Consider the following 72,089-nt stretch of genomic DNA (forward strand, 5'->3'; position numbering starts at 1 on the left):
TTCCCACCCCTTCTTTGTTCCACCAAATGAACTGCCGTGGCTCCCTATAAATTTGTCTGTGTTCATTGTAGAGAACTCAGAGATACATACACAAAGGGCAGATTTTTATCTCAGTGACCTGGTGCTAACAGTTTTGTTTCTATCTTATTTTGCATTCTTCCATTAACTTGCTGTTGCAATGAAATGGTGTGGGCAGAGACAGGAGATGAGAAGCCTTTAAAATGCACCCAGAATCCCTGCACACGCCCTCCTCTGTGTCCTGCAGTGGTGGAAAGGGTTCCTTGACCCCCAAAGAGCTATGAAGTTGAGTGATTTTAGGAATCTGAATCATTTCCCTCTAAACAGTAGAAGTAAACTAGACAGCATCCAAATAGGAAACAGGAATATTTATTGCACTGCAAAATGTGACTTCCCAAACACTGAGCCACACAAGAAAATCAATCAAATTGCTTTAGAATCTCATCTTTCTCTTTTATTTCATCAAAGATTATAACACTAATTTTAAAACAAATAACTTTCAGTTTGTCCCTTCTACACTACATGTGTAAAATAGATAGTGGGAAGCTGCTGTAAACCCTAAGAAGTTCAGCTTGGTGTTTGTGGTGACCTAGATGGCTGGGATGGGGATGGGCTGCGAGAAAGGTCCAAGAGGGAGGGGATATATGTATGCATACAGCTGCTTCGCTCCACTATACAGCAGAAACTAATACAACATTGTAAAGCAATTGCATTCCAATAAAAAATTTTTAAATGTTTAAAAACACTTCCAAATATTTCCAAAATTCAAATCAATCTTTAGTAGAAGAAAATCTACCACCACTAACAATATTCAAGAAGAATGTGCTGTAAATCCTTAAGCTAATTCTGAAGAGACAGTCCAAAAATGTTTTGAGAGGCACCATCACTGAAATAGATGAATAGCTTCCTCATATGACCCGTCAATTAAATGTACACATTTTATTAAGATGATTCTATTTTCAGGTATACCTTCTATTACACTTGCACATATTTAGCTTGTGGTACATTAACTCTTCCAGTGTGCATTTCAGTTAATTAAAAAGTGGTTCATTACAACTTGTACAAATTATTTATGGAAGAACTATATCTTTTCAAAGATTACTTACTTTGGAAACGCACGGTGCTGGCCAAGCATTTTAAACTATGCAAATAGCTATAAAAATTACTGTCCTCAAACTCCATTAATTTCCTTGAGGTTTTACTTTAAAAAGAGACCTTCTTTAAAAGGGTGCTTGTTCAAAAGACGTTCCTGATTAAATGCTGTTATAAGTAATGAAACTGTTAAGAAGGAGAAGGTAGGAGGGGAATCGAGGAAGAAGGAGGAAAACAAACATTTCTGGGTGACAAAGATTTCCAAATTCCAGTCAAGACCCCAGTGATTTTCGACAGTTATTGTTGCTCAGTTGCGGAATGGTATCCAACTCTTTTGCGACTGTGGACTATAGCCTGCCAGGCTCCTGTGTCCACGGGATTTCCCAGGCAAGAAACGAGTGAGTTGCCATTTCCTTCTCCAGGGGATCTTTCAGACCAAGAGACTGAATCCCCGTCTCCTGCAGTAGCAGGGGGATTCTTTGCCACTGCATCACCTGGCAACTCACTACAGAAATTTTAGTAAGTTAAATATATTTGTCAGGACCTTTGAGTCTCATTCCCAGGCTTGGTTGACAGTGAATTAAGATGTGTGTCCCTTTTGAGCTGTTACTATATTTGAAATTTGAATTTAGTGGCCAATCTCCCCAGCTTTGCCAGTTCCTTCAAGCTGACATTGATCTTTTTTCACATGGTCTCAATAGGCCACTTCAAATAATTTACCAGTTATTTCAGTCAAAAGTAGCAGATCGGTAATATACACAAGCTCATTCATTATCATCTCAGGAAAAGCCACAGGAGTATATTATAAATAATAGCACCCCAGGAGAGTCATGGAGAGAGGCTGGCTTAGAAAGTTCTCTGCTCCTTCATTACTTTGCTGAGGCTTGCTCGGTCTACACTCTATAGGACAGAGATTTCTCATATTGATCTGGTAAATGCACTGTGGCATATTTCAAGAAAAAGATAATCATTATACAGGGTGCTGGGGGCTGGTGCACTGGGATGACCCAGAGGGATGGGATGGGGAGGGAGGTGGGAGGGGGATTCAGGGTAGGGAACACATGTACACCCATGGCGGATTCATGTCAACGTATGGCAAAACTAACATAATATTGTAAAGTAATCAGCCTCCAATTAAAATAAATTAATTAAAAAATAGTGGGAGAGTTTCACGCTGAGGTCAAAGGCTCTAAGAGGAAGCAAAGAACACAGAGGTTTCCACTTACTAGGGAACAAATCAGGGACTCAGCTCTGCTTATGACAAAGGAGTCTGATTCTGAATCATTCAAGGGATGTAAATTGCTCTAGAAGCTTAGAGCTTGTTATAGACTGCTGGCCTTGAAATGAAACTACCACTAGGGAAAATGGAAACAGAAAAGCTTAAATACATTCCTTTGTAGTTCCCTAGAGCTTTTCTTTATGCCCAGGGTGTTTCTGGTGGAAACAGCCTTAGGAGACAAGAGTGTTGTTTTGAAAATTATCCTTGTCTTTTCAGAACACTGAGAAAAATACGTATTTCAGTTCTTCCACTTCTGCCTGCCTTTTGAGCAAAATTAACTCTGGAAATAGCTTCTCTCCTGATTAACCAAATTATTTAATTTTGCTCATTTAAAAATTAAACTATTGATTCAATGTTTCAGCAATTTTAAAACTTCAAAACCAAATTTAATAATCATTTATACCACATATATTTATTTTAGCTCCTATAGGATACTGGAGAGATGATAGTGAAACCCCAACAAGGTTGTTGCTCTTATGATGCTGACTTTGTAGTTAGGGCAGTGAGGGAAGGGGTTATAAAAATAAGTAAGTAAAAGAGAAATCTAACAGATGGTGCTCAGTACTGGAATCAAAATAAAAGTCTATGATGACCTAGAGGTGTAGGATGGGGGTGAGGTGGAAGGAAAGTCCAAGAAGGAAGGGATATATGTATACATATAGCTGATTTCCATTGTTGTACAGCAGAAACCAACATCACATTGTAAAGCAATTATAGTATAAAAAAAAAAAAAAAGCCAGTCTGACAGAGGGACAGGCAGGAGGCTCTTCTCGATTAACTGGTCAGGGAAGTCTTCTCAAGAGGCAACAGCTGAGCTGGGGGTTGAATGATAAGAAGGAGCCAGCCATGCAATAATCAGGAAAAAAGAAAAGCACCTGCAAAGAATCCGACACTACTCAGCACACATACACAAACAGCCGGTGTCAAAGCCTTTGAGTAGAATGAGTACGGTCTGTTCTAGGAACAGGAAGAAGGCCAGGCTAGGCAAGTGGGAGGGAATGAGTTCCAGCCCGAGCAGCGAGGGCTGCCCCTTCTTGATTGCACTGGGAAACCTCAGGGCAGTCAATTGTGATCTGAGTTCTCTCTGCTTCCAGCCCAATTTGCACTTCACTGTTAATTAACCTAAAATATCATATTAATTGATTCAACTTCCATGTTCAGAAACCATCTTATACACCATCTGCCTATAGAAGAAGGTTCAAATTATTTAGTTTGACAGTTCCAGACCCCCCAAAACTTACACTTAACCCGTCTGTACAACTTTATGCCCCTCTGCTCTTCTAATAAATATTCTCTTCTAGCCAGACCTTGATTCCAACCCTCCTTTTATTTTATCCTCATGATATTTATCCCTCCTGCCATCCCCTGTTATGTGGCAAGACCTTTTTCCTTCTCTCAACAAAATTCATATCAAGGTCTCAGAAGTCTTTCTGAAACTCTTGAAACAAAAATTCAACAGAGTGACTTAAATAAAAATAGAAACTTTCTAGCTTAAGTAAATTAAATACACAAAGAAAAATAAACTCTAGGCAGAGTTATATCCAGAGGTTAATGTCATTTACTTTGATATCACCTTGACTCTGTATGGCTTCGTGTGTTGGTATTGACTTCATTCTCAGGCTGGCTTCCTTCAGGACAGCAAAACTGGCTGCAAAAGGCCTTCTACTGGATTCAATCACTTCAGTTCAGTTCAGTTCAGTCACTCAGTCCTGTCCGACTCTTTGCGACCCCATGAATTGCAGCATGCCAGCTCCCTGTCCATCACCAACTCCCTGAGTTTAACCAAACTCATGTCCATCGAGTCGGTGATGCCATCCAGCCATCTCATCCTCTCGTCCCCTTTTCCTCCTGCCCCCAATCCCTCCCAACATCAGAGTCTTTTCCAGTGAGTCAACTCTTCACATGAGGTGGTCAAAGCATTGGAGTTTCAGCTTCAGCATCACTCCTTCCAATGAACACCCAGGACTGGTCTCCTTTAGGATGGACTGGTTGGATCTCCTTGCAGTCCAAGGGACTCTCAAGAGTCTTCTCTAACACCAGTGTGCAAAAGCATCAATTCTTCGGTGCTCAGCTTTCTTCACAGTCCGACTCTCATATCCATACATGACCTCTGGAAACACCAAAGCCTTGACTAGACGGACCTTTGTTGGCAAAGTAATGTCTCTGCTTTTGAATATGCTATCTAGGTTGGTCATAACTTTCCTTCCAAGGAGTAAGCGTCTTTTAATTTCATGGCTGCAATCACCATCTGCAGTGATTTTGGAGCCCCTCAAAATAAAGTCCGACATTGTTTCCACTGTTTGCCCATCTATTTCCCATGAAGTGATGGGACCAGATGCCATGATCTTTGTTTTCTGAATGTTGAGCTTTAAGCCAACTTTTTCACTCTCCACTTTTACTTTCATCAAGAGGCTTTTCAGTTCCTCTTCACTTTCTGCCATAAGGGTGATGTCATCTGCATATCTGAGGTTATTGACATTTCTCCCAGCAATCTTGATTCCAGCTTATGCTTCTTCCAGTCCAGCGTTTCTCATGATGTACTCTGCATATAAGTTAAATAAGCAGGGTGACAATATACAGCCTTGATGTACTCCTTTTCCTATTTGGAACCAGTCTGTTGTTCCATGTCCAGTTCTAACTGTTTCTTCCTGACCTGCATACAGGTTTCTCAAGACGCAGGTCAGGTGGTCTGGTATTCCCATCTCTTTCAGAATTTTCCACAGTTGATTGTGATCCACACAGTCAAAGGCTTTGGCATAGTCAATAAAGCAGAAATAGATGTTTTTCTGGAATTCTCTTCCTTTTTCCATGACCCAGCAGATGTTGGCAACTTGATCTCTGGTTCCTCTGCCTTTTCTAAAACCAGCTTGAACATCTGGGAGTTCACGGTTCACATATTGCTGAAGCCTGGCTTGGAGAATTTTGAGCATTACTTTACTAGCATGTGAGATGAGCGCAATTGTGTGGTAGTTTGAGCATTCTTTGGCATTGCCTTTCTTTGGGATGGGAATGAAAACTGACCTTTTCCAGTCCTGTGGCCACTGCTGTGTTTTCCAAATTTGCTGGCATATTGAGTACAGCACTTTCATAGCATCATCTTTCAGGATTTGAAACAGCTCAACTGGAATTCCATCACCTCCACTAGCTTTGTACATAGTGATGCTTTCTAGGACCCACTTGACTTCACATTCCAGGATGTCTGGCTCTAGATGAGTGATCACACCATTGTGATTATCTAGGTCATGAAGATCTTTTTTGTACAGTTCTGTGTATTCTTGCCACCTTTTCTTATCTTCTGCTTCTGTTAGGTCCATACCATTTCTGTCCCTTATCACACCCATCCTTGCATGAAATGTTCCCTTGGTATCTCTAATTTTCTTGAAGAGATCTCTACTCTTTCCCATTCTAAACTCATGTCCACTGAGAACCAGTGAATGTGGCCTTATTTGGAAATAGAATCTCTGTAGGTATAATCTTTGGTAGCTCAGATGATAAAGAATCTGCCTGCAGTGCAGGAGATCCTGGTTTGATCCCTGGGTCAGGAACATCCTCTGGAGAAGGAAGTGGCAACCCACTCCAGTATTCTTGCCTGGAGAATTCCATGGACAGTGGAGCCTGGCGGGCTATAATCCATGGGGTTGCAAAGAGTTGGACAAGACTGAGCAACTAACCCACACAAACAGCAGTATAATCAAGTTAATATGAAGTCAAACTGAGTTTTAACAAAGGGGGTTGGGGGAGTGTGGTTTTTCCCTAGAGCTTTCAAAAGAAGCACTGTTCTGTCAACACATTCCTTGTGGACATCTAGCCTCCAGAACTGAGAGAATACATTTCTGTTTTAAGCCACCTAGTTTGTGGTGCTTTGTTACAGCTGCTCTAGGAAAACCAACACAGCCCATCTCTGCTTACCTGCGATGCAGCGGAGTAGAAAAATATATATCTGGTATTTCTCATGGGAAAGAAGCTTCTTTCCAGAAGCCTCAGCAACTTTCTCTTGTGTCTTATCCCTGTGTCTGTCTGAATCAGTCATGGCATCCAGATGTACTTGAAACTAATAGATTGTCTCTCCCATTTAAGTCACAAGGAGAATTTGTTGAGGGGGTATTCCTGCCCTTTCCCTACTCAAAAACAAACAAACATCCCACATAGCATTTAATTTATTTCCTTTGTTAGGAAAAGAGGGAAATACATGCTAGCAAAGGAATCAACTCCACTGTTGATAGCAATCTGCATGATTTTGACGCTATTATGGCTTAGACACTGAAGAAATGCACTCTCTCACATAATAGGAGACCTAGTACTGTCACACATAATAGGCAATCTAGAGGCAGACCAAGCTCCAGGCGCAGTACAAGTAGGCCTCCTGCTCTGAATCTCACCTGTTCTCCAGTCTCAGCCTTCCTGCATGTGTCAGATTTGCCTTTATGCTAGGGTCCCTCATGACGTTAACATGACTGCTGGAAGCAACCAGGACAACAATCTTTTTCCTGCACAGTAACAGAGAATAAAAATCTCATTCTCGATTGTGAAGCAAAAGTTCTTCCTTTTAGATTTAGTTCAGTCCCTCAGTCATGTCCCGACTCATTGTGACCCCATGGACTTCAGCATGCCAGGCCTCCCTGTCCAACACCAACTCCCAGAGTTTACTCAAACTCATGTCCAGAGTCGGTGATGCCACACAATCATCTCATCGTCTGTTGTCCCCTTCTCCTCCCACCTTCAATCTTTCCCAGCATCAGGGTCTTTTCCAATGAGTCAGCTCTTCCCATCAGGTGGCCAAAGTATTGGCGCTTCAGCTTAGCATCAGTCCTTCCAATGGATATTCAGGACTGATTTTCTTTAGGATGGACTGGTTGGATCTCCTTGCAATCCAAAGGACTCTCAAGAGTCTTCTCCAACACCACAGTTCAAAAGCATCAGTTGTTCAGTGCTCGGCTTTTTTTATAGTCCAGCTGTCACATCCATCCATGACTACTGGAAAAACCATAGCTTTGACTAGATGAACCTTTGTTGACAAAGTAATGTCTCTGCTTTTTAATATGCTGTCTAGGTTGGCCATAACTTTTCTTCCAAGGAGCAAGCGTCTTAATTTCATGGCTACAGTCACCATCTGCAGTGATTTTGTAGCCCCCCAAAATAAAGTCTGACACTGTTTCCATTGTTTCCCCATCTACTTGTCATGAAATGATGGGACCAGATGCCATGATTGTAGTTTTCTGAATGTTGAGTTTTAAGCCAACTTTTTCACTCTCCTCTTTCACTTTTATCAAGAGGCTCTTTAATTCTTTGTTTTCTGCCATAAGGGTGGTGTCATATGCATATCTGAGGTTATTGATATTTCTCCCAGCAGTCTTGATTCCAGCTTATGCTTCTTCCAGCCCAGCATTTCTCATAATGTACTCTGCATGTAAGTTAAATAAGCAGGGTGACAATATGCAGCCTTGACATTCTCCTTTTCCTATTTGGAACCAGTCTGTTTTTCTATGTCCAGTTCTAACTGTTGCTTCCTGACCTGCTTACAGATTTCTCAGGAGGCAGGTCAGGTGGTCTGGTATTCCCATCTCTTGAAGAATTTTCCACAGTTTATTGTGATCCACACAGTCAAAGGCTTTGGCACAGTCAATAAAGCAGAAATAAATATTTTTTCTGGAACTCTCTTGTTTTTTCGATGATCCAACGGATGTTGGCAACTTGATATCTGGTTCCTCTGCCTTTTCTAAATCCAGCTTGAATATCTGGAAGTTCACGGTTCACGTCCTGTTGAAGCCTGGCTTGGAGAATTTTGAGCATTGTTTTGCTAGCGTGTGAGATGAGTGCAACTGTGCAGTAGTTTGAGCATTCTTTGGCATTGCCTGTCTTTGGGATTGGAATGAAAACTGACCTTTCCCAGTCCTGTGGCCACTGCTGAGTCTTCCGAATTTGCTGGCATATTGAGTGCAGCACTTTCAGAGCATCATCTTTTAGGATTTGAAATAGCTCAACTGTTCCATCACCTCCACTAGCTTTGTTCATAGTGATGCTTCCTAAGGCCCATTTGACTTCTCATTCCAGGATGTTGGCTCTAGGTGAGTGATCACACCATCATGATTATCCAGGTCATGAAGATGTTTTTCGTATACCTCTTCTGTGTATTCTTGCCACCTCTTCTTAATATCTTCTGCTTCTGTTAAGTCCATACCATTTCTGTCCTTTATTGTGCCCATCTTTGCATCAAAATTTCCCTTAGTATCTCTAATTTTCTTGAAGAGATCTCTAGTCTTTTTCATTCTATTGTTTTCCTCTATTTCTTAGCATTGTTCACTGAGGAAGGCTTTCTTATCTCTCCTTGCTATTCTTTGGAACTCTGCATTCAAACAGGTATATCTTTCCTTTTCTCCTTTGCCTTTTGCTTCTCCTCTTTTCATAGCTGTTTGTAAAACCTCTTCAGACAACCATTTTGCCTTTTTGCATTTGTTTTTCTTGGGGATGGTCTTGATCACTGCCTCCTATACAATGTCACTCTGTGTACGGTTCTTCAGGCACTCTATCAAATCTAATTCCTTGAATCTATTTGTCACTTCCACTGTATAGTCATAAGGGATTTGATTTAGGTCATAGCTGAATGGTCTAGTGGTTTTCCCCACTTTCTTCTATTTAAGTCTGAATTTGGCAATAAGGAGCTCATGATCTGAACTACAGTCAGCTCCCAGTCTTGTTTTTGCTGACTGTATAGAGCTTCTCCATCTTTGGCTGCAAGGAATATAATCAATCTGATTTCAGTATTGACCATCTGGTGATATCCATGTGTAGAGTCTTCTCTTGTGTTGTTGAAAGAGGGTGTTTGCTATGACCAGTGCATTCTCTTGGTGAAACTATTACCCTTTGCCCTGCTTCATTCTGTACTCCAAGGCCAAATTTTCCCATTACTCCAGGTATTTCTTGACTTCCTACTTTTGTACTCCAGTCCCCTATGATGGAAAGGGTTAGAAGGCTGAATGGATGTCCATCAAAGTATCATTTCAAATGCAGTTTGGATCCCACATCCTCCATGAAGCCTCTCTAGATTAACCTGAAACAAAGGCTCTCTGAGTTCCTTCAAGCACTTATTGTTCACGCTGATATTTCACACTTCCTTCTGTTTTTCATAATACTTTTATGTACATATTTCTGATCTGATCTAAACCCTTAAGATTAGAGTATGTATTACCCTCCTTTGTGTATTGCAATATACTTCATGTATCACCTTGTCTGGAATAGTTTATGCTCAGTAAAACCTGTTGCCTATTTGAGTTACTTCTTATTTAAACATAAAGAACCAAGCAGTTTTGAAACTTAGCTACAGAAATATAGATTCAGCTCACTAATTCAGTTCTTCCTTCTTCCCAATAGAAATCTCCCCCTGCTCATTATATCTCAGGAGTCTTTCATGCAGACATATTTGTGATTCTCAGCCTTTGAATCTGTACTTAACAAAATGGTTAGATTTTAACCTAATGAAATAGTGAAAAAGCACTGACAATACATGGCTTGGCTAATATTTTGAGTGAGAATCTGAATAAGATACAAAAACCAAAGTAATAATACAAGCTTCATTATGGAAGCTGAGTAAGATGAAGGAAGACCGTTTCAACTGGGCAGAGATGTTTTCATCATTTTTTCCATTTTAATAATGAATCACAAATGTGCTTACCCATGTAAATGATAGACATTTTTAAAAATTAATTAATTCATTCATTTATTTTACTTTATAATATTGTATTGGTTTTGCCATACATTGACTTGAACCCGCCATGAGTGTACATGTGTTCCCCATCCTAAAGCCCCCTCCCGCCTCCCTCCCCATCCCATCCCTCTGGGTCGTCCCAGTGCACCAGCCCCAAGCACCCCTGTATCATGCATCAAACCTGGACTGGCGATTCGTTTCACGTATGATATTATGCATGTCTCAATGCCATTCTCCCATATTGAATGATAGACTTTTCAACAGATGCTAGGTCTAATCTAGTAGTCATGCATAAAAGTTTTAAGAGTTCCATTACTCAACATTATTTTATTAAATTTCTCTTATCTTTGTAAATGATTATACTATGTTCAGTAGCAGAATTTTTAAGAAGGATTTCTTATCTAAAAATCTCAGGTATCTAGCACGGATTTTGATTGTAATTCATTAAGGGGATTATCAACACTTGGAAGATGTCTTGAGGATATCCGGAATTTTCCCTACAAATGAATTCCAGTATTTCTAATAGTTATTATTGTTATCATTAATAAGTATTATAATGTTCTGGTCTAGATCCATAACCCAGAGTGATCAAAACGGTCAATGTTGTGTTTCAAGGAAATTTCATCTTTCAGACAATGAAAGTAAGTAATTTAAATCTGTTATTTAAAAATAGAATTGAAATAAAAATGTCAAGATGAAATCACCCTATTTTTCTTCTAAGAAGGAAATGGAAGCAAGAAAATTGGAGGCACAAGCTCCCAGCAAGGGTTTCCCAGGTGGCACTAGTAGTAAAGAACCTGCCTGCCAATGCAGGAGACTTGAGATGCAGGTTTGATCCCTGGGCCAGGAAGATCCCCTGAAGTGGGAAATGGCAACCCTCTCGTATTCCTGCCTGGAGAATCCCATGGACAGAAGAGCCCGGCAGGCTACAGTCCATGGAGTCACACAGAGTTGGACACCACTGAGGCAGCTTAGCATGCACACTCCCAGCAACCTTCCTCTGGGTTAGTGCAGATACCAAAGGCTGCCTTAAGTGTGCAAGTGGATTACCACTCATCTCCTAACCTAGTAAGTTTGGCCTCAACCTAGAGACTGTCATACAGAGTGAAGTAGTCAGAAAGAGGAAAATAAATATTGCATATTAACACATATATGTGGAATCTGAAAAAAATTGGTATAGTTGATCTTATTTACAAAGGAGAAATAAAGACACAGACATGAAGAACAAACATATAGATACCAAGGGGGAAGAAGGGTGTGGGGTGGATTGGGAGATTAAGATTGACATACATACAGTATTGATACTAGGTATAGAATAGATAACTAATGAGAACCTACTGTATAGCTCAGGGAACTCTGCTAAAAGCTCTGTGATGACCTAAATGGGGAGGATCCAAAAAACAAGAAGCATATGTTATGGCTGATTCACTTTGCTAAACAGAAGAAACTGCAACGTTGTAAAGCGACTATACTCCAACAAAAGTAAACAAAAGAAAGAATAATATTATGAAAATAGGCTTTAAAAATTTTCAACCAAGAAGAAGTTGAGCTCTAATAGTGATTCAAATCTCTAGGAACATTTCATATCTACTGGCCATATTCAAGTCACTAGACAGAGAGAGGAAGAATATGGTCAGAAGTTTCAAAGCCAAATCTTAGTTCTGAGTTCTTCCAGGCGCATCTTTTCCCTCTTCCTTTCTAAGTAGGTATGTTTTTAACTCTTCTGTAGATCAACTTCAAGAGCTCTCAGGGAGGCTGAAGGGAAAGGCAGGTGGAGAGCAGGTGTTTCAAAGAGAACAGGATACAAATGGTCGAACTTGGTTTGACAGGAAGTATTTCCAAGGCATAAGATTAAAAAAAAAAAATTCCCAATTTCCTGAAAAGAAGTTGGTTTGGAATAGTGAGGGTGGGGGCTCTGGCAGTTACACACACCAAAGCCCTCCTTACCCAGCAGGCACAGGGTAGCAATGGGATGTAGCCGTGGAGGGAGCCATGCCTATCTGAGTCCAAACAGCAATGTCACTTCTTACTGTGCGACCTTGAAATGTTACCTAACTTCACCTAGACTCAATTTTCCTATCTATAAAATGACTATGATAACAGGTCATTCTCAGCAGGGTGGTGGTGAGGTTAAATGATCCAATCCATGTGAAACAGCTAGATAAAGGTCTGGAACATATTAAACATTCCTTGAATGTGAGCTACCATTGCAATTACTAGGGGGAAACCAGTCTGCTTGGGGCCCACTCTTGATCTCTGCCCCATGGCTCTTAGTGAGCTGGGCAATATTCTACAGACAGAAGAGGCTGCTTCCCTGTATCTTATCTTTTCGCTGTCATTTTTCTTCTAGAATGGCTTATTCTCAAAAGAGATGAAAATAATAATGTTTCCATTTATATTGTATTATCCTTATTTTCTTTAGTCCCTCAGAAATGCTCTGGCATTATCAAATTAGGCACGTTTTGAAGATTACATCCCATAGAACTAATCAAACTGAACCGTTTTTTGTTCCTTGATAATACCCTGGATTCTCATCCATTAATGTAACAGCTGCACTACTTTTAAAGGAGACCGAGAACACACGCTGCAGACTTTCAGCACTCGGTGGCTGCAATCATGATTGTTTACTGAACACTCATATCCTGTATGTGTTATGTGGTTTAGCTTTCTAATGTCAACACTCATTCACTGTAGATAATCATGAGTCTGCAGCACAGACAGGCAGCCCTGCTCAATTCAAAATCTTTTATTCTGGTTGAGCTTTCTAACTCTGTATTAACACTAAACTCTCATATCAAATTTCTGAATACATCTAATGAAAGATAATCATTCGGAAACCTTTCCTCTTGAGTACCAAACTAGTATTTCAACATTGCATAACCTTCTAACAGTGGAGTGCTGTTCGAAGTTTGTCATTGTGTTTGAAACATACATCTGATGTGGCCTGTACATTTAGATGTCCTCCGTGTTTGAGACTTGACTTACCCTTTTATTTCCCCTGCATACAGTTCAGTCAGTCACTTCAGTCACTCAGTTATGTCCAACTCTTTGCGACTGCTGGACTGCAGTATGCCAGGCTTCCTTGTCCATCACCAACTCCCAGAGCTTGCTCAAACTCATGTCCATCAAGTTGGTGATGCCATCCAACCATCTCATCCTCTGTTGTCCCCTTCTCCTCCTGCCTTCAATCTTTCCCAGCATCAGGGTCTTTTTCAATGAATCAGTTCCTCATATCACATGGCCAAAGTATTGGAGCTTCAGCATCAATCCTTCCAATGAATATTCAGGGTTGACTTCCTTTAGGATTGACTGGTTTGACCTCCTTGCAGTCCAAGGGACTCTCAAGAGTCTTCTCCTGCATACAAATGTCCCCTAAAATGCAGATGTAACACCAAACACCTTCTCCCCTTTTCTCTAGGCTATATCTTAATTCTAACAATATCTGCATGCATGACAAAGGAAAACTTCATCATTTACATACTCTTTGTAAATGATAGAAAACAGCTAATTATTTGGTATTATTTGTGACTAAGGTTTCAGATGCTTGACCCAGATCATGTCTGTAGAACTCACTTTTCATCTGAATATTTTGGTGGATTCTACTTAAAACATGTATTTATAAACAGCATTCAAATGGTAGGAAAACTGAAACACAAGACCACCAAACTGTAGTACATTTAAAAGACTTAATATTCCGTGGACATCATATTTGGTTGAGAAAAAATTGTCTTCTAGCTTTTAACATCTATTGGTAGTTACTACTGCTTATGTTGACTACTCTTTTAAAAAATGCTTTCCTTCTTTATTCTTAGCATAAATATGATATATGCTCATTCTAAGGAGTCAAACAGTCAAACAGAAAAATACCCAGGATAATAGAAATCATTTGAAACCCGCTCTCTGAAGACAGCCATCATTTGCATTTTGCTGAAAGCTTTAAGACAGTGGAAAAGTTGGCTTAAAGCTCAACATTCAGAAAACTAAGATCTTGGCATCCAGTCCCATCACTTCATGGCAAATAGATGGGGAAACAGTGGAAACAGTGGCTGACTTTATTTTTCTGGGATCCAAAATCACTGCAGATGGTGATTGCAGCCATGAAATTAAAAGACGCTTGCTCCTTGGAAGGAAAGTTATGACCAACCTAGACAGCATACTCAAAAGCAGAGACATTACTTTGCCAATAAAGGTCCATCTAGTCAAGGCTATGGTTTTTCCAGTAGTCACGTATGGATGTGAGAGTTGGACTATAAAGAGGGCTGAGCACAGAAGAATTGATGCTTTTGAACTGTGGTGTTGGAGAAGACTCTTGAGAGTCCCTTGGACTGCAAGGAGATCCAACCAGTCCATGTTGAAGGAGATTAGTCCTGGGTGTTCATTGGAGGGACTGATGTTGAAACTGAAGCTCCAATGCTTTGGCCACCTCATGTGGAGAGCTGACTCATTGGAAAAGACCCTGATGCTGGGAAAGATTGAGGGCGGGAGGAAAAGGCGATGACAGAGGATGAGATGGTTGGATGGTATCACCGACACAACGGATGTGGGTTTGGATAGACTCCAGGAGTTGGTGATGGGCAGGGAGGCCTGGTGTGCTGTAGTTCATGGGGTCACAAAGAGTTGGACATGACTGAGCGACTGAACTGAAAGCTTGAAATTATCTATGAATTTGTACACATAGATTTAATTCTACGTCACATCCTAGATCCTGGCTTTTCCAGTCAGGAGTGTTTGGACATTTTTCCATGCCAATAAATGCATGACTCTGCATCTGTGATCCTCATTATGTCCTCTGTTCCCTTCCAGATAAGAGTAGAATATTAAAGTCGAGTAGAATGCATAAGTGGAAGGAGGTGGAAATAGGGAAAAGGGTTGAAAGACACTAATCTCCATCATCACAGTTTCTAATTTAACTCATCCCTTCATGATTGGTGTTTGTTTCCAGTATTTCACAATTATAAATGTGTTGGGTCCCAGCAGACAGACAATTGTTTGAAAGGAGCATGGGTCAGACCCACTTGCTGATCTTGGATAGCTTCCCAGAGAGGCAGGAGGCAACTGGGGCTCCCTCCCCCTGGAGATATAGATGCTGGTGGCAACCATTTCTGAAAGTTCATTCTACTGCAAGGAACTGATGCCCACAAGTTCCAATGTGGAGTCCACCCTCTAACCTATTAGCACCAGGGCCTTAACTGCCCAGCAGTGGGCAGGCACCAGTCCCAGACTCCCTGGGTTGAGCAGCCAGCCGTGAGGAGACCCGGCCCCACCCTCAGCAGGTGAGCAGCCATCGCACAGACAGGGAGTGCACCAGAGCAGTCAGCCCATCACAACAGAAGAGCCCGTGGAGCCCACACAGAGGGCAGAGCTGGACATGATTGAGTGACTAAACATCACCACAACAAAGTGGAGATAAGCAACCTACTCAGTAAAGATTATAAGGAAGTGGTAATAAAGATGCTCAAGAAACTCAGGACAAGTGTGGACGAATACAGTGAGAATTTTAACAAAGAGTTAGAAAATGTAGAGAAGAACCGTACAGAATTGAAGACTGCAATAACTGAAATGAAAACTTAGCATGAAGGAATCAACCATCGATTAGAAGATACAGAGGAACAGAGAGCCAGCCAGAAGTCAGAGTAGTGGAGATCACTACTGAACTGAACAAAAAATTAAAAGAAATGAGGACAGTATAAGAAGCCTCTGGGAAGATGTTGAAAGTACTGAAATTGTCACCTTAGGGGTCCTGGATGGTGAAGAGAGTGAAAGAGGTAGATAAATTATTTAAAGAAATAATAGCTGCACACTTCCTAACCTAGGAAAGCAAACAAATATCTAGGTCCAGGAAGCACATAGAGTCCCAAACAAGATGAACCCACAGAGGAACACACCAAAGCATATTACAATTAAAATTACAAACATTAAAAATACAGTAAGTAAACCTATTGACCTAGGTAATTCTCCACTACCAGAGGATTAAAAATTCTTTTTTTTAAAAAAGCCAACCTCTTCTTTTTCTTTCCTCAGCAGGTTAAACATATTGAAAACTACCATATAGAAAAGTAAAACCCAGGCACCTTCACTTAGAAGCTTGCATGGCTGTGGCTAGGGTTTGCTTCCTGATTCTTATCTCTACCTTAGTTCTGAATCATGTTTCAAGGTCTAAATATAGTGATTACTGCTCCTTTATTCAAAAGGAGGGTTTTAAAGATCAATGAAAGAGAAACTATGATATGAGATGATTTTATCTTATCCCTAATCAGAAAATCATTTCACCTACTGGTGAGTTACTGTGACTGTCTCATTCAGAAACAGATATGAAAGCTGCTAAGAACCATCAGCTCATGATTGTGTCCAAGTGTCTCCTCCATCCCTCAGCACCAGGGAATGGGAGAGGCAACAACAGTGTGGTTTAATGAGGAGTCCTCTTGTTCTCTACCCACCAAAGACCTCTCCATATCTCCCTCTGTCTCCAGCCACTCCTGACTTTGTAAGTTTTTCGTCTCCTACATCTCCAAAGTCCTTTCCTAATCTTGTTCCTCTCTTCCTAACAGAGAATGTTGTAAAGAGAAAATATTTTCATCTTTAGAACCACACAGTCTTAAAAGGAGGAAAAGTCTTTGTGATTGTTGACACCAAACCTTTCTTTCTTCAGAAGAGGAAAGAGTGTCAGAAACAGAATTAAAATTAGGTCCTGAGACCTCCAGACCAATTCATCTCCTATTAGCTGAATCTATGAAGTAAGCTACATCATTAGTTTTTAAGGGAACTGTGGTCTGTATTGCCTGCCCAAGGAGGAGTCACACCAACTCAGGCAGCCTAACCCTCTTACTGATGGCTCCCTTTCAGTCCGTTCAGTCACTCAGTTGTGCCCCGCTCCTTGTGACCTCATGGTCTGCAGCACACTAGGCTTCCCTGTCCATCACCAAGTCCTGGAGCTTGCTCAAACTCATGTCCATTGAGTCACTGATGCCATTCAACCATCTCATCCTCTGTTGTCCCCTTCTCCTCTTCCCTTCAATCTTTCCCATCATCAAGATCTTTTCTAATGAGTCAGCTCTTTGCATCAGATGGCCAAAGTATTGGAGCTTCAGCATCAGTTCTTCCAATGAATATTCAGGACTGATTTCCTTTAGGATGGACTAGTTGGATCTCCTTGCAGTCCAAGGGACTCTCAAGAGTCTTCTCCAACACCACAGTTCAAAAGCATCAATTCTTCGGTGCTCAGCTTTCTTCACAGTCCAACTCTTACATCCATACATGACCACTGGAAAAACCATAGCTTTGACCAGACAGACCTTTGTTGGCAAAGTAATGTCTCTGCTTTTTAATATGCTGTCTAGGTTGGTCATAACTTTCCTTCCAAGGAGCAAGCGTCTTTTAATTTCATGGCTGCAGTCACCATCTGCAGTGATTTTGGAGCCCCCAAAAATAAAGTCTGACACTGTTTCCATTGTTTCCCCATCTATTTGCCACGAAGTGATGGGACCAGATGCCATGATCTTAGTTTTCTGAATGTTGAGTTTTAAGCCAGTTTTTTCACTCTCCTCTTTCACTTTCATCAAGAGGGTTTTTACTTCCTCTTCACTTTCTGCCATAAGGGTGGTGTCATCTGCATATCTGAGGTTATTGATATCTCTCCCCACAATCTTGATTCCAGCTTGTGCTTCATCCAGCTCGGCATTTCACATGATGTACTCTGCATATATTAAATAAGCAGGGTGACAATAAAGTCTTGACATACTCCTTCCCCAATACTGAAACAGTGCATTGTTCCATGTCCTGTTCTAACTGTTGCTTCTTGACCTGCATACAGATTACTCAGGAGGCAGGTAAGATGGTCTGGTATTCCCATCTCTTGAAGAATTTTCCACAGTTTTTTTGTGATCCACACAGTCAAAGCAGATGTTTTTCTGGAACTCTTTTGCCTTTTCTATGACCCAACAGATGTTGGCAATTTGATACATCTGATTAAAACGTGGGGAAACTCCATCAAGTGTCCGCTTGTCCTGGACACCCTTCCTCCATCTCACTCAACAGAGTCCATACCTACCATCTCCATTTATAATCATCTACAATTCCTGCTTTTCATGACTGGTAATAGGAGAATGTATGTGGCAACGAAAGGCTCTATTGCAATGTTTTGATAACAAACATCTTTGTTTAATATATTCTCCTTACAGGACATTCAAACTTATTTGAATTGTCATGCCAATTTTTTGCCTCTATTAGAGTATTGTATATTTAAGAAAAGCATTGTTTTAACATTAAGGTTTTCATTTTAAATTATCACTTATCTTTTCCTGTGTTTTTTGCACTAAATTGTGACATTTTTCTATTATTATTGTACCAAGACAAATTCACTTTGGGAAGATAAATGTCACATTTTAATGAAAACCAGCTTTCAGTGTGGTTGAAGAGAGTGATCCGAAAGGGGGAACCAATGTGTGTACATTTTGACATTTCTCATTCTTCTTAGCCACAGCATAAGACATATGTTTATTTTTTAATATTGGAGAAGTTACCCTGTAAATCCCATCAGGAAGATGAACGAGATACTTTGGGAGCTCACTGACTCTCACAAAGTCCAGAAGAACTTCCTGACACAAGAAAAATTTGCAGTGAAATGGGAGATGAAATAAAGCAAATGAGGATTGGAATGGGGAACGTTCTGTAGTCCAAATAATAAAGGGGCCATGTGAACATGCCACATAACACAAGAGAGCCACTTCTTTCAGTTGATGTCAGGAATGTGAGTGGTGAGCCCAAGGGTAAACCACGTGGGAATTTCACCTGTGTACTTTGGCTCATGTAAAGGTGAGATACACACCTAAATGAGCCATGTTTTACACATAAACTCACATTGTTCATAGTGGACATTTATCTTTTTTTTTTTTTTTTTAACTGCCCAGCATCTGAACCTTCTTCTTAGATTTGGGGAATGTCTTATATTGTGGGTCATGGCAGAAAGCAGGATTCACCGTCACCCCCACCCCCACCACTACAGAAACAGAAAGTGCTTCCCAGGTGCCACTGTGGTAAAGTACCTGCCTGCCGATGCAGGAGACATGAGATGCGGTTCCGTCCATGGGTTGGGAAGATCCCCTGGAGGGAGGGCATGGCAACCTACTCTAGTATTCTTACGTGGAAAACCCCATCAACAGAGGAGCCTGGCGGGCTAGTCCATAGGGTCAAAAAGAGTCGGACATGACTGGAGTGACTTGGCAGGCACGCACAGAATCAGAAAAGAGCAGGTACCAGGTTCTTCCATTCTCCAAGGAAAAGAGTGTAGGTATGCTCACCTGGCTTGGTCAACCAGATGCTCCCACTCAGATCTCGGAGAATGGAGCCATTACTGCAAATAGGAATTCAGCCCAGCTTCAGCGACTACAACACCTAGTGTCCAGTGACACCAGGGGAAGCTGAGGGCAGACAGCAGCTATGGCAGTGACGTTACCAGAGGCCCACCCACTAGTTGGCATCAGCGAGTATCCTTCCCAGACTCATCTGGCAGTTGATATGGGGCTGAGAGTTTCCATGCCTTACATATCTCCTAAATTCTGCCCTATTTCCCATCTTGATTCTCTGAAAGCCCTTGCTACTGAAAGTGCGGTCTGGGAACTTGTTAGGAATATAGAACCTGGAGCTTATCTCAGAAATACCTAGTCAAAATATTAAAGTGCAGTATAAAGCCTTGCACATAGTAGGGCCTTCAAGAGTATTTCTTGAACGTATAGGCATATAAAAATATGCTGAAATTAGGTTCAGCAAGATCAATTTGAAACATATCTCTTCAATATATATGTATGTGAACAGCCCTTAACCCAATGGTTATACTCCTGAAAAGAAGTATTGTATATAAGTATTAAGTATTGTATATAATGAATTGCATTTTAAATGCATCTTGTTGATATTTAGAAGATTCTTGCATAAACTCATTACACCTTTTCAAAGTGGATAATCACCCTTTCATTCATCTGTGCTGCTGACTTGTATTCTTTAAAGCAGGGAATACCACAGTCAAGATTCCTCAATGAAATAAGTTTTCACTAAGATGACCATTGAAATTCTCTCCAAGGCCTTCATTATTTTGGTCCTTGTCTGTCTTACTATGGGTACCCTAAAATGCCAGCTGCATTTAGTGTGTATCTGTACTCAGCTGAGCACCCAAGATACAACAGTTTCTTTACAAAGTCAGCCACATGCTATAATTCTAAAGCACTGAGCCTCAAGAGCCTTCAACAGCCTTCTCAAGCTGATGGCAGAATGCCACTAATACAGTGCCTGAGAGAACACCCAGCGCTCTCATTCTCACCTAGAAGAGAATAGCTCCTAAAGGGCAAACTTATTTTTTAAAAGCTTTGTTGAAGAAAACCGGAGAAGTGAAAGAAGCAGCACTGGAGAAGGAGATAGTACACCTTTGCAATCGGACAATCAGCCACTTATTTCTTGGCCTGTTCTCAGCAAAGTTTCTTAATCCTCTGAGTCTCCAGTGCCCTCTTACTTCATCTGGAGCTGGGAAGAATGCTTATCTAACAGGGTGCTGAGGGCATTAAGCATGAGAGTGCATATAAAGCACCCAGTCAGGCACATAATTATTGTTCTGTAAATATTTGCTATTACGATCACTGTATTCCTACTTCAAGATTCGAGGTCATCAACAATTTATAAAATTATCTAAAACTAGTCATATGTCATAGAGAGGATGATTTTTCAGTGAAAATGAATTTGATTCCCACTCTCCTCCCCCAAACCACCATGACTTTTAAAACCTGTTCACCATAGATTTCAAGAAATATTGCAACACCGAAAAACAAAGCACAGGCTTTGGTGTTAGATCAAGATTAGAACTGCAAAACCATAAATGTTGCCCCCTTTCCTGTTTCTAGGCATACCCAGATTTTTATATAGGTATCAATCTCTCCTCTCCACAGCCCATAGGCTGGAGGGCAGGCTGACTCAGACACTGGACTTAGTGTGCCTATAGATGATCCCATCCCCTTTGCTAGAGTACTTGGTTCAAGAAACCAGCCCTCAGCCAATAGGCGCATTTAATTCCCTTACACAAAGGGCAGCTCAGCTGGTAAAGAATCTGCCTGCAATGCAGGAGAACCCGGTTGGATTCCTGGGTCAGGAGGATCCACTGGTGAAGCGATAGGCTACCCACTCCAGTATTCTTGGGCTTTCCTTGTGGATGGATCAGCTGGTAAAGAATCAGCCTGCATTGCGGGAGACCTGGGTTCAACCCCTGGATTGGGAAGATCCTCTGGAGAAGGGAACAAATGTCTACCCACTCCAGTAGACTTCCTGGAGAATTTCATGGACAGAGGAGCCTGCCAGGCTACAGTCCATGGAGTCGCAAAGAGTCAGACACAACTGAGCAACTTTCACTTTCAATGAACTAGGAGGGGTGGCATCACAGTTAAAAGAATGGTCTTCAAACACCCACTGTCCTAGGAGCATCATTGACCAAGGACTTCAGGTGCTGCCCTTTGAAATCCATTCCCCAATTATGGATCCTCAGGTGCTAAGACAGACCAGTTCCTGGGAGACACTGAACTCGTCTCTCAGCTGATTTGGCTACAGTATTCCCCTGAGGGTTAGCTTGGAGGGCACGACTTTGTAAGATTCCTTCTCCCACTGCACTGGAGACTTCCATCAAGGTCTGACAGCTCTTCCAGCCTTCCCAGAGGCTATTTCATTTCACAATTGCATTTTCCCTTATAAAAGCTCACCATGTATAATCCTACTTTGATATCAGCTCTTGGAGGACCCTAACACAGGGGGCTTGCTGGGGGCTTCTAGAAAATAAGACTCTTAGCTCTTCTTAATGTGCTGGGAATGATGCTTTCTTCCTCTGAATGTCATGTAAAGCCTAGAATTACTCCGGTCATTTTCCTAACAGCGTTGTCTTCTCCAAGTTAAATGTCCCTAGATTCTTCCACACCTCTTTATACTAAATGTTGTTTTGGACCCTTTAATTCTTCTGAGTGTACCTAGAAAACAAAATTGTGTAGGGGAAACAGAACACAACAAGTATATATTCTCTCTTGCTTCTCATATTGCAGCATTATATGGCTTGCACTTTCATAGAAACTGTCTATATGTGTGTCTGTGTGTGCTCAATCATGTCTGAATCTTTATGACCCCATGGACTGTAGCCTGCCAGGCTCTTCTGTTCATGGAGTTTTCCGGGCAAGAATAATGGAGTTGCCATTTCCTACTCCTATATATATAGTCTTAGGAATATGGTAGCCACTTTGAGCTATTAGAAAGACTGACACCTAGAATGCAACTACCGAAAGCTTATTAATTCGCCCTTCAGTAAATGGAGCAGTAGAAAACCCAGACTCCAGAGCCACACTGAGTTCCAATGCCAACTTTGCCTCTTACAAGCTTTGTATTCTTGGGAAATTCAATTAACCTCCCCAAACCTCCATAACCACCTCTGTAAAGATAACTATAGCACCTAACGCGTAGGGTTCTGTTAATTACTTATGAAGTATTTAGAGCAGTCCTGTACATTCAAGGTGCAAAGTAAGTGTTAAATAATTAAATATTTTAAAGTACCTATTCTGGGCCAATGAAGAAGGCAATGGCAACCCACTCCAGTACTCTTGCCTGGGGAGTCCCATGGACAGAGAAGCCTGGTGGGCTGCAGTCCATGGGGTTGCTGGGAGTCAGACACGACTGAGCAACTTCACTTTCACTTTTCACTTTCTTGCTTTGGAGAAGGAAATGGCAACCTACTCCAGCGTTCTTGCCTGGAAAATCCCAGGAACAGGGGAGCCTGGTGGGCTGCCATCTAGGGGGTCACACAGATTCGGACACGACTGAAGTGACTTAGCAGCAGCAGCAATGTAAATGTATTACGGTCTGCCGAGATCAGGGGCAGCGGCCAAGAGGAGAAACCCCACGTCCAAGCAGCTTGTAATATTAGCTTATTATATTATTATATTATAATAGCTTATAATAGCTAATACCTAATGTAAATGTATTAGGGTCCCCGAGATCAGGGGAGGCGACCGAGAGGAGCAACCCCACGTCTAAGGAGTGGTGGCTTCATGGGCGCAGAAGGGCCGAGAGGTGCTATTCCATGTTCAAGGTCAGGAGGGGCGGCGGTGAGGCGATACTCCTCTTCCAAGGTAAGGAGCAGTGGCTGTGCTTTGCTGGAGCAGCTGTGAAGAGATACCCCACGTCCAAGGTAAGAGAAGCCCAAGTAAGATGGTAGGTGTTGCAAGAGGGCAGCAGAGGGCAGACACACTGAAACAATAATCACAGAAAACTAGTCAGTCTAATCACACTAGGACCATAGCCTTGTCTAACTCAGTGAAACTAAGCCATGCCCTGTGGGGTCATCCAAGATGGGCAGGTCATGGTGGAGAGGTCTGACAGAATGTGATCAACTGGAGAAGGGAATGGCAAACCACTTCAGTATTCTTGCCTTGAGAACCCCATGAACAGTATGAAAAGGCAAAATGATAGAATACTGAAAGAGGAACTCCCCAGGTCGGAAGGTGCCCAATATGCTACTGGAGATCAGTGGAGAAATAACTCCAGAAAGAACGAAGAGATGGAGCCAAAGCAAAAACAATACCCAGCTGTGGAGGTGACTAGTGTGAGAAGCAAAGTCCGATGCTATAAAGAGCAATATTGCATAGGAACCTGGAATGTCAGGTTCATGAATCAAGGCAAATTGGAAGTGGTCAAACTGGAGATGGCAAGAGTGAAGGTCGACATTCTAGGAATCAGCGAACTAAAATGGACTGGACTGGGTGAATTTAACTCAGATGACCATTATATCTACTACTGTGGGCAGGAATCCCTTAGAAGAAATGGAATAGCCATCATGGTCAACAAAAGAGTCTGAAATGCAGTACTTGGATGCAATCTCAAAATGACAGAATGATCTCTGTTCGTCTCCAAGGCAAACCATTCAATATCACAGTAATCCAAGTCTATGTCTCAACCAGTAATGCTGAAGAAGCTGAAGTTGAATGGTTCTATGAAGACCTACAAGACCTTGTAGAACTAACACCCAAAAAAGATGTCCTTTTCATTATAGGGGACTGGAATGCAAAAGTAGGAACTCAAGAAACACCTGGAGTAACAGGCAAATTTGGCCTCGGAATGCGGAATGAAGCAGGGCAAAGACTAATAGAGTTTTGCCAAGAGAATGCACTGGTCATAGCAAACACCCTCTTCCAACAACACAAGAGAAGACTCTATACATGGACATCACCAGATGGTCAACACCGAAATCAGACTGATTATATTCTTTGCAGCCAAAGATGGAGAAGCTCTATACAGTCAGCAAAAACAAGACTGGGAGCTGACTGTGGCTCAGATCATGAACTCCTTATTGCCAAATTCAGACTTAAATTGAAGAAAGTGGGGAAAACCGATAGACCATTCAGGTATGACCTCAATCAAATCCCTTATGATTATAGAGTGGAAGTGAGAAATAGATTTAAGGGCCTAGATCTGATAGATAGAGTGCCTGATGAACTATGGACAGAGGTTTCTGACATTGTACAGGAGACAGGGATCAAGACCATCCCCATGGAAAAGAAATGCAAAAAAGCAAAATGGCTGTCTGGGAAGCCTTACAAATAGCTGTGAAAATAAGAGAGGCAAAAAGCAAAGGAGAAAAGGAAAGATATAGGCATATAAATGCAGAGTTCCAAAGAATGGCAAGAAGAGATAAGAAAGCCTTCTTCAGCAATCAATGCAAAGAAATAGAGGAAAACAACAGATTGGGAAAGACTAGAGATCTCTTCAAGAAAATTAGAGATACAAGGGAACATTTCATGCAAAGATGGGCTCGATAAAGGACAGAAATGGTATGGACCTAACAGAAACAGAAGATATTAAGAGGTGGCAAGAATACACGGAAGAACTATACAAAAAAGATCTTCACAACCAAGATAATCACGATGGGGTGATCACTCATCTAGAGCCAGACATCCTGGAATGTGAAGTCAAGTGGGCCTTAGAAAGCATCACTATGAACAAAGCTTGTGGAGGTGATGGAATTCCAGTTGAGCTATTTCTAATCCTGAAATATGATGCTGTGAAAGTGCTGCACTCAATATGCCAGCACATTTGGAAACCTCAGCAGTGGCCACAGGACTGGAAAAGGTCAGTTTTCATTCCAATTCCAAAGAAAGGCAATGCCAAAGAATGTTCAAACTACCACACAATTGCATGCATCTCACATGCTAGTAAAATAATGCTCAAAATTCTCCAGCCAGGCTTCAGCAATACGTGAACCCTGAACTCCTTGACGTTCAAGCTGGTTTTAGAAAAGGCAGAGGAACCGGAGATCAAATTGCCAACATCCGCTGGGTCATGGAAAAAGCAACAGAGTTTCAGAAAAACATCTATTTCTGCTTTATTGACTATGCCAAAGCCTTTGACTGTGTGGATCACAATCAACTGTGGAAAATTCTGAAAGAGATGGGAATACCAGACCACATGACCTGCCTCTTGAGAAACCTCTATGCAGGTTAGGAAGCAACAGTTGGAACTGGACAGGGAACAACAGACTGGTTCCAAATAGGAAAAGGAGTACGTCAAGGCTGTATATTGTCACCCTGCTTATATAACTTATATGCAGAGTACATCATGAGAAACGCTGGGCTGGAAGAAGCACAATCTGAATCAAGATTGCCGGGAGAAATGTCAATAATCTCAGATATGCAGATGACACCACCCTTATGGCAGAAAGTGAAGAGGAGCTAAAAGCCTCTTGATGAAAGTGAAAGTGGAGAGTGAAAAAGTTGGCTTAAAGCTCAACATTCAGAAAACAAAGATCATGGCATCTGGTCCCATCACTCCATGGGAAATAGATGGGGAAACAGTGGAAACAGTGTCAGACTTTATGTTTTTGAGCTCCCAAATCACTGCAGATGGTGATTCCAGCCATGAAATTAAAAGACGCTTACTCCTTGGAAGGAAAGTTATGACCAACCTAGATTGCATATTCAAAAGCAGAGATGTTACTTTGCCAACAAATGTCCGTCTAGTCACGGCTATAGTTTTTCCACTAGTCATGTATGGATGTGAGAGTTGGGCTGTGAAGAAAGCTGAGCACTGAAGAATTGATGCTTTTGAACTGTGGTGTTGGAAAAGACTCTTGAGAGTGCCTTGGACTGCAAGGAGATCCAACCAGTCCATTCTAAAGGAGATCAGTCCTGGGTATTCTTTGGAAGGACTGATGCTAAAGCTGAAACTCTAATACTTTGGCCACCACATGCAAAGAGTTGACTCATTGGAAAAGACTCTGATGCTGGGAGGGATTGGGCCTGGAGGAAAAGAGGATGACAGAGGATCAGATGGCTGGATGGCATCACCGACTCGATGGACGTGAGTCTGAGTAAATTCCGGGAGTTGGTGATGGACAGGGAGGCCTGTCGTGCTGCAGCTCATGGGGTCGCAAAGAGTCGGACATGACTAAGTGACTGAACTGAACTGAATGTAAATGTTATGCAAATAGTTGCTAACACTGCAAATTCAAGCTTTGCTTTTTGGAGTTTTCTAGAATTTTTTTTTAGAAGGTTTTTGATCCGTAGTTGGTTGAATCTACAGATGTAGGACCTGTGCTGTGTAGGATGGAGTGTATAAGGAGAGGTGATCACTGGCACAAGAGCTAGAATTCACAAAGGTTAATGCCTTAAGAAACTCTCAACTTATCTGACTGTTTTTCAATACCTTATTCTTACCCCACGTGACTTTCTGCCTCTTGAACCTCACATCTATAAATCATGATAGAATGTATTATGTTCTTGTTTTGAAGGGAAATATTTGAAACTTCTTGTAGGTAAGCTACATAAGTCCTGTGAATAAATATACATTCTTTTCTCCACTTCCCCATCCTCCAAAATGTTTCTAAACTTCTCCTGGGATCTCCTGTTTAATCTAAATGTAGCATACACTCATTTTTCTTAGTATATATTTTGGAAGTGTTTTTCACTTATAAGATATCAGCTTTGGGTTTAAAAAATTGAAAAAGAGCTATCAGACCTTAGCTTTACTCTGAGTGTAAGGTACAGGGAAGCAAGCTAATGCATCCAAAACGGTGGGAGACCATTCAGTTTATTTGGTGAGGTAAAGGTGAGAGGATGATTTCCATACTCAGATAAATGAAAGTGCTAGTGAGGCAAAGAATTTTGTGATTTGAATCATCTGATGGTTTGCTCACAATGAGTAAACAAAGGGGTTGATTTCCTACCTTTCATTCCTATTTCTTTTTTATGCAGTTTATGGCCCCAGAGACGCAGATTTGATCCCTGGGCTGGGAATAACCCCTTGAGGAGGGCGTGACAACTCACTCCAGTATTTTGGAGAATCCCATGGACAGAGGAGCCTAGCAGGCTACAGTCCATAGGGTCGCAAAGTGTCGGACACAACAGAAGCAGCCTTGCATAGCATTGTTGCAAGAAAGGGGACCCCTCCCAGGGCCCGAAACTGGGCTCTTGTCTAACACTCAGAAATGAATTGTCCAAGGAGACACATGTGCTGACAAAGCAAGAGATTTTATTGGGCAAGGGCACCTGAGTGGAGAGCAGTAGGGTAAGGGAACCCAGGAGAACTGCTCTGCTGCGTGGCTTGCAGTCTCGGGTTTTATGGTGATGGGATTGGTTTCTGCGTTGTCCTTAGCCAATCATTCTGACTCAGAGTCCTTCCTGGTGGTGCACACCTTGTTCAGCCAAGATGAATGCTAGAGAGAAGGATTCTGGGAGGTGGTCGGACAGGTGGTGTCTCCTTTTGACCTTTCCGGAACTCTTCTGGTTGGTGGAGGCTTATTAGTCCCCTGTTCCTTACCAGGACCTCCTGTCATAAAACAACTCGTGCAAATGGTTACCGTGGTGCCTGGCCAGGGTGGGCGGCTTCAATCAGTGTGCTTCCCTAACAGCATAGTACCAGCGAGTAGAACGTGTCAATGACACAGACTAGAGAACTTCATGCCTATCTCTACACTGGTGGGCACTGGACTTCCTCTTTGCTGTGTTCTTTCAAATGCCTGCAGAATGAGTAGTGTAAGGAAATAGTTCTAGATTAGGAGAATTTTTCAGGAAATTATCTTTACCTGGCCTACAAAATCACACACTAGAATAGTAACTGATTCTTATCTTAACCACCTCTGGAAATATTTATGTCATATTTTCTTAATATCTGAACTCATCTTCTGTAATGTAGTATGCAAGATTTTGATTAAAAATAGCATTGAAATGTGTATATTACCATACGTGAAACAGATTGCCAGTCCAGGTTCAATGCATGAGAGAGGGTGCTAAGGGCCAGTGCCCAGGACAACCCTGAGGGATGGGAAGGGGAGGGAATAGGAAGGGAAGTGGGAGGGGGGTTCAGGATGGGGGACACATGTACACCCATGGCTGATTCATGTCAATGCATGGCAAAAACCACTACATTAAGGTAAGGTAATTAGCCTCCAATTAAAATTAATAAATTAATTTACAAAAAAAGGAACCTACATCAGAGCATAAAATATATATCTTTACTACCTTTAGTTTAGACCAAAGTATCTAAAATACACAGAAACATGGTTACAAAGTGGTTTTGAGACTAAGGTCCCAAACTTCTTCCTCAGGAAGCATGTAATTTTTTTAAAAGGAAGAAGAAAAGACCATTCCATTCCATACATACAGAAAAAGACATGCTATTCCAAATTCCTTCCAGTTCTAAACACACTCAACACATGCACACACACACACACACACACACACACACCCAATCCTCCTTCTTCAGAAGCAAAGCTCAAAGCTCTCAGGCTGAGTTATCCCTTTTCCTCAAAGTTCTAACCTCTTGGACTTCTTTCCCAGGGACTGAGTCTCTCTCCTTCCCCCATGCCAGTGCTCCACCGAGGAAAGCCTTGATACCTTTTGGATAACTTGATCTTACGATGAAAATTATAGAGAAGCTGATAGATAACAGCGCAAGAAGACTTTAATTAATTCACTTTCTCCCATCAGGCACTGACATATGTAGACTGTGCTACAGCTAAATCTAAATAACCATGAAATTTCAGAATAGAGTTGTAGCCTCCACATTCCCAAGACATTGCAGTGCTGGAGAAATGGTGGGGGCAGGTAGAGGTGGGGGGCGTTCAAATCCCGTGTTCCATCCTCCTTCTGCCACTAACACACTGCTGACCTGAGGTGGATCCCTGACAATAAAGTGCACGGCATATCCTCTTTACATACCACCTCAAATCCATCAGTATATTCAGTCTCCTGCCCTGGCTTTGGTTTGCCCCATGCTTGTGCTGTTATTTATCAGCTTCTCTATAATTTTCATCATAAGAACAAGTTATTCAAGAGATATCACACCACCTTCTCTCCCACCATACACGCACCATCATTATCCCTGCTTTCCTCTAACTGGGGAATATTCAGAGCACCTACCTACTCTAAAGCCCCACCATTAATAGGTGTTTTCCTTAAGCAGGTCAGTTTTATTTTTAGCCAAATCTGACCATAGTTGGAATGGTAAATCTTGTAGCAGAAAAAATAATTCACTTTAAGGAAATAATCATTACTTATTTAGCCTTCACTATATGCTACTCATAGCAGTATTTAAAGTTACCTCCTCTGAAACAATATTCTGGTGAATTAGGCATCACCATCCACGTTTCAGGTGAGGCCTCTAGCTGACATTACTTATGTTGCTGTAAGTCATAAATCTACTGTGGACATGAAGCTGGAATTCAAACCTGGCTCTCCCGAAGTCTACGCCAGCAGGAGAATCAAATGTCCCTTCTGTTCTATTTTCCACAATGTGATTTGATTATCCCTTCCACCTTCTTGGCCCCCATAATTGTGACCTCTTCTTTAAACATCCACCCTCATCTCCAAGTGGCAAATTGCTTTTTAAAGTTAAGGTCGTTTAAAGCAAACACCTCCATTTTGAAGTGGGTGTGGAGTAAACCCTTCCTTCTTCCTCTGCAGGGCACCCTTGGGTCTGGTCCACACTGGTTGTGTCTGAACCATGGCAGGCAGCCCAGAGACTGTGGACAGCCATGACTTTATGAAGTCTCTAGAAAGGTTAAAGTCTGCCTTCTAGGATGTGGACAGAAGGAAGGAAGTTTACTCGATGTCTATATGCCAATTACGCAGCGTCCTCATTCCCTCATCCCACTCACGGTCACCAGGGAGTCCTGCCTGTTTTCCACAGGTTCCAGCTGGTCCACCCCTACAAGGATGAGGCGTGTCCTGTGCAAAAAGCATGTGCTTTGGTTGCAAACAACCCTGGGTCCAACACCACTTCTGTAAAAAGGTAAATACTACACCCTCCTCCCCCAGTCGTTGGGAGCTTAGAGCATATCACACGCAGAGTCCATTGCGCATGGCAGGTGTGTGATCAGTCTCCATGGCTTTGGCCTCCCAGCTACTAACAAGTCTGCTTCCTTTCATCTTCCTGATGTCAAAGGAGAATGAGAGCCTCCATGCCTTCCCCTGAGGGTGGAATCCAGCCTCGCTCAAGCCTCTGAGGCTTCTGAATCAGACTCTTGCCCCTCCTGCCCACCACTCAGGGCTCCCCGCCTTTCCTAAGTCCCTTTTATTCCTGTATCATTTCTTTATTCAGTTCTCAAAAGAAAAAAGCTACCTTCAGGAAGATGTGCATTGTTGCAAACCAGTGAGGAGCCCTAAATCTTAGCATATTTAATCTGAATCACACTTCCCCCTGCTTCATGATTCATCACATATTGCTTTCTGTTTATCTTTCTCTGAGGCAACCTATGTTCCCAGCGCTTGGAGGCAACCTGTGTTGTGTTGAGTATGGCCACTTGTGATGGCCTCAAACATGCTCGTTCTTCCAAGGTTACACAATGCAGCCTGCTGACTCTGTATCTAAACTGGGCAGCAAAATTCACCTGACTTTGATTTCCCATGGCTTCAGACTGCCATGCAGGGCTTCTGAGAAATCAAACTTTGGAAACTGCCTTGTTTTTGCAGCAAAATTCAGGTGGAACTCAGGGAAAATGTTAATACTCACCCACCAACTCTGTGGTCCCCAGCCTCCAAGATCTCCCCCAGTGATTCCCACCTCCCTCCAACAATGCATCAGGGTTTGTCTGTCCTGTGCTCTGAATGTTTGTGTCCCTGCATAATTCATACGTTCACGTCTTAATGCCAGTGTGATGGTGTTAGGAGGTGGAACCTTTGGGAGGTGCTTAGGTTAGGAGGATGGAGACCTCATGAATGGGACTGGTGTTCTTGGTATTCTTATAAAAGAGACCCCACAGAGATTCCCTGTCTCTTCTATCATGTGAGGACAGGGAGGAGGTGCCGGCTATGAACGCAGAAGACAGCCTTCACCAAGGCCGTGCGGTGACCATGCCGGCATCTTGATCTTGGACTTCCAGCCTCCGAGAATGTTTCTAAGGCACTCAATGGGTGGTGTTTTGTTACAGCAGTCAGAAAGAGCTAAGTCTGTCTGTGTAACCAATGGAGTACAGGAGGAGGGAGGGCTTTCCTGGCACGTCAGTGGCTGAGATGCTTCCAGTGCAGAGGCTGTGGGTTCCACTCCTGTTCAGGGAACTAAAATCCCACATGCCGTGCAGCGTAGCCAGAAAAGAAGACGAGAGGAAGGACAGGATGCTGCTCTAGAGGCTGGATTATAAATGTCATTGCGGCCTCTGACTTGCTTTCTCTTGGATCACTTGTGTGAGTGGAAGCCAGTGGCTATGTCTTCAGGACACCAAGCTGTCTGGTGGATACACTCACATAGAGAACTGAGGCCTCCAGCCCATTGCCCGGAGGGTGAGCCTTCTTGGAAGCAAATCCACCAGCCCCAGCCAACATCTGGCTTATAGTTTCATGGGAGATCCTGAGCCAGAACTACTTTGTTAAGTCACTCTAAGTCTCCTGATTTTTGGAAAAATAAATGTTATCTTAGACTGATATGTTTCAGAACAAAATGTTATGCAACAAAATATAAGTAATACAAACTCTCTATTCCTATTTGCTACTACCTCTCTCCTCTGTAGAAACGCCCACCACCCCATACGAAGTAAACTTGACTTATAATTGAAAACCGATTATACATACATTAAAATTATTTGTCCTTTTATTACCAGATGACATACCCAACAAGGTCAACCTAACTGTCCCTAACAAGAATACATAGTTTGATTATATCATAACTAGGACCAAAACATAAATATATTTGCGTTTTTCCCCTAGAGAGTCAGGGTTTTAAGGATATATATTAAGAGAACTTGAAGAAAACTGCCACAACTGATATTTTCAAAATCAAGCACCCTTAGTCATTATAAATAAAGAAAACAAAGTCATAAATCACCCCCTAAGGATGCTTCTTTCATCCAAAGAGACTATCTCTCAGGACTGATACCACGCACACGTGGTACAAACCTTCCACCACCTTCTATTCAGTACCTTCATGTGTCAGGCTTCAGGCAGGAATATGCAACATATTACCTCCACAAATCCAGAATCTATATGCTCTAGAGAGAATCAATCATCGGATCACAACTTTGAATTCTGCTTTACCTAGAAAAATACGTGTGTGCAAGTGCACACACATACACACACACACCCACACAGTTGGGCTGGCCAAAAAGTTTGTTTGGGTTTTTCCATTGGATCTTATGGATGAATCCAAATGAACTTATTGGCCAACCCAATATATTTCAAATAAAGATTATTTACCTTAAAAAAAATGTTCATTATAGCTACTTGCTCCATAAAGATACTCAAAGTAGATGATTAGGCATAAAGCTAATTCCAAGGAATTTTAAAGCCAGACATTTATTTAAAGTTACAGAAACATGACAGGCAATGCATAATTTGTAGGGCTTAGTACAAAGTATAAAATAAAACACAAGGTCCTTGTTTGGAAATGATCAAGAACTTCAATATGACAGCAGAGCATTAAACTAAGCACAGGGCTTTTCTGAGCACCGGACCGTGCAGCCACCCTGATGATGGGAGACATTTAGTTGCTGGTTAAAGAGCTATCTCAGGAGTCGTGTACTAGAAGGAAAGGGACCAGCAGGCATCAGTGGCTAGCTTACTGAGAGACACAGAACCATTTATTAGTGTGAGGGTAACTCATATTTCTTTCATACTCCATAGTTCCCAAAGCTCTCCCCCCAGATCCAGTATCTCACCTAACTGAAGCAAACATTCTGTGAGATGTTCAAGTTATCCCTCTAGGCAAACTGGGGTCCAAAGTGGTCAGGCGACCCCTTTAAGGCAACTCAGCCCACACAGGACTCAGATGCAGGTCACCCCTGACCTCAAATTCAATTTTCTTTCCACAAGATCAACAAAGCCTGGTTAGGATTTGCGGGTTTAAAAGAGGCCAGAACTTCACGTGTGCAACCCAGCCATTCATGGGGGTGACAGCTTGCTCACAGGTGGCACTGATGGGCTGCATGGTTGCAAGTTTCCACACCTGCGGATCTGACCCAACTTCAGAGCCAACACCAGACCAGATTCCCTATTTCTGAGCCCTCTTCCCCACCTTTGAACAACAGCTTCGGACCTCAGCCCACCAACAGTTTATTGGACTGGACAGTAAAGTGCCCATCAGATAAGCAAGCTCCTCCTCAGGTTCACCCTTTATAATATCTAAGAATCTGAAGCAAAGGTCCTATGTTTGACTGTTGCATGGTCTTTTTAAATCTAAAGCATGAATATATAACTTTAATAGCAGCTTAGACAGAGAAGGCAATGGCACCCCACTCCAGCACTCTTGCCTGGAAAATCCATGGACGGAGGAGCCTGGTAGACTGCAGTCCATGGGGTCGCTAAGAGTCGGACACAACTGAGCGACTTCACTTTCACTTTTCACTTTCATGCATTGGAGAAGGAAATGGCAACCCACTCCAATGTTCTTGCCTGGAGAATCCCAGGGATGGGGAAGCCTGGTGGGCTGCCATCTATGGGGTCTCACAGAGTCGGACACGACTGAAGCGAGTTAGCAGCAGCAACAGCAGCAACAGCAGCAGCAGCTTAGAAGACTCTAAAAAATTGTAGACATCATCTTAACTGATCTGTCATCTCTTCCAAAAAGGTAAATGAGAGCTAGAAAGAAAGCTGCCAGCATTAATCTACCTTTAAGGAAAACAAAGCTCATAGTCATTGTAAAGTTTATTTCATTTTCTCCACTGTTGCACTAAAGCCATGACAATCTATGTGGTGTTTGGGTAAATTTTAATTATGAGAGGTCTAGAAGCAAATAATTAGAACAAAGCCCACACTGTACTACTCTCAAATGACATTAGTGTGTGCATGCTCAGTTGTGTCGACTTTTTTGACCTTGTGGACCATAGCCTACCAGGCTCCTCTGTCCATGGAATTCTCCAGCCAACAATATTGGAGTGGGTTGCCATTCCCTTCTGCAGGGGATCTTCCCAACCCAAGGGTTGAACCCAGCTCTCCTTCACTGCAGGCAGACTTTTTACCATCTGAGCTGCCAGGGAAGCTCCTAAATGACATTACTTGTAAAATATTAGCTTTTAATTGGCAAATAAATAAATGTAATTAAAATACTTCCACAACCCTAACTTAAAATGTTTCCTTCTTATTTCATGTTTCCTGGTACAGAAAGTCCAATGTTGAATGTAAAGCATTTCCCTCAAATTCCAGCTTCATTTCTGACTTGCTGGAAGGCACCAGCGCAAGCTCTTAACGTCTCTCCATTTCAGTTTTCTTGGCTATAAAATTGCGAGTGCACGGTGCTTGCCTGGTTTGCAGGGAAGCTTGGGAAATTCTGGCTCTAGGAGTGTAAGACATTTTAAAGGTACAAAGTGTTATTATATTTATGCTTACAACTTGCTTGACAGTTTCATTGTGCTATAATATTAATATAAGAACTACATATTTCAAAATAATGGTAAAATGGAAGTTGGCCAGTTTCTGAGATCCGGCAAGAAGTAGAATATCTTGAAAAGGACTGTGAACCTTCAAGTGCCAAGATAAAACTCAAACCTGGAGTCTATTCATATCTTACAATAAAAGAAGACTTTCAAGAATGGTATATGCTTTTTCTCAACTGCAAAGCCAATATTAATATACATGAAGATATTATAGCACATACTATATAATCACACATATTAGTATATGTAATATAGAATATAGTATTGTCAACTTTTGTTTTTATTGCTATTATCCTACTTCCTATTCCTTATGGCAATTAGGTGATGAATATGAAATATCAGAAGTGGCCAGATAAGAAACTTTCATTAAAAAAATAGGAAAGCTTGGCAACAAATGAAGATGCTGTAAACGGATGGTGATGAGAACTCAAAGGATCAAGAAAGGCAGAGACCCTCTTGAGAGGCTTCCTGAGCCAATCTGTCCATTCCTTTTGGGGTCCTTCTCTGTTCTGACTGGTTCTTTCTGTTTTTTTTTTTCCCCCTCTTGAGCCAAAATTCCAAAAGGAATATTCCCTAGTATTAAATGGAGGAAAGGTCAAGGTGCACACCTTTGAATAAGATGTTTTTCTAATAAATGACTTAAATGCCTCTGCTGCTACTGCTGCTGCTAAGTCGCGTCAGTCGTGTCCGACTCTGTGCAACCCCACAGATGGCAGCCCACCAGGCTTCACCGTCCCTGGGATTCTCCAGGCAAGAACACTGGAGTGGGTTGCCAATTCCTTCTCCAATGCATGAAAGTGAAAAGTGAAAGTGAAGTCGTTCAGTCGTTTCTGACTCTTAGCGACCCCATGGACTGAAGCCTACCAGCCTTCTCCACTGTGGGATTTTCCAGGCAAGAGTACTGGAGTGGGTTGCCATGCAGACCCCAGCAATTATACAATGCTACATGTTTGACTGGGCTTCCCAGATGGTTCAGTTGTAAAGAATCCTCCCAGTGGTGCAGGAGACACAGGAGACACGCGTTCAATCCCTGGGTCAGGAAGATCCCCTGGAGAAGATCACGGCAACCCCCTCCAGTATTCTTGCCTGAAAAACATCATGGACAAAGGAGCCTGGCAGGCTACAGTCGATGGGGTCACTGATTTGGACAGAAATGAGCTTGCACACACACATGTGTTTGATTGGCTTTTTCTAAAATGCCTGTTTAAAGACTTTATTCGGGAGACAGTTTTACAGTAAGATCGAGAGGAAGGTACAAAGATCTCCCACATCCCCTCTGTCGACACATCCACAGTCTCCCTGGCATCAACAGTCCCCAACAGAAAAGTGAGCTGTTTTTTTTTCTTTCACATTTTCCCTGGCTTGTCCCCAAGTAGCCGCTTCCTCCCAACTCACCCTGTGTATCATTCCCTCCCTACTTCCCTTCACTTGTTTTTCTTGCGGTTCTCCTACACTTTGTTTTGTTTGTCTTTGGAGCCATCATATCCTCTATTAGCTGAGGCTATCTCTGGGGCTGGCTTCCATCGAGACAACATTCATTTCATTCTGACCCTACTTTAGAAGGGAATTTCAATTAATTATTCATGCATTTTTTGCTCTCAAAGGGGTGATCCCTGAGATTTGCTAAGGTCCCTGCCAGCCCTACACTATTACTGAAGTTCCTCAGCTGGAGGCCAGTTGTTAGGCAGCACACAAGCCCACACTTCCCTCTATTTAAGGGTCACCTCACTGCCAGCAAACACTAACCAGCCTGCCTCCAGCATCATCCATCTCTTGGCTCTATTTTTCAAAACTCCTTCCTTGATCTCTAGGTATTGTCAGTTGAAAATTCAAGAATGAGAGAGGAAAAAGTGCCCTGAACTCCATTCCTTTCCAGGACACAAAATATTGTCAAGATAAGCTCAATCCTAATCCTATGGTAACAGTGTAACTGAAGGCTTTTTAAAAGTAACTGTATTTTTTATTTTGGGGCTGTGCTGGGTTTTTGTCGCACTGGCTGGCCTTTCTCTAGTTGCAAGGAGTAGGGCCTGCCCTCTAGCTGTGCTGTGCGGGCTTCCCATGATGGCGGCTTCTGTCGTTGCAGAGCATGGGATCTAGGGCATGCGGGCTGCAGCAGTTTGGCGCTTGGGCTCTAGAGCACAAACTCAATAGTTGTAATGCATGGGCTTCGTTGCTCTGAGGCATGTGGGATCTTCTCAGACCAGGGATCGAACTGAGGACTCCTGCATTGGCAGGTGGATTCTTTTACCACTGAACCAACAGGGAAGCCCCTAACTGAAGGCTTTTAACATCATTTTCTGCAAGTGACTACTTCTTTAAAGCTGTGTTCATTCCCAAGCTGCTGGGGCAGACACAGGAGCAGCTGTAGAAGTGTGTGAAGGTAAAGAGACACCTGCCGCAGACATCCCTTCTCTAGGGACCGTGTCTCAGCAGTTTTTGGTAGTATGTGACCCTATGAGAATTTCTTCTGCTTCCTCCCCATCTTAAAAGAAAAAAAAAAAGCTATCTTGATTTCCCAGCGTACGTGTACCATTTTAAGTAGGTCAAGGCAATTTCCGTGTCACATCTTAAGAGGCTGACTTTTGTTCCAAGGGTTTTGCTGTTGTTCAGTCGTTCAGTTGTGTCTGACTCTTTGTGACCCCATGGACTGTAGCCCACCAGGCTCCTCTGTCCATGGAATTCTCCAGGCAAGAATGCTGGAGTGAGTTGCCATTTCCTTCTACAGGGCATCCTTCTGACCCAGGGATCAATCCCGCATCTCCTGCATTGCAGGCAGATTCTTTACCACTGAGCCACCAGGGAAGCCCTCCCAAAGTTCAAAGCACCTAAAAGAAGGATCCTGTACTTAAGATGAAGAAATGCCAGGGTCAGGGAAGTTGGAACCAGAGGCTAAACTACTTGTTTCACAAGAGGACTGATGGAGAAAGGATTAGATGTTTAGTTGCTGGTCTTTTATGGCTAGTGCCCTGTCCATATGCTCAAGGCTCAGGGACACTAATGAAAATGACAGTGGCTTCCACAGAAGACCTGAACCAGAGACTCATATTGCGTCTTATTATAGCACTCTGGGCGGGGTTTTTCTTTCATAGCTTGATCACAATTACAATAAAAATATATCCATTATTATAACTGATATGGAGTAACCTGCCCCAAGCAGGTCAGTTCTTCTGTCCAGCAAAACAAGAAAGGTCCAATTAAATGCAGAAATCATCTGTGTGAAGGCAGTGGAGAGCTGCCGAGGAGCTGGGAGGGGAGTAAATAGATCCTCAGAGAGGTGATCTGACTCCAGCAGCTGCTCTCATCTCTTGTCTCAGCAGGAGCTGAGAATTTGGGGACAGAGAAACCAGAGAATTTGTCATCAGGATACGGGGGCCCTGCAATACACAATCAGGTTCCCCTTCAGTGTATTTCCTGAACTGGGGGTATATGAGGCTTGGCAGCTAGAAGGCAAAAACAGAAAGCCCCTGAAAATCATGTTTTCAGAAGTCTCACAAGAGGAAAATCAGAGTCCAGGACCCGCTAAGAGGAGGGGCCAGGTGAAGACACCAGACCCTCAGGCCAAAATTGGACCACTATCTGGCCTCACACCAAACCAAAAATTACATCGAGATGAAGCAAGACCTCAACGCAATAGGTAAACACAATAAACTTCTGAAAGAAAACAGGAAACATCTTCAGAACCGGGAGTAAAATTTCTTTTCCCCCAGTTAAAAAATACGATGCTCTATTTTGCTTCCAAAACATTGCAGTATTCTGAAGAAATCAAACCTTTATATTAGGAGTGAAGATGGAGGTTATCTGTGGGGGTGAAGGGGAAGCTGTAACTGGGAAGGGGTGTGGAGGGGTGGGGCTCCGTATCCTGGGTGCTTGTCACCCAGCTGCGTTCACCTTGTGAAAACTCATGACGCTCCACCCTGGCTAGACATGCACTCTTCTGTCATATGTCATGCTTCAGCGAAAACATTTACATGAAATGGAAGTCTTAGCTTTCTAAATATACGAAACAAAAAAAGTAAAGCAGAATGCGGCAAACTGCGTGTTAGTCAGAAGGCTGATGCACGTTCCTTGAAGCAGTGACTGTCCACTTCTCTGACAGCGAAGAGTTTTACAATTTGCTTTCCAAATACCAGATTTAACAAAAGTTAATCAGAACATTTCTCATGCCAGCCATTGTCCCTCTTCCATAGCTAAAATGTCAGCAGAATGTTATGTCACTGCATAGGAAAACAGGAACCAACAGGTTGGGCCTCATCCCTGAACTCACTACCTATAGGTGCCACCTGAATTCCCCAGTGGTTAGGACTCTGTGCTTACCCTGCACAGGGCCTGATTTGATCCCTGGTCAGAAACTAAGAACGTGCAAGCCACCTAGAGAGGCATTACAAATACCAAGCTTGAACCACAGAGGTTGCCCACTTTGTTTTGTTCTTTTTATAGACTATAGGTATACACAGTTGATAACTCAGGATTTCTAATGGATAACACTACCTTGCAAATAAATTACAAAAATTTTAAATTCCGGAAACATTTTAATGGCCCTCTCACATGAATCTCTAAGTTGATAGAATGAAGGCAATAAAAGTGTCTTTTTGTTTCAGAATTACTCAGAAATTTGCACTGTTTTCTTGATGGCAGTTGGCCAAGGGTCTGTCTCAATTCTTTAAGATTGCTTAAATGCCTTTCACATGGCCTCCATCTTCAAGTCATATTCCCTTCATTCTTTCTCTCTCTCTGACTTATCCTTCTGCCAACTGGAGAAAACTCCCTGCTTAGAAAGTTTTCATTGATTAGATCAACCCACCCAGATAATCTATTTTAAGGCCAACTCTGCCATAGAATGGATTTCCCCTGTGGCTCAGTGGTAAAGAATCTGCCTGCAATGCAGGAGACTCAGGCTTGATCCCTGGATTGGGAAGATTCCTTGGAGAAGGGCACAGCCACCCATTCTAGTGTTCTTGCCTGGGAAATCCCGTGGACAGAGGAGCTTGGCGGAATACAGTCCATGGGGTCCCAAACAGTTGGACATAACTGAAGCGGCTGAGCTTGCAGGCATGCTGTCACAGAACACGATCACCTGAGGGAGTGAAGTCTCAGCCCTTTCATAAGAATTAAAATTCCTTTTCCAGGAATTGGCACAAAATATCTTTGTGTGGGCATTTTACCAATTCTGCATGCCATAATATGTCACCAGCTTTTTGTCCTCATCTCCAATGGAAATGCCTGGGTTTGTGGATTTGAGCTTGGGCAGAGGTCTAAGTAGAAGAGAAAGAAGCCAGATGGGTTATGGAGGGTATTTGGAATATTGTGATCTTTTTTTTTATCACCTCTCTTAACTCATCTTCAATTCTCTATTTCTTGCTCAAAGTGCACTTTGCCATTTCACCAAATTTGTATTTCTCTTTCCCACACAACGTATTGCACCTCAGAGTACTTGGAAAATGCAAAGTACACAAGATCTTCAGATTTTTCTCCACAAAGATGGCATGAGCAGACATCTCACATCTCATCTTTTGGTTTCTTGGGATCCCCTTTACTAGCCTGACTGTAGTGTTTGCTGGTCCAGGCAACATAGTGCATAATAATTTTCCAGCCTTGCATTAGCTGCTGCCACAAGAACTGCCTCAGGCAAAGATTTCTTAAGACACAGAAAGCAATAACCATAAGGGCAAAAATATCGATCAATTGTACTACATTAAAATTAAGGACATCTGTTCTTCAAAACTATTAAGAAAGTGAAAAAGATAAACCACAGACTGGAGGAAGAGAGTTTCAATACTTATCTCTGACTCTGACAAAGGACTCTTCTCTGGAATATATAAAGCAGTTCTTCAAATCAATAATGAAAAGGGAGAGAACTCAATAAGAAAATGGACAAATGTCACAAAAGATAACTCACGAGAGAAGACATCCAAACAGAAAATAAACGTGGGAAAAGACATTTGGTTTCATTAGTCATTGGGAAAATGCAGATTACCATTATAATGCAGATACCACAATATACCTTCCAAAATGGCTAAAATGGAAAAGACAGACAATTTGGAGCAACTAGAACTTTCATACTCTGCAAACCAGAATGTAAATTGTGACTATTTTGGAAAAATAATTAATAATATCAATTAAAACTGAATATATTCATAGCTTACCCACAACAATTACATTCCTAAGTATATATCCAACAGAAATGCATGCATATATTCAACAAACAGTGTGTAAAAGAATGTCAACTACAGTATTATTGTGGTATTCCCAAACTGGAAACACCCCAAATGTCATCAACAATGAAGTGAGTGAAGTCGCTCAGTCGTGTCCGACTCTTTGCAACCCCATGGACTATAGCCTACCAGGCTCCTCCCTCCATGAGATTCTCCAGGCAAGAGTACTGGAGTGGGTTGCCATTTCCTTCTCCAGGGGATCTTCCCGACCCAGGGATCAAACCTGGGTCTCCAGCATTCCAGCCAGATGCTTTAACCTCTGAGCCACCAGGGAGTGGATATGAAAACCATGGCATATTCAGTCATGCAGTAGAATAATATGCAAGAATGAGAATAAATTTTTATAGCTCACACACAAAGAGGATGACTCTCACAAACATAACATTGAGTAGAAAAATCCAGTCACTAAAGAACACATGTTATGATTACTTTTGCCTCTTGTTAAACTTTATAAAAAGGTAATTTGTGGGTTTTGAAGTCAGAGTATTAACCCTGGGGTGGGGATGGGGGTTTTGAGTGGAAGGGGGCACAGGGTGTTATCTAGAGGTGCTAAGAAGATTCTTGATCTGCGTATGACCTATATATGTGTGTGGTCATTTTGTGAAAACAGCTGTACACGCTATTTATGCACTTTCTGTATGTGCTTTATGTGCATGCGTGCTCAGTTGCTCAATCATGTCTGACTCTTTGCAACCCTATGGACGGTAGCCCACCAGGCTCCTCTGTCCATGGAATTTCCCAGGCAAGAACACTGGAGTGGGTTGCCATTTCCTCCTCCAGGGGATCTTCCCTACCCAGGAATCAAACTGCTGTTTCCTGCATCTCCTACATTGGCAGGTGGATTCTTTTACCACTGAGCCATCTGGGAATTCTTCATATGTATACAAAAAATTTTACATTATGCAAAGAAATTTATATATCTCTTTCCTACTCATGAGTGTGGAGCCACCTCTGGTTTGTTCACTACAATATCGGCAGACCCTAGACTGTGCCTAACACTCTTTGTTACACAGTGGTTGATTAATAATGAATTTGAATTTTCCTTGATATTGCTGATGCTTTTTTCTAACCCTCCCCCCATCAGTGGAGTAACCTTTACCTATGTTTTAGCAAATATCTTTAGATATTGTAAGGCAGGTATTTCAGATAGATCAGCTTGTAGAAAGAGAAGGGAGAATGATGTGCAATAAGGAACTGGAGTTGAAGCTCCCTGAGGGCAACAGCTTTTGTACCACTTGTTCACTTGTCCTGATAACTTTATGTGTGTAAGTCATTGAATCCTCACAACCAACAAGGCACTTCACAAATGAGGTAACTGATGAGAAAACTGGGGCTTAGAGAAGTTTGATAATACAGTAGGCAATGAAACTCCCAAGATTCAAATCCTGGATATAAGCTTGATCACAGAGTTGTGTAGTTACCTCTGGTCATAGTAGGTTCTTGAAAAATATTTGTGGAAAGCACAAACGGACCTCTCCAAAATCCCTGTTGTTCTCCTCCCCACTTCTGCACACAGTCGTCATTACTTGCTAATAGTCGGGTCACAGGTGGGGTTGGGGGCTGAGCAGCTGAGGGAGGGAGGACATTTTAGCCCAGACTTCCAGTTTAAAAAGTCTCAAATACGGACTTTTGACATCGTTCCCAAATAAGCATACAGATGCAGTAACCTTCACTCTGTGACTGGAAGGAATTGTCTATCAGACAACCTTAAACTTGGGCCCCACTCTCTACAGCGTACCCTACAGAAAAATGCTGCTTATAAATGGCGTAATCTTTGGAAAAGCAAGATCATTATGTCACGTCTTTTTTCACACGTTAAATTTACTAATTTTTAAAATATCAATGTTTAAAATGCACCACAATGTAATTATATTTTGGCTTTTCACTTTTTAAACTCCCAGGAATATTAAAAAAGAAAAACTGGAAGTGGCTCAGGCATTGCGATTTGTGGGGAGACCCTGGCTAGTGCCCAGGCAGGTTCTGTGTGCACAGAGCCATTTCATCTCCTGCCAGCTCCGGTGTAACCGCTGCTTCATGGGGAGGGACAAAAGGGGAGCCCTCAGGCTAATTTGAATCACTCAAACCCACAGAAAACTGAAAGCCTCATTTAGTTTCAACTTTATACCCTGCAAGGCTTGTTCCTAGGGTGTCTCTTAAATAGCAACAAAATGCTTGATTTTCCTTTCACTTCCTTGTCTCCCCATCTCCAGCCCCTTGTGGTGGAGGTTCTTGTGAGGTTTTGCTGATACAGGCAAACAGTAACATCTTCCACTGACATGAGCTTCTCAGCAGCTCACAGAACTGAAGTTCAGTTCCCTTCTGTCCTCTCAAGAGCCCCATCAATAGCAAGTGCTACTCTTGTTGACAGTCGTGGTGACTGTCACGCCAGTCCCCAAAGTAGAATTGGCTTCTTCCAGGCCACAGAATAACTAAATACCCAAACATGCATCTCACCCTGTCCCAGATCCCAATGGGGAGGAAAAAAGTACAATCCATGGACCAAGAACTTTAGTATTGCCTTAGAACCTCATTGCTCACTGGTGCCTTCACCTTCAATTACAAGGAAAATACCCCCCAAATTTTTTTTTAATTTCAGTTTGGCTGCTTTACCATTTTCATCTTGTGGAAAAATCAGTCCACCTCAGCTTCTTTTAGCATTCACTCTAAACCTGTTGAACTGTTTGTGTGACTCAGGCAAAGGAATTAATTTTCATATGTTGCAGAAATCAAAAGTGGGAAGACATATTCAGCAGAGGATGAAGCCATGCTATTTCAAAGTGGGGGGCGGGGAGAGAATGTAGCATAAAAGGGAAAATATTTCAAATTTGTAAGGAAAAATATTTTTCACTAGAAAAATTTCCTCATGCTCTCAATTTTGTTTGGCTTAGCCTTTCCATGGCATTCCAAGCAATCTGTCTCTTAGCACCACAGCTGTGAAATATATACACTAAGGAGACAGTCAGTTCTAACCCCTCCCCCAATTTTATTAGCCTTCTCGCTTTCACTGGGTTTCATTGTAGGTGGTGTCTTACCATTGGCTCGCACACTGTACTGGCTAAACTGCTTCATAATTCTATTTTGCAGAATAAACATTTTCATCTAAGAGAAGTTAACATGGCTTGGGGAAATGGTAACGATCAGAATTAGAGTCACAGGGGCTTCCCTTGTGGGCCATTGGTTAAGAATCTGCCTCGCAATGCAAAGGACACCGGATTGTTACCTGGTCCAGGAAGATCCCACATACTGTGGAGCAACTAAGCCCATGCGGCCACAAATCTGAGCCAGCACTCTAGAGCCCATAAGCCAGAATTACTGAAGCCCACACGCCTAGATCCTGTGCTCTGCAAGAAGAGAAACAGCTGCAGTAAGAAGCCCATGCACTGCAACAAAGAATAGCCCCTGCTCATTGCAACTAGAGAAAGCTCTAGTGCAGTGAAGAAGACCCAGCACAGCCAAAAAATGAAATAACTAAATAAGAGAATTACAGTCATAAAACCAAATCGCCATCTTTGAACAGCAATTTATTATGTACACTATTAATCAGCCCATCCTAGAATAATGGGCTAATTTAAGAGTCAACTTAAATACAGACTTTATATCAGAAGTTTGCATCTGCTAGATTAAGAGCTCACAAACATTTTTTTCTTTTGGTAAAAAGCTAGAAACCAAATATCTTAAGCTTGGCAACTATACAATCTCTCCCTTTACTGCTCAACTCTGCCATCACAAAGAAAGCGGGCATAGACAGTAGACAATAGCAAATGAGGGCTTCCCGGGTAGCTCCGCTGGTAAAGAATCCACCTGCAATGCAGGACCCTGGGATGATGCAGGTTTGAGACGATCTCTGGAGAAGTGATAAGCCACCCACTCCGGTAGTCTTAGGCTTCCCTGGTGGCTCAGACGGTAAAGAATCTGCCTGCAGTACGAAGATCTGGGTTTTATCCCTGGGTTGGGAAGATCCCCTGGAGAAGGACATGGCAACCCACTCCAGTATTCTGGCCTGGAGAGTCCCCATGGACAGACGAGCCTAGCAGGCTAGAGTCCTTGGGGTCACAAAGACTCAGACACGACTGAGCGACCAAGCATAGCACAGCACAATAGGTAAATGAACAGGTGTGGCTATGTTTTAAAAAATGTTATTTATGAAAACAGACGGTAATCAGATCTGACATGGAGCCACAGTTTGCCAACTCCTGGTTTTGTCTGTGACTGCCATTCAAAGGCTGAGCCTAGACTCTAAGCCCGAAACATCTATTTGACAACTTACCCCCAAAAAGGTGTGTGTGTATGTGTGTTTGGGGGTGGGAGTTAAGTTAAAATGAATTTTCTCATGAGAAAATATTTTTAAAAGTAGGTATCAATGTTTTCCAAATATGTTGAAGGATGCATTAGTTATTTTTCTACATTATAGCAAAATTCACATAAAATAGGTTATTGGAATGAAGAGAATCTTTTAAAAACGCTGATACATTGAATCAACTGACAATACCCAGTTGAGCCTTGAGCACTGTTCACCTTGACCTTCAGCTTTGCCCATGAGCAGAATCTGGTCCCATTACTTCATGGCAAACAGATGAGGAAACAATGGAAACAGTGACAGACTTTATTTTCTTGGGCTCCAAATCACTTCAGATGGTGACTGCAGCCATGAAATTAAAAGATGCTTGCTCCTTGGAAGAAAAGCTATGACCAACCTAGACAGCATATTAAAAAGCAGAGACATTACTTTGCCAATAAAGCCAAAGCCAAAGTTATAGTCCAACTATAGCCAAAGCTATGGTTTTTCCAGTAGTCATGTATGGATGTGAGAGTTGGACTATAAAGAAAGCTAAGCACCGAAGAATTAATGTTTTTGAACTGTAGTGTTGAAGAAGACTCTTGAGAGTCCCTTGGACTGCAAAGAAATCAAACCAATCAATCCTAAAGGAAATCAGTTCAGTTCAGTTCAGTCGCTCAGTCATGTCCGACTCTTTGCGACCCCATGAATCGCAGCACGCCAGGCCTCCCTGTCCATCACCAACTCCTGGAGTTCACTCAGACTCGCGTCCAACGAGTCCGTGATGCCATCCAGCCATCTCATCCTCGGTCGTCCCCTTCTCCTCCTGCCCCCAATCCCTCCCAGCATCAAAGTCTTTTCCAATGAGTCAACTCTTCACATGAGGTGGCCAGAGTACTGGAGTTTCAGCTTTAGCATCATTTCTTCCAAAGAAATCCCAGGGCTGATCTCCTTCCAAATGGACTGGTTGGATCTCCTTGCAGTCCAAGGCACTCTCAAGAGTCTTCTCCAACACCAATGTGCAAAAGCATCAATTCTTCGGCGCTCAGCCTTCTTCACAGTCCAACTCTCACATCCATACATGACTACTGTAAAAACCATAGCCTTGACTAGACGGACCTTAGTCAGCAAAGTAATGTCTCTGCTTTTGAATATGCTATCTAGGTTGGTCATAACTTTTCTTCCAAGGAGTAAGTGTCTTTTAATTTCATGGCTGCAGTCACCATCTGCAGTGATTTTGGAGCCAAAAAAAAAAAAAAAGTCTGACACTGTTTCCACTATTTCTCCATCTATTTGTCATGGAGTGATGGGACCAGATGCCATGATCTTCGTTTTCTGAATGTTGAGCTTTAAGCCAACTTTTTCACTCTCCTCTTTCACTTTCATCAAGAGGCTTTTAGTTCCTGTTCACTTTCTGCTATAAGGGTGGTGTCATCTGCATATCTGAGGTTATTGATATTTCTCCCAGCAATCTTGATTCCGGCTTGTGTTTCTTCCAGCCCAGCGTTTCTCATGACGTACTCTGCATAGAAGTTAAATAAGCAGGGTAACAATATACAGCCTTGACGTACTCCTTTTCCTATTTGGAACCAGTCTGTTGTTCCATGTCCAGTTCTAACTGTTGCTTCCTGGAACCAGTCTTGAATATTCATTGGAAGGACTGATGCTGAAGCTGAAACTCCAATACTTTGACCACCTGATGCCAAGAACTGACTTATTAGAAAAGATCCTGATTCTGGGAAAGATTGAAGGCAGGAGGAGAAGGGGACAACAGAGGATGAGATGGTTGGATGGCATCGCCAGCTCGATGGACATGAGTTTGAGCACACTCAGGGAACTGGTGATGGACAGGGAAGCCTGGCATGCTGCAGTCCATGGGCTCACAAAGAGTCGGACACGACTGAGCGACTGAACTGAACTAAGAATCTCCCTTCCAGGAATTCTAGTACACAAAGTCAACATTACGTGTTTCCCGGCCTCCTTTCTCCTCCTATCTTGGTGGCACTATGGGCCTTATATTGTGCTTTCATCCAGGCCAAGGACATGTTTGTAGAGAGCTCAGCGTGGCTTTTCCAAGGCCCCTCTTACTTTCTAATTTTTGTTGATGGTGATGGTCCTTCCGTTTACTCAAGCCTTCTCCTAAGATTTTAACAGACGCTTCCCAGTGAGGATTTTATGTAAATTTCAAGTAAACCAGTGAGTTGAAAACATCCTGTGCCAGGCAGCACATGGTGGAGCATCGGGGGAGGGCAGTGTCAGCCCCTGTGCTGCAGAGCCAAAACTCTGGCAAGCAACTTAAACAATTGTATTCCAAAGTCAGTACTTGTGTATTATGATAACTTACTTCAAAATATGCAAGTAAACTGCATATAAATCAAGAGGGAGTATAGTGTTAGGTATTAAACTATTTTGTAGGCTGCCATGCAGAGTCCCAGGATAAGAGGAGCAGGCCTGCCCTCTTTTTTCTCAGGAAAACAGGAGGCAATAGAGGGAGCAGAGGAAAAGCCTGACTGAATTTTTTCCCTGACTGAACCTGGCTTAAAGACCTTTCTTTGTCTCTAACTGAGCTTTTCCAGTGGCATAACCACCACAGAAGCTATTCTCTACTATTTGTTTATACTATGCCTGACTGCAATGTTATTTTCATATTTGCCATTGGGCCTTCAGCGCCCTTCCTCCTTGAGGTGTTCACACACAGGAGGGGTGGGAAAGGCTCATCCTTTGTCAATACCAACATCCCCCAAATAAATAAATGAATGAGATATTCCTTTATTCATTGACCCCACGATGCCTCCCGTCTCCTAGTCACTGTTCCAGGGCTGGGAGTAAGCAGTCAACAAGACAGGCAAAATTCTCTCCCTTGTCGGAATATACCTTCTCGTGGACGGAGCTGGAAAATCAAAAATAATTTAACAAGTGGTAAATTTTGTGGAGAAGAGTAAAATAGGAAAGGGAGAAAATGATGCTAGAAGAAGGGCCGGGATATGATTTTGAATGTGGTAACTTGGGAAGTCTTAACTAAGGAGGATGTGTTTGAGCAAAGACCGAAAGTGAGGTCCAGGGGAGATACCTATATGGATTTCTGGGGGAAGAGACTTCCAGGTGGAGACAACAGCAAGAGCCTCATTTGGCCTAGAGAAGCAGCCCCAGGCACTCAGGCCACACCAGAAAGGAAGAGGATTAGGCCATGAAGAGGACATGGGCATTGATTCTCAATGAGACAGACCAGATACTCTTGACCCTTGAATAACACAGGTTTGAATTGTGCAGGTCCATTTACATGGGAATTTTATCCATGAAAAATGTATGTCCCCACATACTATAGTACTACACAGCTGAAGGTTGGCAAAATCCAGGGATGGAGAACCGCAGACATGGAGGACCTACACAGTTATACACAGATTTTCCACAACCTCGGGGTTGTTCAAGGGTCACAACTGTAGTTGCTTTTCTGGGCTTTCGAAAAGTCTGTTTGGGCATGACCTATTCTATGGCCTCAATCACATCTTCTCCACAGAGCTGACCCCAGATGTCTGTTTATTCTTTCATTTTCTATGTTTAATTTACTTATACTTGAAGTTGGGAAAAATAACTGTAAATTTCAGAGAATGCTGAAGGGCTCAAATGACCATTACTGTGGGAGGTGAGACTGTTCAGTAAACACAACTATTTAATCAACAACTGTCTATTGAGTGCCATCATGGTGAAGGCAAATGTTACCTGGAGGAGGAAGTGGGGATTGAGAAACTGGAGCAGGCTGGAAGAAAGACAGCAAAGTCAGAAAGACAGAGAAGGAGGAAAGGCAAGGGAAATAGAGGTGGTGGTTTCACATGTCTAACCACAGGGGTAAAGAGCATGACCCTGGGGATTTGGTCGACCTTATTTCAAAGCTTAGATATTCCACATATGGGCCGTGTGGACTTGACTTTGCTTGTCTCCATATAAAATGGAGATTGGATATTTGCCTTCTAGCATGTTGTCTGTATTAAGAGAGATATCATACATAGATATCTAATACAATGCCAACACTGGCTTACTCAGTAAACAGTAGGCACTTTACTAATGTAACTGTCGTCATTATCATCACTCCAAGAGGGCAGGAAACTAGAAGCAGCCCACCATCTTCTGACAGGAAAAGGTAAAAGCAGGAATGAGTATTTGAGGAGAAAACTCACCATAAGCATTCATTTTAAAAGCACCTAATGGTATGATTATGCACTGGATCCAACTTATTACATGAACAGGGATGATTCTAAAGGGACATCTCTTCAGTAGTAATTCAGTGGATCCCCTGGAATTTGGCTCAACTGTGAAACAATTTATCCCAGAGAATATATATCTATAGGAAAAAAGAGTTCTAGAAAAACATGGTGATGATTCCACATTCAAAACAAATATAGGAGACCTTGTATGACTTGGATACAGACTGTAATGTATTAGCAGTTCCAGGAAAGGCAGAAGACAGATTTGTAACCGAGCAATGCAAAAATGAAATAGTGCTATGCCAGGGGAGAAAGGATTGAGTTAATCAACTGCCAAGTGCTTTTCCATTTGGGACAGATAAGGTTTATAGCATGCAGCAGGAACAGCCAAAGACTTGATATACATGAATCTCATAAAATTATCTGAATATATTCTGTGCTGTAATGGGCATCTGCCACTTTTTGGGTTTGTCTGGCATCCTTTCCTGCAGAGAACTGCCCCTCTCCAATCCCATAGGATTCTCTTGAGTCTGTCAATCAAGGGGCCCTGATAACTACACCACAGGGATGGGTTGTGAGCCAGGGTATTTAATAAGAATATCCCATTCCCTCGTGGATCTGTGATGAAGAATCCACCTGCTAATCAGGAGATGCATGTTCCATCCCTGGAGAAGAAAATGGCAACCCACTCCAGTATTCTTGCCTGGGAAATCCCATGGATAGAGGAGCCCAGCCGGCTATAGTCCATGGGGTCACAAAAGAGTTGAACACAACTTAGCGACTGAAAAAGAAAAAAAAATTCCCTGCGCCACATTGATTGGTCCAGAAGAAGACACATGACCTAAGCATCACCAATCAGGGTTTTCTGGAGGGACTGATAAGGATGCCGAGAGTTAGAGTCTCTCCTTTTGGGATTTCTGACTGCCAATACCTCATAAGCCTGGAGCTTTCCTGGAGTCCTGTGTTACCATGTGGAACAATATTAGCAAGCCCAAATCTAGACAAGAATCCTTCTCTCCTTGTCCAGGGAGAGAGACTCAGAAACAAAGATTCCTGTTGATACTATTTGATTGTTTGCACCCTTTGATTCAGTCATGCCTGAACCTGCCACTTCTTGGGAGTTTCCAGTTGTGTGAGCTAGTAGATTACTTTTTTTTTTTTTTTTTTTGCTACTTTTGCTACTTTCAGTTTGAATTGGAATTTACAACCAAAAGAGTCAATTAATAAAAATTTGAAAGAAATTGAATCTAACCAAAGGATAAAAGCAATTTGTGGCAAACTAAACAGAAATACCTAATTGAGTCTATCAAAAACAATATAAGTTTAAAGATGTTATGAAAGATACAGGTAAAGATGTAATTTGGAGTTAAAGTGGCCATGGGACACTGTATGCCAAATCAATCCCAGAAAAAGGACAGGAGATAAAACAATACTTAGTAAGTATATCTGACTGTAGTTTGAGCAGAATCCTTCTAGAAGTTTGTAACCCTATGGCCCATGTCCTGGTCTTGAACATTTGATAAATAAGTAACTATATCACAGCCTCAAGTCTATTAACCCATTAGCCTCAGTGTACTTGAGATTAAAAAAAAAAAAAAACACTCCTCTTCATTGGGAAATGATCTTACAACTATAGGAGGCTTAGAATTAAATATAGATCATGAAGTAAATTAGATCTATAAATTAATACTATTTATTAATAGGCTTAGAAATAGAATTTATAATTTGTGTGTTTAAAGTATTAGTAATGTTTAAGAAAATCTGACATACTAGAGAATATAAAAAATTTAGCTTCATGATTTCAATTTGAATTTATACTTAATTTTATTCTCATTATCTTAAGTTGCAAAGTTCTGATAATTTGATGTTTACAGTCTTTGAATGTTTTGACTCATTATGTTTTTAAGGGCCAATTTTTAGATTTACAAGTACTTGTGCTTTGTTGAGGTTTACATTAGCCTTATCAGGCATCTGAGTTGCTTGGGATATAGTAAATTGTGCATACTGTTAAAACCTTAGGGGAATTTAATTGAGGGTTTATTAATATGACTAATTGTATAGGGGATTTTAATCTGCTAAAATTGAATGAAATAAATGGAAAGATGGTTTTAAATTTTATAAAAATTACTCAGTTTATAAGTAAAATCAGAATTGCAAAGTGATCTTAAAGGCCTAAGAATATTATAGTTTTAAATTTGTAGCTTAAATTAATTAAATATTATTCCAATATTCAAATATCTATTTCTCTGTGCAGAAAAGCCCTCGATTCCCTCAAATTAAAAAAAATACCTCAACACGCATGGTAAGGAATATCATTCTAGATGCAAAAGCCATAGATGAAAGAGAATTTTCTGTAGAGAATGAAAAATGCAAGGCTTGTATGGGGCCTGAAATAAGGCAAATGATAGAATAATATTTGGAATAAACAATGATGAACCAACTGGATCCATTACCAGGAACTAAAAGAAGATCAAATATCAACAACTCAGGTGGTAGTAATCAAAACTGATTCATTTGTTTGCTTTCACTCAACAAATATTTGGTGAATGTGTACTACATGTCAGGGTATATTCTAGCAGTTCTAGGATAGCAAGAAAGACAGGAAAATATGGATTACGAATTGGATGTGAAAAAGACAAAATCAGAGTAAGTGAAGTAATTGGAAATGAAGGAGAGATGCCAGCAGAAGTTTGCCTGGATAGAGGAAAGAGCAGGTTGTCTTGTCTCAGATTTCTTTCTTCGCCTGATGTCAGTAAGCATAGCAAATAAGGAGCAAGAGCATCTCAAGACATCCACAGAAGACAAAAAAAAAGCAACAGAAAAGAAAATGAGGATAACACATTCACTAATAATAGACTCCAGACACAAAAGAGAAGAGGCTGGAGGGGAAAGTAATCGAGCCCGAGACAAGTAGAGGAAGCAGCTGGCACAGCCATCAATGAGAAGGATGGGGGTGGTTCAAACCAAGGCTTACAGGACTAATTAAAATGACACAAATATGGGTGAAGCGCAGCATAAAGTAGGGACAGGCAGTACAGATAACAGGAAGGAAAAAAACCCTCTGAAGGGGTAAGTCTGTGCGATTCTGAGAAGAAAATCTGGAGATGAGCTGAGACACAAGAAACAAGCCTGAGCATCAGAATGGCTTGTTCCAAAGGACTGGGGTTGGGTGCTGTGCAGGGATCTGGAGAGGAAGGGAAGACACGAGGTGTAAGAGCAGCTCGAGAAGAGAGGGATGTGACCAGGCCGCAGAGCAAGGAGGATGAGCTGGTTCCTGGGCCCCAGCTGCTCGCGAAAGCGCAAGCCCCTGGGGGGCCAGCTGATGACATCTTGGCCATGCCGTCTAGCGACCCAGAGGCAGCCAGCCAGAAACATGGAATAAGTAATATAAATGATGATTTGGGGAGGGGTGAAATTTTGTTCTGATTATTATGAAATATCCCCTAAACATAAGTTAGATATAACCATTTTAGAAGAATGAGAAAATACAGATAACCAAAACAATGAGAAAAGAAAAATCACCACCCTAAACAGAAGTGATACTTCCGAGGAAGAAAGGGCCACTGACTTTTCTACCTGGTTATTCAAAGTTCTTGCAGGACTTGCCAACGCATCCTGATCCCATCCTGAAAGTTGATAGTGATGGTTTGTACCCAAGAAAGGTAGTAAACAAGACTGCCAAGCCCCAATTGAGAAGAACGCTTTTAATTAGCTCATCTAAAGTATCCCCTTTAGGTTCCTGCAAAAATATAGTGACAAGATCTATAAATGTTTCCTTTCAAGTGTTCATCAGATCAGTGGTTCATATACCATGAGGAAACAATGCAAGACCAGGGAAAGAAAGATCCAGAGGATCAGAGAGCACAAATCAAGTGCTCACATATGGTGGGGCATGATGCCTTTTCCCATAAGCCAGAGTGGAAAATTTTATATTTCACAGGTCCTTGAGAGCTCAGAAAAGCCTTGCCTTAATTGAGCAGTAAAGTTAGTCCACTTCCTCCTTGGAAGTAAAGCTTTGACAAACCTACACAGCATATTAAAAAGCAGACATTACTTTGCCAACAAAGATCTGTCTAGTCAAAGCTATGGTTTTTCCAGTAGTCATGTATGGATGCAAGAGTTGGACCATAAAGAAAGCTGAGCGCCAAAGAGTTGATGCCTTTGAACTGCGGTGTTGGAGAAGACTCTTGAGAGTCCATTGGACTGCAAGGAGATTAAACCAGTTAATCCTAAAGGAAATCAGTCCTGAATATTCATTGGAAGGACTGATGGTGATGCTGAAGGTCCAATACTTTGGCCACCTGATGTGAAGAATGGACTCATTGGAAAATACCCTGATGTCTGGAAAGATTGAAGGCAGGAGGAGAAGGGGATGACAGAGGATGAGATGGCTGGATGGAATCACTGACTCAATGGACATGAGTTTGAGCAAGCTCTGGGAGTTGGTGATGGACAGAGAGGCCTGGCGTGCTGCAATCCATGGAGTCACAAAAAGTTGGACACAACTGAGTGACTGAACTGAACTGAAAGTTAGTCCTAACCTCAGTATTGCTGAGGGCCTGCCTAACAAATCTTAAACGTATGACCTGAAAGAATCAAACTATTTTCAAGTAACTCAACTACATCCCCAAACAAAGCTTAAGAAGATTTATAGGAATAATAATTTTTTTAAAAAACACTCAACTGGGAAAAATACCCAATATGCCAAAATACGTATACAGTAAAAACATTATGAGAAAAGTAATATAGCAGGAAAATATAACATGAGGAAAAATTGTCAATTGAAAAAAAACCAAAACTGAGGCAGCTGTTAGAATTAACAGACAAGGATATTAAAACAGCTGTTATAGCTGCATATTATATGCTTTAAAAGTTAAGACATGGAAGATATTAAAAAGATACCAGTCAAACTTCTAGAAATGCAAAAATATGTTTGAGGTGAAAAATTACATGAGTAGGATTAATGGCAGAATAAACATTTCAGAAGTAAAGATTAGTGAACCTGAAAACTCAGCTATACAAACTATCCAAAATGAAATTTAGAAAAATATTATATGGGGAGTTACATACATCTATTGAAGGTAGACTGGGGTGTGTGTGTGTGTGTGTGTGTGTGTGTGTGTGTGTGTGTGTGTGCTTAGTCGCTCAGTCATGTCTGACTCTTGGCAACCCCATGGACTGTAGCTCACTAGGCTCCTCTACCCATGGGAATTTCCTAGGCAAGAACACTGGAGTGGGTTGCCATGCCCTTCTCCAGGGGATCTGCTCAACCCAGGGATCGAACCCAGGTCTCCCACACTGCAGGCAGATTCTTTACCATCTGAGCCACCAGGGAAGCCCATGTATACATACATATATACACATTTATATAATTTTAAATAAGTCATAGCTTATATACAACAGAAGGGTATAAAATAGAATCATAAAAGAATTTAGTCAATCCCAAAAGAGGTGAAAAAATAGGAAAAATTTAAAAAATGATGGGGGAATAAATAAAACAGATAGCAAGGTGGTAAATGTAAACCTTAGCATATCAATAATCATATTAAATATTATTTAGATAGTGTCTGACTCTTTGCGACCCCATGGATACCAGGCTCCTCCGTCCATGGGATTTTCTAGACAAGAGTACTGGAGTGGGTTGCCTTTTCCTTCTCCAGGGAACTTCCTAACCCAGGGATCGAACCCAGGTCTCCCGCACCGTAGACAGATGCTTTACCGTCTGAGCCACCAGGGAAGTCAATTGAGATTGTCAGGGTTGGGTAAAAAAATAAAATCCAACTATGTTCTTTCTATAAGAAATGTACTTAAAAAAAAAAAAGAAATATACTTTACATACAGAGAAACAAATAGTTAAACATAAATGGTAGAAAAGATACACCATGCTATTACAAAATGAATTGTGTATCCCCCTAAAACACACACACACACAAATTCCTATGTGAAAACACCAACTCTCAATGTGAATATGCTTGGAAACAGGGCCTTGAAAGAGGTGGTTGATGCTAAATGAGGCCATCAGCGTAGGGCCCTAATCCCATAGGATTTACAAGAAGAGGAAGAGACACTAGAGACAGGTCATCCTCCTCTCTGTCTTTCTGCCCTCAGCACACAGAGCAAAGCCCACGCAAGAGCACAGTGGAAAGGCAGCCATCTACACTCCAGAGAAAGTAGTCTCACCAGCCCAAACCTGTTGGTACCCTGATCTTGGACTTCCAGTCTCCAGAACTTGAAAAACTTCTGTTGTGTGAGCCACCAACCAGGCTGTCTTATTTTGTTATGGTAAACTGAACAGACAGGCTAAGATGAATAAAAATGAAGCTCAAGTGACTATGTTAACGTCAGACAAAGTAAATATTAGAGCAAAGAATAGCACTAGGGGCAAAGGTCATTTCATAATGACTAAGAAGTCAAATCAAGAGTACATAACAATCTTAAAATGTTTGTGTACCCAACGAAAGTAATTCAAAATACATGAAGCAAAAACTCATTGAACAGCCAAGAGAAATAAACAAATCTACAACCAAAATGAAAATATCACTACCCCTCTCTTAAGAATCAATAGAGCAGTGGAGAGAAAATCAGTAAAGAGCTAGAAGACCTGAACAAAACTATCCACTAATATGACCTTATTGATATTTATAGAATACCTCACCAAACAGCTGTATATACACTCTTCAAGTGTACATGTAATATTAACCAAGACAGACCATGCCTCAATAAATGCGAATGAATTCAAGTCCAACTAAGTATAATAGAAATGAATCAAAAACCAATAACAAAAAGATTTCTGGAAAACTCCCACATTTTTGCAAACAAAACAACACACTTCTAAATAACCCATGGATAAAAGAAGAGGGCAGAGGGGAAACAGAAAGTATTTGAGCTAATTGAAAAAAAAAAAAAAAGAACATAAAAAAGTTGGGAGGATATCATTAAAGAAGTATTTGTATGGGGTGGGAGGAATTTGTAACACTAAATGCCTTTATTAAAAAGAGAAGAAATATCTCAAATAAGTGATCTCAACATTCCCTTAAGAAGCCAGAAAAAGAATAAATAAACCCAAAATAAGCAGAAGAAAGCAAATAGTAAAGATCAGAGTGGAATTCAATAAAATTGAAGTCAGAAAGATAATCGAGAAAATCACTGAAACTGAGAGGGGATATTAAAGGTCAATAAAAATTATAAGCCTCTAGCCAGATTGGTCAGGATAAAAAGAGGGAAGACACAAATTACAAATATCAGGACTGAAAAAGGTGACATCACTACAGATTCTAGATATTATAAGGGTATATAAACAACTTCATGCCAACATTATATACAGCTTAGATGAAATAGAACATTTTTTTGAAAGACAGAAACTACCAAAGCTAATCCTAAAATTCACACAGTACAGCAAAAGACTTCAAAAAGTCAAAGCAATCCTAAGAAAGCTGGAAGCACCACAATTTCTGCTTTTAAAACATCTAATACAGAATACAATATATTACAAAGCTATTACAACAGTATGGTACAGGAATGAAAACAGACCATTGGAACAGAATAGAGAGCCCAGAAATAAACCAATGCATATGCAGTCAAAGGTGCCAAGAATATACAATGGGAAAAAGATAGTCTCTTCAACAAAACTGGATATTCACACGTAAAAGAATGAAATTGAACACTTATCCTACACTATAGGTGAAAATTAACTTAACATGGATTAAAGACTTGAAAGCATAAAACCTAAAACTTAAAAAACTCCTAAAGAAAAATGGGAAAAATCTTCATAACACTGGGGTAGGCAGTGATACCTCGGATATGACACTAAAAACATAAGCAACAAATCAAAAGGAGACAAGTGCGACCACATCAAACTAAAAAGCTTCTGTGCAGTAAAGGAAACAGTCAATTGCTTTTCATGCGGTCAACAGAGTGAAAAGGCAATTTACAGAATGGGAGAAAATGTTTCCAAACCATGTATTTGATAAGGAGTTAATATCCAAAGTATATAAGGAATTCCTGCTAACTAACAGCAAAAATAATAATAATAATAATAATAAAAATTTGATTTTAAAATGGGCAAAGGACTTGAGTAGATATTTTTTCAAAGAAGATATACAAATGGGCAAAAGATATGTGAAAAGATGCTCAATATCATTAATCAACATGGTTGCGTGAGTGCACAGTCACTCAGTCGTGTCCAGCTCTTTGCAACCCCATGGACTGTAGCCCACCAGGCTCCTCTGTCCATGGGATTTCTCCAGGCAAGAATACTGGAGTGGGCTGCCATTTCCTTCTCCAGGGGACCTTCCCAACCCAGAGATTGTCTCTTACGTCTCCTGCATTGGAAGGCAGGTTCTTATCACTACCGCCTCCTGGGAAGCCCCTGATCAACATGGAAATGTATATAAATCAAATCCACAATGAAATACTTCACACCTGTCAGGATGGCTATTATCATAAAAACGAAAGCCAACTAGTGAGGATGTGGAGAAACTGGGATATTTGTACATTGCTGGTAGCAATGTAAAACTGTAAAGTGATGCAGCCACCGCATCAGTAGGACGGAGGTTTCGCAAAAATTAAAAACTGAACTACCATATGATTCAGCAATCCATCCTCTGGGAATATATTCAAGAGAATTAAAACTGAAATATATTCAAGAGAATATATTGAAATATATTCAAACTTGAAATATACTCAAGAGAATTGAAATACATTCAGGAAAATCTCAAAGAAATAACTGCGTTTCCAAGTTCATTGCAATATTACTCATAATGCCAAGGTATGGCAACAAACTACATGTACACTGATGGACAAATGGATAAAGAAAATGTGGTATTACACACGATGGAATGTTATTCAGGAAATCCTGCCATATGCAACAATGTGTATGAACCTGGAGGACATTCAGTTCAGTTCAGTTCAGCCACTCAGTCGTCTCCGACTCTTTGCAACCCCATGAATCACAGCATGCCAGCTAAGTGAAATAAGCCAGTCACAAAAGAAGTACTGCATGAATCCACTTATATATGTAAAATAGTTCTATTAAAGAAAGAATTCTATCAAATTCATACAAATTCTTCCAAAAAAAAATTGAAGAGGAGAAAACACCTTCCAACTCATTCTATATAGCCACCATTATCCTGATAACAAAACTAGACAAAGAAATTAAAAGAAAACTGTAATTTCTCTCATGACAGATGTAAAAATTCAAAACAATATTTTGAAAAATCAAATACTGTATATGTGAGGCTAAGTCTGTTTGCTGTCTACCTGATTGTTAATCAGCTATACTTTAATACAAAACAAAAAGTTTAAAAAAATTAGAGGGAAGATGGAGGGAGATTATAGACCAAAAGCAATTTAAAAAATAATAAAATCAAATCTGACTATAAATAAGAGGGTAATACATAGCAATTAAGAAAGGTTTATCCCGAGAATGCAAGATGGGCTTAACATTTTAAAAAATCAATGTAAATTATCATATTAACATTTTTTTAACCATATGATTATATCAGTAGATTCATATATGAATGCAGTAGCTCTATTTGTAATTGATCAAAAACTGAGGGGAAAAAACAAATTTCTACCAACAGGTGAGTTTGTTCATTGTGGTTTATCCACACAAGGGATGCACTATTGATACCCTCTGTAACTTGGATGAATCTCAAAATAAGTATGCTGAATGAAACAAGTCATATAAAGACTACATAGTGTATGATTTAATCTACCTAAGATTTTAGAAAATGCAAACCAAACTGTTCTCACAGAAAACAGAACAGTTGTTGCCTGAGGAGGAGGAATGGAGAGAAGCGGGAAGATGCGAGGATCTGAAGACAGGGAGGCCCGGCGTGCTGCAATTCATGGGGTCGCAAAGAGTCGGACACTACTGAGTGACTGAACTGGACTGAACTGAAGACACTTCTGGGCACAATCAGTGAGTTCATTATCTTGATTACAGTGATGGTCTCAAAGGTGTGCACTTATGCCCCAAACTTAACCTCTCTAACCTTCTCTTTAAACCTCCATTCCAGAATACTATTAGTTTTACATTTGTTCTGTAACTCCAATTACTTTTGGATGCATTTTCTATAAATTCTTTTTCTTTTCACTGAAAACTAAAAAACAATATCCACAATACTGTTTGTATAGCAATGTTGTTCACTGCAGAACTGAGAAGTACCATTAAGCCTGTAGAAGTACCATTAAGCCCGTAACTCTTGTCAGTAAGTCTTCACTGTTGGAAGTAGAAAATAACTTAAAAGTTTGGAGAGGATTAGGATGGCACAGGTTTATAATGATGTAATATGCCTTTGCCTTGTCAACTTCTTAATCACTGTATTTGTTAGAAGAAACCCATACTCTACCAAGAGAGATTCTTCACAGAGCCTCTGACTTCTGTTCTAATTTGGACTGAAGGCTCTCTAGGTCTGCTTCAAAGTTCTCATTTTGGCATTGCTTTTCACTACAATCCTGGGTTAGATCCACTGCTCCTTGGAACCTATGACTTCCTCTTACTTGGATTCTCTTTGTTTTGCTTGAGTAATTCTTTCAGAACTAGTCTGTGGGTGGTAAATGGTCTGAGCTCTTACATGTTTGAAAATGTCTCCCTCTCGACTGATAGTTTGGCTAGGTACAGAATTCTAGATTCAAAAACATTTTTCCCCTCAGCATTTACAGACATGCTGTTTGTTTATTGTTTTGTTTTTTCCCTGCCATATAGAGTTGCTGATGATCTATCCACTGTCACCTGGATCTTCATTTCTTTTTGAGTGACCTATTTCATTAGCTTTCAGAATATTCCCTCTCTTCCTAGTGTCTAAAATGTCACAAGAATGTGTCTTAGGGTGAGTTTATTCATTCATCATCTGCATTTCCTAAGCCCTTACAATCTGAAGTCCTATGTGTTCACACTTAGAAATTCTTTATTGTGCTTCTCTGTTTCGTGAGTTTTCTCATTCCGAACATCCTTTTGGATATTAGAAGTTTTAGACTGTTCTCTAATCTCTTCATTTTTCCTCCCATATTTTCCATCCCTTTAACTTTTTGTCCTACATGCAGAGATAGTTCTTCCATTCTTTCACCCACTGAATTTTTAACTTTGACAATTATTTTTTTTCATTTTAAGGACACTTTTTAGGTTAAATTGCTCTTTTCCTTAGCAGCCCATTTTGCTTCACAATTTTTTTTTTTTAATTTTCTTCTCTGAGGAAATAGAATTATTTTAAAGATATCTTTCTGAATTATCTATTTCCTCCAGGGTCAGTTTATTGCTACCTGCCTTTCTGGCCTCATTATTTCTCAGATGTTTATGATCCTTTGGTTATCAATTAATAGTTATAACTGAGGCAGACCAGCTTATTTAATACAGACAGCTCTGCTTGCCTCAGGTGGTCTCACCTTCTGTCCATGTGGGTGGGCCTTTTGACTGGCAGACTTTGCTTTAGACCTTGAGGGGAGAGAGGAGATGGAAGACGTCCCCTCCCTTTCACCTCCCAGCCTGAAAGAGAATTTTATTCAGAGTGGGCATCACCCCTTCTAGGGCTACATCCTAAGCAGACACTTCTCAACTATTTCAAAGATTAATCCTCTGGTTTTAGCCTAAGCATGTGACGCAGGGAAGGGGAATGCAGGCTATGACTCACAGTTATTCCACAGTTGACTTCTGTCCAACTTTCTCTCATGCTCCAAGTTTTGAGCCTCTCTGTGAGTCTGCTGCCAGGAAAAAATAACTCTGGCCCCGACTGCAGCCCTCTCCTGTAAATGCGATTGAATCTGTTAATAGAGTTCCAAGTAGTTTTTACTTCTGAGCAATGTGTCTCTATCTCTAGTTTCCCAGTGCCCCTTCCCCTGTGCCCAGGACTATCTTTCATGTGTTATTTTCTGTTCCTCTCGACTGACATCACTATGGGGTTTGAGGGCCAAAAAGAGATGCATGTGTGTGCTCTGTCTGCCGTCCTGGACAAGAATTCCCATTGTCTCTTTGCACACCTTTGTGAGTCCTTCATTTCTGTTGTTCAGTTGCCGAGTCAAGTCCGACTCTTTGCAACCCCATGGACTGCAGTGCACCAGCCTTCCCTGTCCTTCATAAGATTTCTTTCTTATTTTTGGGTAAAAAACTCCTTATAGCTTCCACTGAGGGTCAGCCATAGGCTCACGCTGAATTTCTACTTAGGCTCTCCAAATATCTGAAACTAGTTTTATATCCTCCTATCTTCCCCAGGTCAAATATTTCTAGTTTTACTAACTATGCCTCTCTGACTTTTTAGTCTTCTTATCATTCTGCTCATTTTCTTTAGGTCCTCCTCCATCTCTCTAAAGGAATTCAGTGTAGTGCCTAGGGGAATGAGACTGGAAGCTGGTTTGCAGTGACCCAGCCCTCCCTCCCACAGTATGCATCCAGCCTGTCCAGCTGTTTCCCTGCCCGAGACACACACCACCAGCACCTGCTGGAGAGACTCTCTGTAATGGTGCTATATTTAAAAGCCACAACATTATGGGAAGATAGCAAGAAGAATTTTCATCCAAGAATTTCTAGGCTCTCTAGTCCAGCTTCTGACTTATACACAATTATTTTATCACTTAAATAAAGGTCATTTTAGAACACAATTTTAATTATTTTGTAAAGAATGGTACTATGGGATGAGGAAGACATTGGGGGATAAATTGTTCCAAGTTTGACTGAATCATGCAACTGAATCCACTATATATATTTTTAAGTATTTCAAAGTGTTAGTCACTCCGTGTGTCCAACTTTTTGCAACCCCATGGACTGTAGCCTGCCAGGCTCCTCTGTCCATGAAATTCTCCAAGCAAGAATACTGGAGCAGGTTGCCATTCCCTTCTCCAGGGGATCTTTTCAACTCAGGGAATGACCTGGATCTGGGTCCCTGGGTCTCCTGTATTGCAGGTAGATTCTTTCCGACAGACCTGAGCCACCTGGGAAGCCTCAAGTATTTGAAATGCAACTTCAAACCCCAAAGTATTAGCATTAATAGCAATTATTAGCAAAAATGAACCCTTTTCTAAGAGCCTCGAATCATTATAAAATTATTACTAGTTAAAATATATATAAAACTTAAAGATCAATAAAAAGAAGATAAAGAAAAGCATTATGCCAATCTAACACATCACAGTTATAGTGACATCCCAATATAGCAGACAGTTTTAAAAGCCAAACAAAATATTGCCTGACAAAATGACATGGTACAGTTATCAGCTAATATAAATATTTTTGTGATATGTATACCTTCCTTGGAATATCCCCTGCCTTCAGTTCCTTGAAGAGCACATTTTAAAACTACTGTACAAGAAAAGGTTTCTGAGTATATTAATATATATGGAAAAATTTATAAATCTGATGAAAGACCAAAACATTTTATAGGAGTTTTGTAGGAGTTTTCAAAATCTGTTTGTTAAAGAGCGTTGTTTAGGAAACTACTATGTGCTGGGTATTAGTGGTTCAATAATACACTAGCAAGATCTGCAGTCTATTTTCATGGAGTCTATTTATTCAAATTCATTAAATTATTTCATAGTCCATTTATCAGATTTATTAAAGTGCCTTTCTTCTACAACTTTGGTTAAGGAAGGTGGATACAGATGTACATGAAATGACGCCACCAGCCTCTAGAAAGCAAGAATCTTTTCCATTCTTTAGTGTCTTTTCCATTCTCTGGGCCAAGTGGACTATGTCAGTAACATTTGTGGAATGTTGACTATGAGGAATCAGAGCTGAAAAGTTGGCAAGAAGCTAAGAAGTCATCTCAGGAAAAATTTGTTATCCCACCCTTGCTTTCTCTGATAAATCAAGTTACTTTCTTTGGTCAGTGGTAATTTGGGGAGAAGTCATTCCAGTTCCTGCAGGTGTGTGGCAGCACCTGGCATTACCTGGCATTGGTGACCCTGTGGGATCCCCTACCTTCACGACTGGCTCTCCTACAAGCCTCATAAACACACACTGGGCTCTAGGCCTGGGCAGCTATTTTTAGTTCTCTGTGGACGTCACACTCTCCCATACCTCCTTTCTTTTGCCTGAAATGCCCTTCCTCTCCTCATTCAAGTGGAGTCCCCTTACTCAGGTTCTGGGGGACAGCACCAACACAGCTTCCTCTGAGAAGCCCTCACCTGGCTGGCTCATCAGCTCAGTGGCAGTGCAGAACAGTGGTGAGAAAGGATAGACCAGGAAATGGATCTGGGGTTCTAGCTTTTAGGTGCAGGACTGTGTAAACTTTCTAAACATTAGTTTTCCCCACTGATAAAATACAGAGGCCTTTCAGGGTGTTTTGAGGATGAAGTACAATGGTGACAATAAAGCGTCCCAAGCAGAGAGCCTGGCTCACGGGCAGTGCTCAGTAAATACTGCTTTCCACACCCTCCTCTCTGTCACACCTGGAAATGGCACGAACCTAGCATTTCTGCTAGATCAATCATAGTCCTTATTTTGACAGCCACTAGGATTATGATAATCTAAAGTTTCGAATTAAAAACAGTGTTATAAATCAAAGCTCATTAAAGAGTTTCCAATTACAAAGATCCTTTGCGTGAAGAATAAAATAAGTAGGGTGATCTTTTACTTCAAGTGTATGCATGCAATACTTTCAAAGATCTTGATCAAAAGCCTCCGCACAGTGTGCCAGGCCTATAAATTTTACATAGAGGTCATCGCTGTATTCTTAGCAATCACGTCTGCTCTTGCACCCATTTTACAAACTCAGAGCTAGTCCAAGAACAGCAGTACATCAATAGCAAAGGTTTCTAAAAGATAGTAACATTATAAAAGCAATCATTTTGCAGGTAATAAGAATTTACATTTTTTCCAAGTTTCTCACTCATGCCTTAAACACATTACAAAGACTTACAAAGTCTTAAAAGTCTTCTTCATGGCATCTTCTGTGGGAGGTCAGTGGGGCTGGGGGGCTCCGTTGTCCCAGTCCCCAGAGCTGTGTGCAGAAGTCCTTCCATATCAGCGTAGCCGAGCAATGCTGGGTGTGTTTTTTGAATAGGAAGAACCCGATGAGGAATATGGAATCCTCCCAAACCGGCCAGAAAGTTTCATTTTCCAGTATAGTTTTCATTCCATTTGGAGATATTTGGGAATCTTTAATACCTTACTTAGCTATTCACTCAGCAACTAGTGGGTAGAAACACAGAATCTGGGTTCAAATTCCAGCTGTACCACTTGTAGCTATGAGGCCTTGGGTGAGTTACTTCCTCTGTGGTTTAGCTTCCCATCTGTAAAACTGGGAGAACTACCACACCTACATCCGAAGACTATGGGGAGCAGTGCCCAGGATATAATTAATATTCCTGATTACTGGGAACTATTAGCATTAACTTTTATTCCTGTCCTGGGACCTGAGATGCAATGGTAAACAAAGGCACTCAGTAAATATTTACTTGATGAATAATGTAAAACCACAATAGAATGAAGCTTATATACATACTTTTGGATACCCAGTGGCTTCCACAAATGGTTGATGTCAGAGAACAAAAATTTAATTAAACATTCATATGATTAAGTCTCAGCAACATGCTCATTTGCCCAAGAGCAGAAATAGAGAGATATAATGAAACTATTCACCTGACATCACAAAAGACAGACCAATGAGAATAAGCCAGGTAGCTCTGTGCACAATTATTCTTTCTTGGCCGCATTATGAATTTTTTAATAAGCTTATAAATCTTGTTTAATTTTTAGCCAAATACAGTGACTCTCCAATGAGGTCATGTTTGGAAAAATATGTATCAATATTTAAAGAACTCAAAACCATAAGAAAATCTTAAATACTTCAGCCAAATTTTGTCTCAATATTGAAATAAGTAAAGCATGAAAATTAAAGGAAGGCATATTCTTAGGATCATTGTTTTTTGTTACCTTTCATATATGAAGTGAAAGTGAAGTCGCTCAGTCGTGTCCGACTCTTTGCGACCCCATGGACTGTAGCCTATCAGGCTCCTCCGTCCATGGGATTTTCCAGGCAAGAGTGCTGGAGTAGACTGCCATTTCCTTCTCCAGATTTATATATGAGTGCAGAGTAAAGGCATTTCAGGATATTATCATTAAAACCGTTTGCAGTTATAAACCAGTTCTAATCATGGCCAAACTTCCAGCTCTCTTTAAAAAATACTCAGGAGAGCAGAACCACAATATTTATGTCTGCCTACAAGCACATAATCATCTTCAGTCTCAATTTTAAATACAGATATCTTCTTTTAAAGTTCTTCAAAATGTATGTTCTGTGGAAAGAATTCTAAAAGCATTACCTAAGGCTGCAGAAAAGCTAGAGGTCTTAAGAAAGGTGTGGAAAGAGTCAGTGCAAGCAACTGATACAAATCAAAAATGGCACAGCAGGTCAAAGAACAGAGAGGGATGGAATAAGACAATCACTTTCTTCCAACTATTGAGAGGAGGATGTGTGTCCACCTGACTAGGAGTGCTGGCTGTTTATATTTCCCCAGAGATGATGAAATATTAGGAACCAGGCATACCTAGAAAGTTGACCTTTTAGAATTCAGGACAGATATAAGGGTTGTTGTTTTTAAACAACTAATGAAAACAGACTACTGACAAGAGGGAATAGAAAACCAGAAAGAATGGGGAAGCTGTCCTGACCTTCAAAATACAGTCATGGGAAGCTGCCTTCAGTAACTGTGCACCCTGAAAATCATATACACATTCAAAAGTAATGATTGATAAAGGGCAGAATTAACTGTTACTCGGAAATACTTTTGCAGGAATTCCCTGGTGGTCCAGGGGTTAAGAATCCACAGTGGATTCTCCTGCCAGTACAGGAGACATAGGTTTGATCCTTGGTCTGGGAAGATTCCATATGCTGAGGAGCAAAGAAGCCTGTGCACCGCAACTATTAATACTTAACAATAGTTCTGACATCGAAAGTGTGGGGTTTTTCCTGATCTCAAAAAACCAGTTCGATTCTCCAGACACAAAACAGTTGTTCTACCACTGAATTCAATTCTGACACTAACTCCTGGAGGTAGTGCAGACTGCATAGGACTGAGTCCTTCTCCCACTCCAGACAGGTTGTCACCTGTACTTCCGACCAACCTGCTATAAATTGGGGGTTCCCACTACTCCCTCCCAGGTCCAATTCGCTATAAAGGCTCATAGAATTCAAGGAAACACTTCACCTAAGTTTACCAGTTTATTATAAAGGATACAATAAAAGATGAAAAGGCACATAAGGGTGAGATCTAGGAGAGTCCTGAGCACAGAAGCTTCTATTCTTGTGGAGTTAGGGTGCACCGACCTTCCTGCTTATGGATGCCAACCACCAACCCAGAACCTCTCCAAACCCCCCAGTTGAGAGATTTTTATGAAGGCTTTGCCACAGACAGGCATGATAGGTTACTAACTCACTCTCCAACCCCCCTTCCCTCCCCTGAGATCAGAGGGTAGGACTTGGTTTTGCCAGTGACCAACCCTATGCTGACACCACCTAGGGGCCCCCGGTCACCGGTCATCTCATTAGTTACAAAAAGGCATTCTTATCACTATGGAGATTCCAAGGGTCTTAGAAGCTCTTGTGTCAGAAACTAGGGACTAAGATCAAGTACACATTTCTTATTCTACCACAATATCACAGGTGTCAACACGTGAATTTGGGGAGGGGCAAGCATAGTTCAGTCCATAATATCATGTCCTCTAACATATTCAGAGCCTCTGGGAATTAGGACATGGACATGCTTGATAGAGCCATCGTTCTGCCTGACACATGGCGGTCCTTTGAGCAGCAGCCCCACCATAATATGCTCCTGAGGGCAAATGAAGGCACAAGGGTGGGCTGATCACAGACAGGACTGGAGGAATGACACTGTGTGAGACAATGGCTCCTTGGTTGTCGTGGATGCTTGGGCCACTTCCAAACAGAGAGCTGGCATCCCTTCCTCTCTGGCACCAGTTTAGGGAAAGATCAACTTGAGCCTGTGCTCAGAGTAGAAGGGGAATGCGGCAGTGGTATAGGGCCCTCCAAACCTTCGGGCTGGGATGGTTGCAACACCGAGGTGACTTGCAGGTGCCCAGGGGTTAATCTGAACATAGTTAAATGGTGTGTGCTGAGCAGATCCTGGGGAAGGGCCTGGGGGTCAAACACTCTGCACTGGGTTTTAAAATCCACATTTCAAGAGTGCATGATGCATGAAAAAGACAAGAAATGAGTACATGTCATAAAGGAGTTGCCTCTGTAAAGTCCAAGGGGAAGAAGCTCCTGATTCCCGAAGAAGGCAAAACCTCCCATGTGGATATTCCCCTTTGATCATTTATGAAGGTCACTGGGTTAATCATGCCCACTATTCATCATTCGTGTGTCAGGACACACAGGGATGCGGCCATCTTGATAAAACGCCTTACTGTTCTCAAGAGGAAATAATTAGCTCGGGGAGTAAGAAATTTGCAGATTCCAAGGCTCAAAGGAGACAGCAAGTATCCGGAGAATGAAAATCTGCAGTTTCCTCCCTGTCATCTCTACTAGTCCACCTCTTACTGCTGGCCAGATGCTTGGTAATAAATTTTTACGCAGAATTAGCTACCATCCTGATGTCACCTGAAATATCTAACTAACAGTGATGGGGAATACTGTTTTGTCCTCCCATCCCACTGAACACACACACAAGCCGTACTGATATAAAAGACATTTATGCCCTTCACGTTATGTTGATTCCTCAAGAAAAAGAGAAAATCAAACACCTATCCATTAACTAAGGTCTAGTCTCTGCCATGTCCTGAATACAATGTCCACACATCAAGACAAGACCTGAGGCAACGCTTAGTGGAATATAGAAAAGTCTGTTCAACCACGAAACTTTTCCTATGCCCATGGCAGACACTGCTAATCAATCATAGCATTATTTCCTATGAACACAGAGGAAAAAGGCAAGATTCTAGGTAGCCACTATTCAGGGCTGACATTAAATACGGCACCTTTGCCTGCCTTCCTGGTATACAATGTTTCTAATTTCTCCCTTGCTACAGTCTTTTTCCTCACTTCCTCCAAATATACATAGACCTTACTCTCAACAGCAAATATTTGTGGAGCACCTACTGTGTGTTGGTCTTCCCAGGTGGCACCTGTGGTAAAAACCCCACCTGCCAATGCAGGCACCATGCAAGAGGCACGGATTCTATCCCTGGGTCGGGAAGATCCCCTGGAGGAGGGCATAGCAACCCACTCAGTATTCCTGCCTGGAGAAGCCCATGGACAGAGGAGCCTGGCGGGCTACCATCCACGGGGCAGCAAAGAGTTGGACATGACTGAAGCGACCGAGCGCGCACACACACACACACACACGTGTGCCATGCACCATTTAAGGCGATGGAAATACAGAGATAGCAAGAACTAGCGTGATCTCTAGTAAGCAGATCAAACCAGCCAATCCTAAGAGAAATCAGCCCTGAACATTCACTGGAAGGACTGATGCTGAAGCTGAAGCTCTAATACCTTGGCCACCAGTGATGCAAAGAGCCAACTCATTGGAAAAGACCGATGCTGGAAAAGATTGAGGGCAAGAGCAGAAGGGGGTGACAGAGGATGAGAGGGTGGATGGCATCATTGACTCAATGGACATGAGTTTGAATAAACTCCAGGAGATAGTGAAGGATAGGGAAGCGTGGCATGCTGCAGTCCATGGGGTCACAAAGAGTCAGACATGACTGAGCAACTGAACATTAGTCTAATGTAAGTTACACTTAATGAGGGAGACAGACAATAAACAATCATTAAACTTACAAACAAGATAATTCCAGATACTAATAAATGCTTAAAAAAATAAAAAATAAAGCAGGGCAGTATGATGGAGAAGGACTGAGGGTGGGGGGAAGGGCATCGGTAGGGTAGTCAGGGAAGTGCCATCTGAATAGGTGGAGTCAGATCTAATGAATGATGAGTCAAGCACCACACAAGGAGGGGAGGAGTGTCTCAGTGGAGGGAGCAGGAAGTACAAAGGTCCTGAGGCAGAATGAGACAGACATCCAGGGGACACACAGAAGACAAGTGTGGCTAGAGCATACTGAGCTGGGGAGAATGAAGTCAAATAAGGTTGGAAAGTGGTGCGCAACAGATGGTGGAGGGTTTTGAAGGAATGTCAAGGAAATAGCCCGTTTTATCAGTGTGATGAGAGGGCACTGGAGAGTTTAAGTAGAAGGCTCAACAGCCTGGTTTACTTTGGCATCTCTCTGGGCTTCCCTGGTGGCTCAGACGGTAAAGCGTCTGCCCGCAATGCGGGAGGCCCGGGTTCGATTCCTGGGTAGGGAAGATCCCCTGGAGAAGGAAATGGCAATGCACTCCAGCACTCTCGCCTGGAAAATCCCATGGACGGAGGAGCCTGATAGGCTACAGTCCCTGGGGTTGCAAAGAGTCGGACACGACTGAGCGAGTTCACTTTCACTTTCACCGCTGGGACTGCATCTGCACCCACCACACCATTCCTCACATGGCCCTCCTCCTTCACCACTTGAGGAAACACTCCATTTCCTTCACTCTCCTAAAACCTTTTGGAGAGGGTCTCTCTTGGACACTCTCCAAGCACTTTTACTTACTCAAGAGTTCTACTGAGGCACCATTTTGCCCCAAACTCTATACTAGCCTCTGGGGATTCCATGGTAAGCAGTCCTGGCCCTCATGAAACTTAAAGGCCAACAGTCAAGCCAGTTCTAACAATGAAGCTGAAGGTCTCTGAAGGCGGGGCTTGTGATTATTAATGGGAAAGCACAGTGGAGCAGCTCAGACAGCCTGGGGAGGCCTGAGTGGTGAGGGGACAAGGAGGGCAGGGAAAGCATGGCCACCTGAGGCTTAAGGACAGCAAGCATTAGCCAGGCTGCAGAGAGGGGGAGAACCACATTCAGGTGGTGGAAACTGGAGGTGAGAAGAGCACAGCAAGCGTTAGGGGCCAAAATGGTCCAGGTATGTGCCCGAGAGGCGGAGGAGACAGGAAATGAACCACCTACTCATTACTAAAGTGCTCTGCTCACAGGATCCATAGCAATCTACTTCTCTTTTGTCTTCTTTACAAATACTTTTTTCTTAAAGTATATTAGATTTTAAAAAATATTAAGATGTGAATGCTCGTTGTGAAAATTGATGAAATCTAAAGAAAATTATAATTAAAATCAACTCCCCGCTAAAACACTAGTCTATTTCTCTTTGTTTTTTCTTTGCCATCTCTCTGCCTCCGCCTCCTTTGGAGGAGAGGGCATTCAGTTTTGAATCTTATTTTATTTTTGAAGGGGAAAGTTTTTGGCTTCATATTTTGATGTGAATATTTTCCCCATGAAAATGCATAAATTTCTTATACTTTAAGCAATTCTCTGATGGATACAAGGTTTCTCCTTAGTTTGAAGGCAGGAGGAAAAGGGGACAACAGAGGATGAGATGATTGGATGGCATCATCGACTTGATGGACAAGAGTTTGAGCAAGCTCCGGGAGTTGGTGATGGACAGGGAAGCCTGGCATGCTGCAGTCCCTGGGTCACAACGAGTCAGACACAACTGAGCGACTGAACTGATATATAATTATGATTATCCTTGTACACAAATCTTTGTTTATATCATGGATTATTCTGAGAGATATTTCTGGAAGTAGAATTGCCAGGTAAAAGGATGTGAGATTTTCTGAAGTTGTCATGCAGGTCACCGAGTTCCTCTCCAGAAAGGTTCTGCTAATTATACTCCAGCAGCATCAGATAAATGTTTAGAGCCACCCCACACCCTTACTAGCACGGAGGATTTTTGTTTTATTAATTGTTGATGGTTTTTTTTTATATTTTTAAATTTATTTTTATAGGTTAAAAATTTTTATCGTTCTAATTTACATTAGTTTGGATCACAATTTTAATTTTTTTTGGTCAATTTACATTTCTTATATAAAATTTTCAAACATGTCATTTGTCATGCTTGTGGTTTATTAGTGTTTTTCTTAGTGATTTATAAAGTCCTTAATAGATTAATTAAATTGAATTGGTGCACCTTGAGATTTTATAGGCAAGAAGTCCTCTCTCAAATTTGTCAGATAGAAATTTTTACTTATCTGTAATTTTTATATAGTCAGATTTTATAAAACACACTTTCACCCCAGTCTATGCAACTCTAGTTATAACAATAACAACACAAATGGTACCTTTGCATGGTCTTTTAACCCCCACCTCACCTCACTTCCTAAACAGAACCTGTGGTGTGAGGCCTTTATTAATCCTATCAGACACTTTGTCCCTGAGTTCTCTCAGGCGGTTAGGGCTCTACTGTCTCACCAAGTCTCACCGTTTCCACTTGGCTCCCTTCCAGTGTTTCTCTGTCGGAAATCTGAATGACTGTTTAAAAATTTGCTTTAAATGCTTCAATGGCTTCCTGGGGCATTCAGAACAAATTCCCAACTCCTCAACGTGGTCTAAACAGCCTTTTCTGTGGTCTGGCCTCCCTTTTTCCTCCTCCTCATCTTGTGTCATCTTTC

This window comes from Ovis aries, chromosome 3, assembly GCF_016772045.2.
Source record: "Ovis aries strain OAR_USU_Benz2616 breed Rambouillet chromosome 3, ARS-UI_Ramb_v3.0, whole genome shotgun sequence".
In the NCBI taxonomy this organism is placed as follows: Eukaryota; Metazoa; Chordata; class Mammalia; order Artiodactyla; family Bovidae; genus Ovis; species Ovis aries.